This window comes from Rosa chinensis, chromosome 4 (genome assembly GCF_002994745.2).
Source record: "Rosa chinensis cultivar Old Blush chromosome 4, RchiOBHm-V2, whole genome shotgun sequence".
Classification (NCBI taxonomy): Eukaryota; Viridiplantae; Streptophyta; class Magnoliopsida; order Rosales; family Rosaceae; genus Rosa; species Rosa chinensis.
Window position 1 is genome coordinate 47,616,561 of NC_037091.1, and position 71,420 is coordinate 47,687,980.

A 71,420-nucleotide genomic window follows, 5' to 3' on the forward strand; every position below is an offset into this window, starting at 1 on the left:
CTGACACCCCAAGTATAAAGCTTGTTGGCCATAAATGGGTCTTTGTTAGAAAGCGTAATGAGAAAAATGAGGTTGTTAGATACAAAGCCCGCCTTGTGGCGCAAGGTTTCTCACAACGCCCTGGAATCTACTACGAGGAGACATACTCTCCTGTAATAGACGTTATAACGTTCCGCTATCTTGTCAGTTTGGTAGTTTCCGAAAAACTTGACATGCAGCTTATGGATGTGGTTACAGCATATCTCTATGGGGATCTAGATTCAGAGATATACATGAAGGTTCCATATGGACTTCAATTACCCAAATCAAGTGGCTCTAAACCACGGAGCGCGTTTTCAATAAGATTGAAACGCTCACTATATGGATTGAAACAATCCGGACGGATGTGGTATAACCGTCTAAGTGACTACTTGATTGGGAAGGGATATGAGAACAATGAAATATGTCCATGCATGTTTATAAAAAGGACAAGTTCCGGATTTGCAATTGTAGTAGTTTATGTCGAAGACATGAACCTAATTGGAACTCTAGATGAGTTAAAGGAAACTGCTAAATACTTGAAATCCGAATTTGAGATGAAAGATCTTGGGAAACCACGGTTTTGTCTCAGACTAGAAATCGAGCACCGTAGTGATGGGATTATGATCCATCAGTCAGCATATACCGAAAAATTATTAAGGCGCTTTAATGAAGATAAAGCAAAGCCTGTGAGTACTCCCATGATCGGTAGTAGTCTTGAGCCTGAAAAAGATCTGTTTCGTCCAAGGGATGAGGACGAAGACTTGTTAGAGGCTGAAGTGCCCTATCTAAATGCAATAGGCGTATTATTGTACTTAACTTAATGCACAAGACCGGATATCTCATTCGCTGTGAACTTGTTAGCCCGACACAGTTCTGCGCCAACACGCCGCCATTAGATTGGTGTAAAGATAATCTTTCGATACTTGAGAGGTACGATTGATATGGGTTTGTTTTATTCCTACAGAGAGAAGAGAAATAACGGAAGTGTGGGATCAGACTCCACAAGGAAAAACGCCACCTTCCGTGCTCCTCCTCCCCTCCATCAAAATGACAACGATGTCTTGATGGGTTTTGCTGATGCAGGGTATTTCTCTGACCCTCACAAAGGTCTCTCCCAAACGGGTTATGTCTTTACCATGGGAAGCACTGCGATATCTTAGAGGTCTAAAAAGCAGACCTTTGTTGCTACTTCCTTAAATCATGCAGAGATTATTGATCTACATGAAGCCGTGCGAGAATGCATATGGCTAAGGTCTGTAGTTAGACATGTTCGAGGAACTTGTAGTTTGAAGTCTACCACATATGAACCTACATGCATTTATGAAGATAATCCCGCTTGTATTGAGCAAATGAAGTTAGGTTTCATCAAGGGCGACAACACCAAGCATATATCGCCTAAGTTCTTTTACAATCAGCAACAACAAGCACTTCTAAATATTGAAGTGAATCAGATCCGATCAGAGGATAATGTAGCAGACTTATTTACTAAGTCGTTACCTAAATCCACCTTCGAGAAACATGTGAAAAGCATCGAATTAAGAAAGTTATCCGAACTCCCATGATTGTAGCAATCAGAGGGAGATACTGACATCAGGGGGAGGTATGATGTCTACATGTTCGATCTCAAAGAGTGAAGGACGTGTTGTGCTCTTTTTTTCCTTCGACCAGGTTATTTTTGTCCCATAGGGTTTTTGTTACCTGGCAAGGTTTTTAACGAGGCAACAATCAAAGCTTCATCACCAAGTTTGAGCAGCACAAAGGGGAGTGTTGAAGGATGTCGACATAATGTGTGCCTCTACAAACTAGGGTTTAGAGTTGTAATAGGAAAGTGTTCTAGGTATTCAATTGTATTCGGATTCTATTACCTATTGTGTACCTTGTAACTCCCTATATAAAGGGCTCCTATTATCAATAATAAACATAATTACAATTCTCCTACAACAAACCTAAACTAAACCCTGATATCCAGGACTTTATTAACAGAACAACAACTAACACGATATTAAATGTGATAGGTCTATTTGACTTAGTTACCAAGAAACCTACAGCTCCAACATCCTCCCTTAAACTGACCTGCAAACTACAGTCAGTTTACCACTGGTGCCACGTGAACTCTAAGCAAATCCCTCAATCTCAAGAACACCTCCAGCTTCAAGGGCTTAGTCATAATGTCAGCAATTGATCTTTCGAACCACAATGGACTAACTCAACAATTCCATCTTTTGTTAAATCATGAAGAAAGTCAAATCTGATATCAATGTGTTTACTTCTACCATACAAAACAGGATTCTTCAAAAGTTTAATAGCTGAGCTGTTGTCACAAAAAATCATAGTGCACTTACTTTGTTCATGACCAAGTTTTTTGAGAACCCTACGCATCCACACCCCTTGACATGCACAGGAGGCAGCAGCATTGAACTCTTCCTCAGTGGCGGAGAGTGTGAGCACCGGCTGTTTCTTCGAGGACCAAGCCATAGCACCTGAGCTTAATAAGAACGCAAACCTCAACGTACTCTTTCGGTCCTCAATGTCACCTGCGTAGTCGCTATCCAAATAGGCCAGCAAATTCTCTTCTCCTCCTCTCTTGTAAAGAATCCTTAATCCAACAATGCCCTTTAAATATCAAAGGATTCTTTTCACTGCTTGTTGATGCAATACAGTTGGTCTCTCCATGAACTGGCTAATCAAGCTCACCACATACGCAAAGTCTGGTCTGGTGGCAGTCAAATACATGAGACTGCCCACCATTTGCTTGTAAGCAGTAGCATCAACACTAGTACCATCTTCATCCTTCACAAGTTTGAACCCCGGCACAATGGGATTCATCACAGGATTGCAACGCTCTATGCCAAATCTCTCCCACACTTCATTAGCATATTTCTTCTGACTTATGAAAATTCCCTCAGCGCTTTGCACCACTTCCACACCAAGAAAATATTTCATTTTCCCAAGATCAGACATATCGAACTCCTGCTTCATAGAGGCCTTGAATCTCTCAAACATTGCTTCATTGTTCCCTGTGAAGATGAGATCGTCCACGTACAAAATGACCACAAGAAGTCCTCCTCCTTCTTCTGTTTTTGTAAACAAAGTGTGCTCACAGAGACATCTTTCAAACTCCTCCTTGACAAAATAGGACTCAATCTTGCTGTACCAAGCTCGAGGAGCTTGTTTGTGCCTGTATAGGAGTTGATGCAATAACTCGAGCTTGTAATGCACCATAACTTCGAGGGCATTAGTTTAGCCAAGTTTTTTTTGGTGGTGCTATAGCTGAGTTAGCTAGTGAGCATGAGATTGGAATGATGGTCATCCTATGTGACCTTAAGATTTGCATTAGTGCACATCATGTCACCTTAGGAACAAAATGGCAACGTATAGGAGGTTGGAAGCATACACCAGCAAGTAAAGGCATAACCATATATTTTATTTCTGTCTTGGATCGATTGAAATCTTTATCCTTAATACTTATGGAGTTGGAGCAACTCAAACTAATATTTGTTTTCTTATCTCCCAAAATGCAGCCTCAGAAAAGAGAGCTCGTTCTCTTCTTAAGGCAATTTGAGAATGTTTGAAATTCTAACTAATACGAAGATCGAGTTTGCTTGATATATGTGATATTTTATCGAGAGGATGGCAAACCCATCTCCTTGGAAAGGTTGTAAGAATTATTCCCTTGGAAAAGATATAAGAATTGTTGTCCAGATATATTACTCTCTCTCGCACATCCATATAAGAATTGTTGCTTGGAAAATATATAAGATTTTTTTTTCCCTTTCTAATCCTTCCACATTCTATCATGTTGACCACACTCATGTTAGAATCATTTTAAACCGCTCAATTGTTGGTCTAATCCAATATTTCTTATATATCCCCCGAGGAAATTTGACTAATTTGAAATTTGAATGGCCTAAAATGTAGGTTACACTTGTTACAAAGGACAAACTAAGTGACACTTGGTTACGCTTTAAATGATAGTAGTGATGACCTAAGTTCGGAGGGTCATATTTTAGATGAAGTTAGACAGTTACTTAAGTCTTTTGTTAGTTGTAGTTGGCGGTTTGTAAGGCGAGAGTGTAACAGGGTTGCACATCGCCTTGCAAAAGAAGCCTTGAAGTTGAGTAAACCTTTATTATGTTTGGAGTCGGGGTCTAGTTGGCTTCACCAATGTGTCAGTATGGACTTTGAGTGTGAAGTCTAATGTGGGCAAAGTTTTCTTCTGAAAGCTTTTGCTCCCACTCTCATTGTAATCTTCGTTCATTAATGAAGTTCTTCTTTTGATCAAAAAAAAAAAGGACAAACTAAACCCTATGATTCTCCTTTTTCGATCTCTTTCTCTTTCGATGGACATGTTGTGAGCAAATTGACGATTCATGAGTCGTATTCTTACCGATCAGAGCTAAGTTGATATTTCTAACTACACCAAATCTCACACCTTAAATTACATTCTCAGGACGAAAGTGATCGAATGGTTTTGGTAATTTTTTTTTTTCTTTTCTATTTTGTCATGGAAATCTACATGATAAACATTTAATTCAGTTGCAGTGAACGGGTGAACTACTTTTTCTTTGCTTGTGACTGTGTTTTTCTAAAGTGAACGGATTTAAGGAAATACCAATCCTCAAGATCAATTTAGTTGTGTTTTGGAATTTTTAGTACTGATATGCAAGAATTAGGGACTTCCACCATTTATGTAATTGATAATTTTTTTCCTTCTCTCTTAATTACTTATGTGTCAGAAAGGAGGAAAAACAGCCAATTCTGCTTCGAAAAAGAAGAGGGATGAGTTGGACAAAATAAGCAACTTACCCAGTGGTGTTACACAACAAATCTTGTCATTTTTGCCCATCAGGGAGGCAGTGAGGACAAGTATTTTATCAAGTAACTGGAGGCACAAATGGGCTATGGTTTGGCATCTTGTGTTCGATGATCAGTGTGTTTCGGATATGATGAGAGGTGGTATAAAGAGGACGAAAACATTTGAGAATATTGTTGATCATGTTCTCTTACTTCATTCTGGTTCCATAGACACTTTCAAGCTTTCCAGTTGAATTTATCTTATTGAAAGCAATAGTATAGATAGATGGGTTCTTCATCTATTAAGAAACTCTAATTCTATCAAAGAGTTCGTACTGAAACAAGAAGATGTTTGTTTCTCTATCCAGATTTGACTCACTTTTAGAGCTATACAATTGTTTGCTAAAACCCCCTGTGACGTTCAACGGCTTCCCGAGACTGAAGAGCCTCGAAACTCAAAATGTTACTGTGGCGCAAGGTGTGTTGGAAAAGGTGATCATTTGCTGTCCTCTACTTGAGAGATTGACTCTATGTGACTTAAGGAGTATCACCCATCTCAAAATTGACGCACCAAATCGTCAATTCCTTAATGTTGGAGGTGGTTTTCAGAGTTTTAAACTTAAGAATACCCCAAATCTTGTAGGTATGGAAGTAACAGGCTTCCATGGTGTGAAGGCCGAAGTAGACTTCCTCAGAGTTCAGCTATTAAGCTCCCCTCTTCAAGAACTAGAAATTTCAGTAAGTTGTATTCTATTGAAGCATGCTCTGTGTCCTTATATATATAGATAGAACTAAAATTAAATTTCACCTAACTCAATCTACTCTTCATAAAAATTGTAGTTTGGACTTTGGACAGGAGAAGAACATGATGAGGTTAGATAACAACCGGAACTGCACATCCACACAACTGCGAGTTTTGAAAATAACTGGCTTTTGTGGTAGTGCCAAAATGAAATAAATTCATCCAATTTCTGCTCTCAAGTTCACCTGTCCTTGAGAGGATGACTCTTCAACCAGTAGAAAAGAATACTTCAATTCAGGGTTAATTCGATGATTCTATTCATCCCACAATGAGGGTATATATACAAGTACAAAGGAGTAGTCTAACTCTAATAGGAAACAATCTTTCCATAATTACAGGGTATCCTAATTAAATAAAATCCTAATTACATACAGATTTACAGCGATTCTACACTCCCCCTCAAGTTGGTGCATAGATGTCTATCATGCCCAACTTGCCAACTGAGCTGTCAAATACCTTTCTGCACACTCCTTTAGTAAGAACATAAGCTAATTGCTCCTCTGAGTTTACAAATGGAAAGCGAATAACCTTTCTGTCAAGATTTTCTTTAATAAAATGACGGCCAACCTCCACATGCTTTGTTCTATCATGCTGAACTGGATTATGTACAATCTCAATGGCAGCTGTATTATAGCAATGCTAATACATAGGCTTTTTAAGCTTGTAACCCAGGTCTTTCAAGACATTACGAATCCACAACATTTCACAGACTTCGTGTGCTATACCTCGGAACTCAGCTTCTGCACTTGATCTGGCAACAACTTTGTGCTTTTTGCTACGCCAAGTGGCAAGGTTCCCTCCAACAAAAGTGAAGTACCCAGATGTAGAACGTCTGTCAGTTTTATCACCAGCCTAATCTGCATCTGTGTACCCAACAACTTCCAATTCATCTTTTTTCTAAAACAGAAAATGCAACTGCCGAACGAAGTGTTGCTGACTTCCAGAATGGTTATCGATGTTATGATCCCCTTACTGGAACTATACATGTCTCTCTTGATGTTGCTTTTCGTGAATCCGAGCCTTATTACTCAGGGGGAGTTTCTCAGTCTATTATTGATTTTGATGTCTTTGAAGACTTGGAAAATTTGGAGGATAGATTTCAGGGTAGAAATTTGGAAACAAAAAAGTTTTTTTTTTGTTTCTTTTGTCCAAAAAAAAAAGCTAGGGTATGGTGGTTTGAAATTCAGGATGGTTTGATTTCAACAGTGGTGGTACGCAGCGGTTTGTGGTGTTCTTCGGGATTCAGGATTCAGGATTCAAAGGATGCAGTGCAAGTTCAAAGGATTGAACCTGCTCTGATACCAAGTAGAAAAGAATACTTCAATTCAGGGTTAATTCGATGATTCTATTCATCCCACAATGAGGGTATATATACAAGTACAAAGGAGTAGTTTAACTCTATTAGGAAACAATCTTTCCATAATTACAGGATATCCTAATTAAATAAAATCATAATTACATACATATTTACAGTGATTCTACACAACCTACTTCCACCATTGTTTCTTTGGAACTACCAAATATATTGGAAGGTTTTAGGCATGTTAAGAAAAATTCCATGGACCCGTTAAAATGACCCTCCAGAGGTAGGTTCCTCCTCTTCTGATGAGGATTGAATGCTACTTGCTAGGAGAGGGAAAGTTTAGGGTTTTGATGGGCTTTTGCGGGTGGCATGGTTCCAAATGAAGGTAGTTTTTGAGAAAATATCCTACAAGCTCATAGTGTTCATTGTTCTGTAATGTAACAATATGCGGTGATATGTCAAATTAGTAATGTTTCATTTCACATTTATTACTTTTTTGGGTCTGAATGTTTCATGGCAAAGTTGATGAGGCTCTATACTTGTTCTAGCTACCCTCAAGTATTGTTATCAGATTCGTTTAAATAGGAGAAACAGATTTCTTCTTATTCCTCATTGTCTTACTAACCTCCCACTGCTGGTTCACGCCTCATCCTCGATATCTGTCTTTTATTTGATATACAAGTTCTTCTCAGCTCATGTATATGATAACCCGAACTCTGATAACTCAATACTTGTCTGGTGTGTACAATACAAGGATCATCCAATCAGAATCAATAACTATATAGTGCCTGAAATTAGGTTGATGCATAAATTTGAAGTACGTACTAGAGCTTTTTCTTGGGCTGCTATCAACAGCGCAGGCTGAGATGCCCGTAGCTAGCTATTTAGTAATAATAGACATTGATATGTACCAACTAGTTAGTTAGTCTAGCTGTTAGTATTGTTGGGTGTGTGGATCCGATTCCACATAGGATAAGGATTTGTTAATCCTTGATCAAAGAGGAGTTTTGATTGTTTCCTACCTGCTTACATAATCCTACTTGGTAATGGTTTCTATGTCTATTGGGAATAGGTTTCCAATGTCTTATAGGGTCTAGTTAGATATCTATAAATAAGGGCATAGGTTGTAGTAGTAGATCAAGTTTTTGAAGCATTAAACAGAAAGAGCAAGTGAGGTCTTGAGAGTTGGTGATAACTTCTTGTGATAGATTCTTGTATTCTTGTTCGTGTATTCTTCTTCTTCTATAGTGAAACCCAAGCAGCCCGGGGAGGTAGGCAAAGTTCTTTGCTGAACCTTTGCCGAACCTCGTTAACAAGTTCGTGTTTGTTTTCTCGATCGTTTATCTATATTGTTTTGCACTTGTCTGCTTCCGCAAGAGGAATTTTAGGTCAAATTCCTAACAAAGTGGTATCAGAGCTTAGGCTCTAGAGTGGAAACAATGAGCATAGAAGACGTTGAGAAGAGGGTCGATAAGTTCGACGGTAATGACTTTAGCCTATGGAGGTCACAAATTGAGGACTACTTGAATATGAAGAAACTTGCTAAGACTTTAGAGGGCAAGCTCCCAAAAGATATGAAGGAGGAAGAATTTGTCGAGATGGATAGGATGGCCTTGGAGCCGTTCGACTATCGCTTTCGAATGATGTACGGCGATTTGTTATCAAGGAGACTACGTTGAAGGGGCTGATGGATAGTTTGTCCAACATGTATGAGAAGCCAAATGTCGTTCAACAATTGTACTTGATGAGGCGGCTGTTCACTTTGAAGATGGGTAAGGGTATATCTATTCGCCAGCAAGTTGGGATAGTTGGTGATATTATCGAGCAACTAGCTTCGGTGGATGTTCGACGAACACATCAAAGCTTTGGTGTTATTGACTTCCATGCCTTCGGGTTGGGATGTGACTGTGAACTCAATTTGTAGTGGAGCTGGGACTACGAAGAAGCTGAAGTTTAATGATGTGCGTGACATTCTTCTGAATGAAGAGACGCGAAGACAAAATAACCTTGAAGATCCTTCAAGTTCTGCGCTCTCTATAGAAAATAGAGGTAGAACGTTCAACAAGAACTCAAACAACAATCGTGGAAGGTCCAAGTCTAGGGCACCTGGAAAAGGCCGAAGCGTGTCCAAGTTAGGAATGTGGTCCGATGGGTGTTGGCATTGTGGGAAATCTAGACATGTCAAGAGGGACTATAACCAGTGGAAGGAGACAATGAAGATGGCAAACACAACTGAGTGTGATTCGGATGCACTTGTACTAAGCGTTACTGAAGCACCATTGGAGTCATGGATCATAGACTCTGGAGCGTCATTTCACTCAACTTCACAACAAGAGCTCATGGTGAATTACCGACGTGGTAATTTTGGCAAAGTGTTTCTTGTTGATGGTGGAGCCTTGGAGATTGTGGGAAGGGGTGATGTGAAGATTTTGCTGACAAATGGTGGAACATGGACCTTGACCAATGTTAGACACATACCACGGTTGAAGAGGAATTTGATCTTAGTGGGTCAGTTGGATGATGAAAGATGTCGCACTACCTTTGAGAAAGGTACGTGGAAGGTGTGTAAAGGAGCTATGGTGTTAGCTCGTGGAATCAAGACAGGAACACTTTATACGACCTTGAATATTGTTGCTATTGTTGAGAACAATGAAGGCACTAAAATCGTTGAGAAAAATGAAGATGCATACTTATGGCATCGTAGACTTGGGCACATTAGTGAGAAAGGTATGGGTGTACTTCAGTCGAAGGGTAAACTACATGGTGTGGACTCAGTAAAGATTGGGCTTTGTGAAGACTGCATATTTGGGAAGCAAAAGGTTGTTAGTTTCTCAAAGGGTGGCAAGGCACCAAAAGATACAAAACTAGAGTTGGTTCATACTGACGTGTGGGGACTTGCACCGGAGCTTTCGTTAGGTGGCTCAAAGTACTATGTGACTTATATTGATGACTCCACAAGGAAAGTATGGGTTTATTTCTTGAAAAATAAATGAGAAGTATTTGATACTTTCAAGAAGTGGAAGGCGATCGTAGAGAATGAGACCGGGTCGAAGATCAAATGTCTGAGGTCAGATAATGGAGGTGAATACTGTGGTAATGATTTCAAAGAGTATTGTGCAGAGAATGGGATTAGGATGGAGAAGACAATTCCCGGAACTCCACAGCAGAATGGAGTGGCTGAACGCATGAATAGGACTCTGAATGAGCGCACAAGGAGTATGAGGATACACGCAGGATTGCCAGACATGTTTTAGGCTGATGCGGTTAATACTGCTGCTTATTTAATTAACCGTGGACCATCAGTACCATTGAATCATCTCCTACTTGAGGAAAAATGGAGTGGAAAAGAGATAGGCCTATCGCATTTAAGAGTGTTTGGTTGCGTGGCATATGTTCACATTGAGTCCGGTGCGAGAAGCAAGTTGGATCCCAAGTCTCAAAAGTGCATATTCATAGGCTATGGCGGTGACGAGCTTGGCTATAGGTTTTGGGATATGCAGAATAAGAAAGTTGTAAGGAGTAGGAATGTCATCTTTAATGAAGAGGTGATGTACAAGAATAGGCAAGCAGCAGAGCCTAAAAGTCCTGTAAGAAAAGATCGGCAGTTTGCAAGGTTGGAAAAATTGTCCAATGAAGATGTGTCTAAGGGAAATCATGGGGAGGAACGACAACAACAAGAAGCTCCTGAGGTCACACAACCTGAAGAACAAGTTCCTAGTGATGAGCCAGTGACACCTCCTTTTGTGCCAAGAGTATCGTCAAGAAGTACTAAAGCAATACCAGCTGATAGATACTCGCCTTATGCTAACTATTTGCTGTTAACTGATTGTGGTGAACCCGTGAGTTATGATGAGGCAATGCAACATAAACATTCTACTAAGTGGAAGGGTGCCATGCAAGATGAGATGGACTTTCTCATGTCCAACGATACTTGGGAGTTAGCTAAGTTACCAACAGGTAAGAAAGCATTGCATAACAAGTGGATTTACAAAATTAAGCAAGAAGTTGATCGGAGCAAACTTTACAAGGCAAGGTTGGTTGTGAAAGGTTTTCAGCAAAGGGAGGGAATTGATTTTGATGAGATATTTTCGCCGGTTGTGAAACATACCACAATCCGGGTGGTGCTTGGTTTAGTGGAAGCTGAAGGTCTGTATTTGGAGCAGCTAGACGTCAAGACTGCTTTTCTTCATGGTGATTTGAAGGAGGTCATATACATGAAGCAACCACAAGGTTTTATAGCACCTAGTAAGGAGGACTTGGTATGCAAACTGCAAAAGAGCCTTTATGGCTTGAAACAAGCCCCAAGACAGTGGTATAAGAAGTTTGATGCTTTCATTTGTGGGAGTGGCTATACAAGATGTCAATTCGATCACTGTTGTTACTTCAAGAGGTTTGACAAATCTTATATCATTTTTTTACTGTATATGGATGATATGTTGATAGCTGGGGAAGACTTCAATGAGATTGAGAAGTTGAAGAGAGAGAGATGTCAAACCAGTTCGCGATGAAGGATTTGGGTGAGGCGAAGAAAATCTTAGGTATAAAGATTATCCGTGATAAAGTGGCTGGTACTCTGAAGCTTTCACAAGCGGAGTATGTTGAGAAGGTGCTTAAGTGATTCAATATGGATGAATCGAAGGCTGTAGGAACACAGTTGGCGGCTCACTTTAAATTGTTTAAGGAACAATCACCCAAGAGCGAAAAAGAGAAAGAATATATGAAGAATGTACCTTATGCATCGGCAGTTGGATGCTTAATGTATGCTATGGTGTGTACTAGACCCAATATTGCTCATGCAGTTGGAGTTGTGAGTAGGTACACGAGTAATCCAGGAAAGCAACATTGGGAGGCTGTGAAGTGGATCATGAGGTATTTTCGGGGTACTACTGATATGTCTCTTTGTTTCAAGAGAGGTAGTGCTGAACTACAAGGATATGTTGATGCAGACTTGGCAGGAGATCATGATACTTGTCGGAGTACTACTGGTTATGTGTATACTGTGGGTGGTGCTGCCGTATCTTGGGTCTCAAATTTGCAAGGGCAAGTGGCCCTGTCTACAACGGAGTCCGAGTATGTAGCAGTCTCAGAGGCTGGTAAGGAGATGGTGTGGCTAAAGGGTCTGTTGGAGGAATTGGGTAAAAAGCAAGAGAATTGTGCATTGCACAGTGATAGTCAAAGTGCAATTCACTTGGCAAAGAACCCTGCATTTCATTCAAGGACTAAACACATTCGTATGAAGTATCTCTACATACGAGAACTCGTGGAGACTGAATTGCTGCAATTGTTGAAGATTCAAGGAAGTGAGAATCCTGCTGATATGTTGACTAAGTATGTGTCAATAAGTATACTGAAGTTGTGCTTGGCTTCAGTTGGTCTCCAAGTTTGAAGAGTTGGCTGTGATAATGGGTTTTGTGTTGGCTATGATTGAAGAGTATTGAGGAATTTTAGCTACTAGCGCAATCGGCTCCAAGTGGAAGATTGTTGGGTGTGTGGATCCGATTCCACATAGGATAAGGATTTGTTAATCCTTGATCAAAGAGGAGTTTTGATTGTTTCCTACCTGCTTACATAATCCTACTTGGTAATGGTTTCTATGTCTATTGGGAATAAGTTTCCAATGTCTTATAGGGTCTAGTTACATATCTATAAATAAGGGTATAGGTTGTAGTAGTAGATCAAGTCTTTGAAGCATTAAACAGAGAGAGCAAGTGAGGTCTTGAGAGTTGGTGATAACTTCTTGTGAGAGATTCTTGTATTCTTGTTCGTGTATTCTTCTTCTTCTATGGTGAAACCCAAGCAGCCCGGGGACATAGGCAAAGTTCTTTGCTAAACCTTTGCCGAACCTCGTTAACAAGTTCGTGTTTGTTTTCTCGATTGTTTATCTATATTGTTTTGCACTTGTCAGCTTCCGCAAGAGGAATTTAGGTCAAATTCCTAACAAGTATCTCATTCATGATTGTGTATAAAGGTCCCAAGACAACCCCGCCTTTTCCAAAAGTACAAGAGTAGAAGACATTGAGCTTAAATTAAGATAGAGTGGTAATCTTTCCATATCTGCTGTACATATTCTTGAGAAGCCTCAACAATGTTCATAATCGATTTCAAATCAAAATCTATAAAATTGTTCAATTGGTGTACTCTTAAGTCCAAATTTGAACAAGATTATAATTAGAAGAAAGTTGCAAGTGGTCTGAACATAGTAATAGGTTCCAGCTCCCAAGGAGGATAGGGAGGTTCTACTTCTAAATTTGTGATGAGATATGATATTTGCTCTCCCAAAATCTGTGAAAATTACCGACCCTCTCACCAATATTAGCAGAATATGCATTAATCATTTTGAAGGCTACAGTTGGATTGAATATTGTCTTGTATAGGCAGTCGGAATTGGTAAAAGATCTCATGGGTATTGCCAACGGAAATTGGTAGAGTACTCAGTCATTGTGCCCTGAGACACTTTGTTGTTGAGGTAGCACTCTCCCTATTCAAAAATAGAGCAGAGAGTATTAAGTAGTCTGTGCCGTAATTGACTCAAAAATATATCCATGCATTCTACTCATATAATTGGAGAAATAATTTAGAGACAATTACGGCACAAACTTTAAATTCAACACTCTCGTACTCTATTTTTGAATATGATGTTTTTCCACATTTGATTTTAAGAACAACTCCAGAAATGAGTCAAAAGACAATATATGAGGCATAAAGCTAAAAACCACCCGTTTTGCATTTCATATTGGATTGAAACCTAATGGTTCCAGCAATAGATAGTACCTCGTCATTGATTCGGCAGAAGCCAAGACAGTTTTAGGTGACTTGATGCACAAGAAACCGAATGAAATCAGCAAAGACCATCAATCTCAAGGAATTCTACAAGATCGATTTTCAGATCCCAATCATTTCATGGACTTTAGTTTCATTCTAGAACAATATGTGATCGAATAGATCTAGATGAAGTATAGAGATAATACCGGGTATTGAAAATTGATAACCATGGTCTTCAACAAAAGCTATAATTCCAAGTATCAGTCTACAAAGTGAAAGTACACTGAAGCTAATTCCAAATGTACATGAAAGGAAACATCCCTTTTCCTATCTTTCATGTAATCTGATATTAACCAAATAAGGTTTCTTTCATGGTTTGCCAATGCTCCCAACAACAGTCTCATAAGTTCATTGATGGCATGGGTCTTCTATCTTTGTTTTAGTAATAAATAAAATAAAAGGAGACATTTTTGACCAAATCCAAGCAAAAGAAGTACGTCTTTTCAAATGCATGACTAGATGGAAAATTCAATATATATACCTAAAAATGAATTACCTTAATTAATGACTTCTTCAACACGAAAAAATATAGGTCAAATTGGTCCATGAAGAAATTGGAAAGTCATGATGGTGGAAGATTGGTTAGGATTAGCCGACTAGGCCAGATTGGATTAATTTTTTTTTTTTTTTTTAATCGTATAGCAACTGAAAATAGACAACGCACACGTGTGAGTCTAACTCAGAATGAAATGCAGGGCAGGTTCTGGATCTAAGCAGACTAGGCCTATGCCTATGACCCTCAACCAATGAGCTACAAATTTGTAAATATATAACGAGACACTTTTTTTTGAAGAACTATGAGTCCACAAATAAAAAACTAAAAAATTAAAACACTATTTTTGGACACAGAACAAAGAAACCTAGTGTGTTCTATTTTTCCCAATCCTCATTAAATCATCAATATCTTTTTTTCGTGTGGTCCACTTCAAAAATCACTCTTGCCAAGAAGTAGTCCGATCGAGAGTCATGTTACCGTTATCATTTCGGGCAATCCCTTGTAAATCTGGTCTCTTTAAGCATATCTTCACCGGTTCACCCTAATTGTATTCTCTAATCTCATCCTTTTTCGGCCGGCTCAATTTTACTGTTTTGGTTCTCATAATAGGCATTTTCTTTTCCTTCATTAAATTCTTTGATTGCATGCATGCAGTAGGCCCAGTCAGCGATGGTAGCAGAGAGGAATGTGCAGAGAGAGAATTTTTTTTTTAATTATTATTATTTATTTTATTTTTTTGCAAATTTTGAAGAAAAACGCAGGAAGATGAAATTTATTTAGAAAGAAACAATCTATTTAACTCATCTAACATCTAACAATAATGTCATAATTAAAAGTGATCATGTCAACATAACCAATAACTATTAACCAAGCCACTATTGTAGAACTCTTGTCCCAATATACAAAACCCTAGCCCTTGTGCCGCGGGAGAGGAAAACACCAACAAACCGTTCCCTGTCCGGCGGCGGCCATGGACAGCGCTAGCGTCGCTGCGTCGTCTTTGGGCTGGCTGCCGGACCAGCGCTTCAAATGCCCTAGGCTGATTCGGGGGAGTAGTTGTTTAGCTTGTGGTTTAGGCAGGCTGTGTTGATACAGGTCGGATGGTTTTTGGGCGTTTGTGGTGGTTTCTGTGCAGCGACGGCTGCGAGCTATTGGCGGAGGCGATCTCGAGGCGGATCTGGCGACGGTGTGGCCTATGAGGCTCGGGTCTAGGCGACAGTGTGGCTTGCGAGTCTCCGGTCTTGGCGCTGCACGGCACTGGCTGGGGGCATCGGAGTGGTGCTGGCTTCTGGCGGAGTTCGACGGCACGGATCTTGGCCAAGCAACTCTTGGGGTGAGACTCGTGGCCTGTGCTGCATAGGCAGCTGCAGGAGTGGTGGAGGGGTGGTCTCGGCCTGGGTCAACCATGTCCTACTGGGCCTAGAGTTTGGGCCTCTTCCCTTTGGGCTGCCCTGGTGGGCTCTCTAATTTGGGCTAGGGTTTTTGCCCTAAGCCCTTTCTATGTTTTTTAGATACGTCTATTTTACAATAATTTCCTTGTTTTTAGGAAGCTAAGCACCACTATGGTGCACTCTATGTATCTCTAGCGCCTCTGGAGTAGTACCATAGAAGGGTTTCCGCTACCTCCGCGTATTTGAATGTATAATGAGTAGGACTATATGTACGTACCAATTGTGGGTACTATCACTAGCTTCTTGTTTGTCTATGCCCTTAAATGACAGTGAAATGGTATGTAATGACCTATTCTGGTTTTCAGATGAATATATGTTTCCTTAACTCAAAAAATCAATAACTATTTAATTGAAGATGGAGAACTTATGTTCAGGTTGTTTTTCCCACAAGTAACTCGCAGCTTCAATCCACTGTAGGCAGACCAAAAACTTGTTCTTCAGTGCCAGAAGATCATTCTTCGTTCGAGCATTTATTGCAACCACATGCGTGACTGATGATGCATCCGCTCGTGATGAACAAGTTGCTCCCAACTCCTCTGCCATTTTCCGCAGATTAGTGTTATGAGAGTTAAAAACAATCACACACCCCTTCAACACCCGCTTCCGAAGAATTTTTAACACCTGCCTTACATCAATGTCGATAGGATTGTTGGTCCAGATATCGTGGATTCCCTGAAGACACCGAAGAATGTGTTCAAGATAACCGCTTTCATCGGTCCTTAACTCGGCATGAGATTGACCGGTAACATTATTGAGATGACAAGTGGATTTGAAGAAATAGTACTTTTGCATTACTATCAAATTGTCCTGATTTTTCTTTGTCCATGCGTTTCTTATATCGTCGAGGATCAAGACATTAGAATTTTGACAGCCGCGCACAAGATTTAGACACTTCTTTTGTCCTGGGGAGCTATGATCATCAAGCGATGTTATTTTAGAACTGCAGGTGGAGGTGAAGAAGTACTCTTTTTCAGGGTCAAGCAGCTCAGCCATTTTCAGTGCGTAAGCTCGACTGCCCATTGTGTATATGTGCATCTCAAACATTTGACTGGCTTCCTTTAGAAATGTCCTCACGAATGGCATCAACTTGGTTATTATGATGGAATTCATGAAAACATCACCGTGCAGAGATGGATCATCTGGTTTGGTGATCAAGTATTCTTCTAGGGGCGTCAAATTTTAAAGTGAAGTGGAATGCAGTAGCGTGTGATCAAGATCAAGTACCAAGTGAAGTTTTTTGTTTTGTGTCGCATATGACTTGGAATTTGATTTCAGTGCTCTCTCAAGATACGAAGCAATGGAATTGATCAGGTGACTCATTGTGATGAAAAAGTTTGAACAAGTTTTAATCAACCAAGAACGAGAATTGTAGTAGGGACTTTATATGTACGTAGGAGAACCATGCTTAATCTTCCTTGTACTCCGTGGCACATATATGGACACGGACTTATTATGGAATTTGGGTTAGGCCGGGGTCAGTAACTCCTAGAACAAGAAAGACAAGCCTCGGCTAGGCCTGAATTAATGGCATAACTTAACTAACCTTAATTGGCTACTTTTATTCTTAATTGGCTCATGTTTTCGTAGCAATGTACATTCGATACAATTCTAGCTCAGATGTCTGAAAAGTTGTGATGCCATTAACATATTCATACTTAGATTAGCATTCATCAATCCAGACCAAAAGCAAAACAAAAACAAAGATTAGTTAGCTATTCATCAATGAACCAAATCATTTTTTACTAGAGTTCCAAAACAGAGACTACTACTATCTTCCTGCCAATCAGACCTCTTATTGCAGATTTGCAGCCAACAAGGTAACCGGGTGAAGGAATGAGGAATGAAAGAAAATACTTACATCTAAATCAGTTTGGATCCATGTGTCCAAATTCAAGTCGAAAGAGCTGGAATCTGTGAAGAAGCAGCACCGACTTTATGTATCCATGTACAACAAGGAGAGTTTGAGAACTACAATCAGATATTTGGAAAAGACGAATCTCGAGTTAAAAGAATCTATGAAGAAAGAAAAGTCCAAGACTGAGCCTCTTGAGAGGGAGATACTAGCTCTAAAACAGAAGTACCGAGTTGACATTTCCGGGAATCTTTCCCGGATTGACAATCTTAAGAAGAGAACTACGGATTTGGAAGCTGAGATTCAGACCAGGGAGGCGGGTGCAGTTTTGGCTTTCAAAACCTCTGTCGAGTTCGATAAGATGATGGAGGCGGCTTTCATCAAGGGATTTGAAGAATGCAAAGCAGAAATTAAGGTGCACCTGAAAGGTTTAGATCTTAGTTTTCTGGATTCTGGTGGTCATCAGGGCAATGTTGTTGATTAACTAGTAGTAGTCTAGTACCATATGTACCGGCGGTTTTTACTGTTCTTTGTTCCTTGTCATAAACATTGCCTAACAATACTATCTGGTAGTTTTTGCTACTATTGCTTTTAGTTGGTTGGTGTTTAAGATTTTCAATTACGTAGAAATTAGGGTTTGGATGCTGGTATGTTGATGGTGCGTGTTTGGGGTAATGATCTCATCATCTCAAACCGAATTGTAAAGAGACTAGTCTTAGACGTCTCTTGTTTGTCGGTTTTGTGGCTTTAGCTATGCATGAAGGGTTTATGAAATGAGTTTTTCTATTGAAACCTTCAAATTTACTCACTTGACCTCTATGCTTTTTACTAGGGCTGGCCGTGGTACGGCTGCCGGAGTTTTTGACGTCAGCCGAATACCGACCGAAACTCTTCGGTTTCGCCAAAAGTGTTATCGTAGCCGTGTCGGAGCTTTCGGTTACCGGAGCTTGCGGTAACCGCTTTCAACTGTCGGTTTTGGCCGGTATTTGAAAATTCTGATCGTCGCAATTTAGAGGACTGCAGAGATAAAATCCGGCAAAGGAGATGAGGATTGCAGTATGAGGAGGAAGAAGAAACAGAAAGAAGGAAGAGTACAGAGGTGGAAGAATAGAGAAAAGAAGAAAAATGATGAGAAAATGGAGGAAGAAGAACAAGAATATGAGAAGAACAAAAGTCAGAAATGAAGAGAGAGAGAGAGAGAGAGAGAGAGAGAATGTAGAAAGAAAGAAAACAGAGGAGGAAGAGACTGAGAAAGAACGAAGAAACAGAAATGTCTCGAAGTAGAAGACAAGAAAGAGTTTTTAATTTTCGTGATTTCTGATTCAAGTATATTTGTTCAGTTATGCGCAACTAATAAGAAGCAAGCTTGTGGCCTAGTGGTAAGTGGCTTGAGTTTGTAGCGAGAATGGCAAGGGTTCGATCCTTGGCAGACGCAAGAGGGGAGTATTTTTTGGAATTAAATCCAAAAACATCTATCTCGGCTGGTTCGGTATCATCGAACCTCTGCGATTGGTTTTACCACTACCGAGCCGAAAAAGTTGCTCCGGTACGGCCGACTCTTCAGTTACCGACTTTGTTGGCGCCGACACCGTCGGTTTTTGGTCGGTTTCGGCAGAGATGGTAATTAGAGCCAGCCCTACTTTTTACACCTCCTATCAAATTTTTAAATACTAAATTTACTCATTAAACCTCACTAAAGTTCCTCAAATAACCTCACACATATAATTTACAAACAAACTAAGATCTTTATAATAAAAAACTTAGTCATTTCAATGATTTAATTGCTCTATAAATCTTAATTACATCTCCATTCCTTAATCAGACAACATAAATCTCTTATCCAATAAAAAAAAAATCAAACACAAGGTATTGAGTTTTAAAAATTAATAAAAATAAAATAACATGAACTATTATGTGATTTTTTTATTTTTTTTTCTTTTTTAGCTGTGCAAAAAAAAAACAGATTAAACATTTTTACTTAATGTTTCTTTATTTTCTATACCTCATGATTAATTATTTAAATATTTATTTATTTATTTTTATTTGCTAGCTCTATTTTTTTTTTCTTCTTTTTGCAGATATAATGGATAGATTTAGATTTAGGTCATAATACAATTTATTTTGTTCTCCCTGACCAATATGCGTTCAATATGCATATCATACATTTTTATCTTAATCATAGTTTTATTTCTTATTAAATATATATGAATGCTTTAATGAGTATATAGTGAAATTGGAAAATAAAAATAGATAGGGAAAATAATAAAGAATGCAATATAATATTATTGAATTGGAATGTCTAGAGAAAATAAATATAACAATTTTTTTTGTATAATTATTGTCTTTAATAGTCATTTTATAGTAGATTATATATGTCATTTAATAATTCATAATACAGTGAGGTCAAGTAAGCAGATTTGGAGGTCCCAATAGAAACTCTCTTATGAAAATAATCCTTGGATTAGATTATGGGGCGAAAAAGGAAGAAAAAATAACTCGGAATTAAGTTAAGTTAAGAGCCCGACACCTGCTAGTATAGTTCTAATGGAACAAGTAAAATTTACGAAGGGCAGAATTGTTGAAGGCTGTTATGACGGCAGAGTGCGATGGGTTTTTTAGAGGCAACTTTTCTTTAAGGATTTGATGCATTTGAAGCTGAAGTCAAGGATTAAAATCTAGTTCTTTTAGCACTGTTGTTGAAGTAAAAGATTTTAGAGGTGAGAAAAAATAGTATATCTGGTATATCTGGATGTTGCTGACTGAAAAAGAAAATATATATACACACACACAGTCCGTCTCAGGTGCGGACGTCCGTACCATGCAGATAGTACGGATTTCCTATTTTCGACCACTTTCCGGTCACATTTTCACATCTTAACCGTTCACCTTTTAGGTCCTAATGTATAGATCACCTCTGCAAAATTTCAGCCAATTTGGTGATTGTTAAGGCATCCAAAACTGCAATTTACCATTATAAATACGAACGGTTCCGGTTCAACAGATTCTGTCCGTTCGTGTAAATTGCAGTTTTGGATGCCTTAACGATCACCAAATTCAGCCAATTTGGTGATCGTTAAGGCATCCAAAACTGCAATTTACCATTATAAATACGAACGGTTCCGGTTCGACAGATTATGTCTGTTCGTGTAAATTGCAGTTTTGGATGCCTTAACGATCACCAAATTGGCTGAAATTTTGTAGAAGTGATCTATACACTAGAACCTAAAAACTGAACGGTTAAGATGTAAAAATGTGGCCGGAAAGTGGTCGAAAACAGGAAATCCGTACCGAAATTTCGGTACGGACGTCCGCACCTGAGAAAAAAAAAAAAATATATATATATATATATATATATATAGCTATAGTTATTTTATTCTAGTCATATACAAGCTAACAAGATGTAACAAATATAGTTGATTGAATAAAACAGATTATAAGGATTAAGGCAATTGATTATGTGACAAGATTGTGATCACCTATAAAATAAAGTTGAATTGGATTAGATTGGCAGGTAACCCCATTCTCATCATTTCATACTCACATATATCTTATTACCTGACACTCTTATGTGTTCTAGGTTTTAAAGCATAGTCCTGTTGTAATGTAAATATTGGTCACAGACACTAACAATTTGGACCGCACAAATTTATGAAATGGTTTCATATGTGTTTTTAATGGCGGAGCTTGGGCTGTTTATGATCGGGTCACTTATAACGTTTACATCATGGTATTAGCTAGCTTACTTGCTTCTAATTCTTCACTTCTGTATTTAATTTTAATTGTCCGTATCTATTATGATATAAAATCAAGTACTGTTATGCAATTGTTTTGAAATTTCCTAAGGCCTCCCATTCCAATGATAAAAAAGTGCAAAATTAAAGTGGCCAAGTGAAAACCAATATAATGGGTTTGCTTAACAGAATAGAAAGAGGCAAAGCTAGAGTTTCAACAAATGAAATCAAGTGTGGAGACTTTAATCAATAATAGTGGTTTGGCTTTACCAAAAAAAAAAAGGTGTGATTTTATGATAGGGTGGGTTAAGAAAAATGGAATGGCTAGAAAAATTGTGGGAGAAGTGGAGCAATTGGTGTGTCTTGCCCTTATTTCATTGGTTTTGTCATGTAAAAATTTAGCTTGCTAGTCACACTTTGAGACTCTCCATCCAAATAGAAAATGACTAACTAATGAATAGACTTTAATTTATTATTATTCTTTCTCAAATTTTAATTTCTTTAATTTTTACGAGTCTGATTTATGTTCCTTGGTATCTTGGGCTCAGTCCCTAGCTCTCTGCTTTCTTTCTTTTGTAACAAATTGGGCTGTGGCGTTGGGCCACATTGTAAGAAGACGAAATTGGATTTTGGGACCGAATTCTTCGCTCGTTGTCCATTATTAGTATTTTTAGCTACTACATTTCTGTCTTTTCTTTTCTTCACTACTTGCATTTGTAACTTTCAAAGGTAGCTACCATATTGTTCACCAAATCACCAATAATGAATGTTTACCAAAAATTCTTCTATACACACGGCGGTAAGTTTATATTCACCAACTATGCAATCTCAGCTATTCATATGTGGGGTCCGTTATTTATCACTCAAAACCGTCCAATCTCAGCTGTGCGTGCATCTTCACGCAGTGTACCAATGACTCTCCCAATGTTTACAACGTTTATTAAAGAAAGAGTTCCACATAAGGTTTAATTTCTTTTCTCATGTTCCATTATATAGATCTGCAGTGTTTATTAATTGAATAGTAATAAGCCTTTCATTGTTGTGATTTTCTTTTTTTCACCTCTGCTGTAGTCGGTTATTGGTGCCTAATAAAAATTTTTGTCTAACATAAAGAAAAATTTATATTTCAGCCTAGCAATGAAATAGATTTCTCTAACAATGCATTACGTTGTCAATTGCATATAAGGATTTAAATTTCTTTGAAACCACCAAAATGATCGTAATTTGACTTTACTGATATTTGAGCGCCATAAAAAAAAATGTTGAAACTAGTTCTTCGGTATCAACATTAAACAAAATACAATATATCAAAAATTTTATTGACATTCATCAAAATTACTATAAATCTGATCGAAACTGACATTTCAAACCTTATTTGATTATAGACTGATTAGTTATGTGCTAATCATAAAGTACGGTAATGAGTATAAACTGTATAATACACACATAAATTATTGAGTTGTTTAACTTTGTGCACACAAATGGGGACGTAGCTAGAGTTGGCTCCACCATCACGTACTTATGAGCTGTGACGTGCGCCAATGCATTGAGTTAAGTTACAGTTAAACAGTGTCAAAAATCTATAACTTGTTTGATCAAGTGAAAAAAGAAAAATCAGTTTTCGAGTCTTTAGGGAAACATGAAAGGGGCATGTTTTCTGAGTTAATTTTGGGGGAAGATGAAAGAGTGAAAGAGGGTGTAGAGTGATTTGGAATTAAGTCTTGGACACTTTCTAATATAAAAAAAAAAAAAAACAACAGAATAAATCTTTTAAAGGCCGAAGAATATGTAGAGGTCGAATTCTATCATACACTAATTCAATACTATATATGTTATAAATAAGGAAATATTCACAAAATTAGCTTTCGTCATAAATAATGTATTGACAAGTATACATTTAGTTGACGCATTTAAATAAAAGAATAAAAATTACTAGAGAGAAACAAATAATATGAAGTTCTCGTGTGTTTTTTTTTTTGGAGAGAGAGAGGAGGTCAGTCTTTATTGAAGAAAAGGAAATTTACAAATTACAAGCTTCAGCTGCTAAAGCAGCTTGTAAGAAGGAAGGTGCAAAAAAATAAAAAACCTCATTTGGAATTGAGGAGCAAGAAGCTGACATAAGATGAGCCATCTCATTTGCACTCCTTTTGGTATGAACAACTTGTAGATTTGGGTTAGCAGCCAGAATAACCCCCAAGTCTTCATAAAGATGTACCAACACTGATGTATTGACCCCAACATTACTTACCCACTGCTGCGGCACTAAAAGTGAATCAGTTTCCATCATAGTAGGCATAAAAGTCTATTCTACCGCATACTTCACAACCTGCTTACAAGCTTCTACTTTCGCATGCTCTGGAGAGAGCAAACCGTCAGCTTGCTTACAAGTTATTGTGTGTTAATGAGTAAAGTTCTTTATTTATTAAAAAAAATAATAAGTAAAGTTCTTTTTTACCAATACTTTCTTGAATATTTTATTTATTTATTCTTTTTTAATACAATATTTTAATCTAATGCACGATACATAGATGATTTTGTAAAATAAACATTACATTGGCCATCATTAGGACTAATATGTGTTGTAAGTGCGTATCCAATGTTATACATTCGAATCACTCAACCAGATTACATCTTCAAATGCTCAAATAATCTTCTTCTTCTTTTTTAATTTATTTTCTGTTGTGTAATTTATTTTGTTTCTATTTTCAACTTAACAGTCTGTTTAGTGTATCTTATTGCGGAGATTCTTCAGCCCACCTGGGTGGGTGGTCACCTGAGCTCTGTTAACAGAGCGTGCAATGCACGCGTTAACAGATTTAGTCTAAAACCAAAAAAAATAAAAATATCTGATCTTCAGTAACAATTAGGTTTACTGGCACATGTTCTTCACGTGCGATGTTTATAATCGGAAAGGTCGACTTATTGTTCTCGATGTTTATAACAAATTCTCATCACCGACTGCAAACTAGAGCAGAGAGTTAGTGATTGTCGAGGGTCGTCCGAAACTTCATCGGAGCCCATTGGAACAGAAGATTTGCAACAAGTCCTTGCCATCCATATCTAATCAATATATGTAATTACCCATGTCAGCAGTGGAGTTCTCCTTTGGATTGATTGCTTAAATCTAAAGATATTCAATAGGTTTGAATTGGATTGTGATTTGTTTTTTCCTAAGGATTTTCTTGATTCTTCTTCAACCTCTTCCAGAACCTGGGATTTCAATATCTGAATTAAGTAGCTCTCTGATAACTAGTGGCTGCCTGTCGGAACTTCCCTGTCATGTCCCCTAAGTTCGGGGGACCCTTTGATCTTCTGAACAATATAATGAACATTTTTCGTCAACAATTGAGCAATGGAAGCATCCTTATAGTGCTTAGACTTGCCGTCCAAATTAAATTGCAAAATTAAAATAATCCAAATTAAATGCAAAGCCAACAAGGTCTTCCCCTCCAGTTCAGCAAAATTCCATATCCGGAGTCGTATGGTGGCCGGAGTATCGCTACCCGGTGGGTCTCCGACTTATGCATCAGAATTGCCTCCGATGACGTCCATTCAAACACGGAATCAAGTTGTGTAAGTCGAGAATCTTGAAGAGCTTCTCGGTTACCTCTGGCTGATGCTGATGCTGATGCTGATGTTGATGGCCTCGGCGAAGTAGAGAAGCTGAATTGCGTTTTTACTGGGTTGAGTGAAGACTTTTAGTCCAATACTGTTTGAAACTGACGATAATGGCCTAACAGATCATCCAATGGCTAAGATCTCTTAGTCACTTAGGGGTAACCAAATCTCCTGACACCACGTCAGGTGACCCCCCACCTGGGTGGGTAGAAGAATTTTCGATCTTATTGATGTAACACTCTAATTATTATTACGTTCTTTGAATTTCAAATTTGACTTTCTAATTAATAAACTTATAAAGTGTTTATGCTATGATTTATGAAGCTAAGCACAGTTTCAACCTCCAATCGCTTCATCACTTCATTTCCAAGAGGTTAAAAGCCTCGGCTTAAACTTAGTTTAAACCCTAATCTCACGTAAACTTTCCTAATTAAGAATAGAAATATTTAAGAAAAGCCTACCAAATCATTATCCCACAGAAAATAAATTAAAATCCAGAGTCAAACATTAGTCTCCCCCACGCGCTATAAAGTGCGTCGCGGTGGGGCCACCATTTCGCACCAAACCCATGGCTGCTTAAAGCTTCTTAACAAACAAATCTAACCTCTACTGCGAATGAGTATAATAATCATACGACTCGTCGTTCGAAACACGTGGCGAAAAACCACTCGCCAACACGGCAGGCCAAGTATCGTCGCGTCTATTATAGCAGGAATCTTATGTGGCACGTGTTCAGTTATTCACACGCGCCGGGTGGAAGCGCGTGGGGGGTATCCCTTTCATAGCTCTTTAAACGGTCCAGAGAGGGGCCTCTCTCTCTTATAAAGAAAACACACAGACTCGACTCTCCTTCTAAAATCGTATAAAACTCTCTCTCTCTCCCTCTCTCTCTCTCTCTCTCTCTCTCTCTCTATAAGGACACAACGACTTTGCTTTTCTCATATTTTCGTTCAGAGCTCTTTGAAATCAGCCTTCGTGGGCATGAAAGCTTAGCTTCTACAAAGAACCCAGGTACAACAACTCTATGAGTCTCTCTCTCTGTGTTTGTTTGTTTAACACAACACACACTGTTTGTCTCTGTTTGTGCTTCATGTTTTGTTTGTTCATAACTTAATAATCTGTGAGTGGTACAATTGGTGGTGAAAGTTGAAGACCCATTTTGGGAGGGTAAGTTGGTCCTTTACGTGGGGTTAAATTTTGGTGCTTTGTGTTTATGGAGGTGAAGAAAATTTTAAAGGTTGAATCTTTTTCTTTGTATTGTGGGGTGGTGTTTTGGGTTGTTGTATGATTCAATGCAGTGTTGTGGGTTGTTTTGGAGGGTCATTGTGGAGTGAAGGAGTGGAATTTGGTGGGATCGTGTTGGGGTTCTCACTGGGGACTCTGGTCGTTTTTTTGGCGGTGTGAGGTTTTTGTTTGTTTCTGGTGAAGTTTGAAGCTTTTGAATGGTGTTGGTTGTGAAGTTGTGAAGTTGTGATTGTGTTATGATGAATGTGATTGATGGGTTTTGGGATTGGCTTTGTGCAGTGGGGTTGCGTCGATTTTAGTCTGGGATTCGTAAAGGGATCTGGGTTTGATTATTTTTGTTATTATGGGTTTGATGAGTCGGGCTCTGTTTATTTGTATGTCTGTTGGCTTCTGCTTTCAAGAAATATGTTTACTTGGTAAACGACTTGTTTTAAAATGCCAAAGGCTTTTTTTTTTTTCACTTTCTTTTTTTGTATCCAAGAAATACTATTGTTAACTTGGAAAGTCTGTTTCTATTTTTTCCTACCATTTTTTTTGTTTGGTCATATTTCCTGTCTTCATAAAATTTTGAAATGGCTACTTGCTACTTTGCTAGTTTTCTTGGTAACAATCATTTACTCTTTTCTTTTCTTTTTTCGAGGAGCAGTGGACTAGGATTGATAATTGTCAGTTGCATGAGTTCTTCAATGTATTGCTAGATAGGCATTAAGACTTTACTTGGTTTGTTTAAGACGAAGCTGCAACAGTAATAGCTCAAATGATTGGACTTGCAGTAGATTGTAAACTAGGGACAACTTAGGTATCAGAAAAGTGTAGGATTGTAGTGAGATTCCTTAGTTCACCAACACTTTTTTATTGTTAATATGAGAAGCATTCTTCATTGCTTTGCATGCAATCTACTTATCGTTTCCTATCTGTTTCAAGTTAGTTATCATCTTGGCATGAATGTTATCAACCAAAATAGCAGCAAAATATAGAAATTTAGAATTTCAATTGCCAATAGGATATTATAGTTTTCCTAGATCTTGGTGGTGTTCATGACTGATATTATTTGCTGAATAGAAGGGAAGTAAAGTTTGATTGTGAACTTGTCTCCTAAGCGTCTTTAATAATATCAAAGACCACTCTCCCTTATTTGGCAGATGGATTCAGTTGAAGGAAATAACCATGTCGGTTATACTGAGGATGAATCTGCTGAGCATTCTTTTTCTCCAGAAGCCGTGGAGTTAAATGGTGTGGATGGCGAGCCTGAGATACTTCCTAGAGTTGGAGAAGAGTACCAGGTTGAACTTCCCCCTCTAATGGCTGTATCTGATTATCTCTGCCGTCTAGAGAACCAAACTGATGCAGAAAGCACAGATAGTAGTTCATACAGATTTCTGTTGGGATTGCCACTACCAGTAATGTGGATCAATGAGGAAGTTGAGTGTAAAAAACATGAATCCAATGTGGGTTTTAATGATGCAGTTGACGTGGCCCATAAAAATGAGTCTCTAGGATCTGAATATGTCAGTGGGTTGGTTGTTTCAGAAAGGGACAGCTTTAAATGCAAAGCTGAGCCCATGGATGTTGAGTCAGATCAGGGAATAATTTTGAATGAGTCTGCGAAGTTGGATGTGAAACAGGAAATGATAATGCCTGAAAATCAAAATGGATGTCCGGTTCCTGGTACCTTGAGTGTTAGTTGGAGTCACATAGAAGAAGCCAGTTTTCTTCTTGGTTTATATATCTTTGGGAAGGACCTTGTTCTGGTGACAAAATTCGTTGGTAGTAAACAGATGGGAGATATATTATCATTCTACTATGGGATCTTTTACAAGTCTAAAAGCTACAGCAGGTGGTCAGAATGCAAGAAAATGAGAAGCAGAAAATGTATATTTGGACAAAGAATATTTACAGGATTAAGGCAACATGAGTTGTTATCTCGTTTGCGTCCTCATGTGTCAGAAGCGTGCCAAAATACTTTACTTGAGGTAATTACATCTAACTGAAAATTAGATTAATTGATTTATATGAGCCTGTGTGCACATGCATATTAATATGCAGATAAAAAAAAAAAAAAGCTTTGGTAAACTAATTATATTCATTTTTGAATACTCTACTTCAAATTTTTAAGTACTATCTGCCCACATTTTTAATTTATTATTTGATCAATTGACACTTGCATTTGCATATTTATTATCTTTAGCGATTATCTCCTCTTGTCTCATGGATAAATGATTCCGGTACTTGTGTGCATTTGATTTTCTTTAGGAAGACCTTGAAGCTCCTAGTCATCTGCTTTTTCCATACAAAACTTTGGATACTGTATAAAAGACTTAGTTTTATGAACAACGAAGGATGGAAATATCAATAGAATTGTGGGCATAACTGCAAATACAATTGATAAATCGTGTTAGACATTGTTGCCTCCTGAGTTTGTAGGTATCTTTGCTTATTCTCATCAAAAGTCATGCAAATCTTGCCCAGAACTATGAAAAAAAAAAAACTACATAAATTTAAGGATTAATGTAACAGGGAACTTCTCATTCTCAGACGAGGAAACTAGATGCATATATGTAACATTTTTCATTATCTACCATTAGTGTCCTCAGACTTTAATTGAAAATTCATGTGTTAACTCTAATTAGCCAATTGTAACTTGTGGTTTGCCAACAGACACATAAAACTAATAAATCAGATTGAAGTCAGAAACATATAACATTGATATTTCATTGGCAAGAAGGCATATGTGCTGGATGTATTTCTGCTACAATCGTTTGTCTGTTCCTTTATTTGTTCATATCAGGACATATTTCCTTAGTTTTGTTGGATGAATTTACAGGACTCAAAGACATTTGGGGAAGGAAAGATATTACTAGAAGAATATGTATTCATTCTAAAATCTAGTGTTGGATTGGATGCTCTTGTGGAGGCAGTGGGAATTGGTAAAGGGAAGCAAGATCTCACAGGCATTGCCACGGAGACCCCAAAGTCCAATCAGGCTGTTACTGGTCGCCCAGAAATTCCAGTTGGCAAAGCATGCTCTGCACTCTCACCATTGGAAATAGTTGGCTTTCTGAAAGGTAACTTCCGGCTCAGTAAAGCCCGTTCAAACGATCTCTTCTGGGAAGCTGTTTGGCCACGTTTGCTTGCTAGAGGGTGGCACTCTGAGCAGCCTAATCAGGGTCGCTTTGCTAATGCTTCCAAGCATTCATTGGTCTTTCTTCTTCCTGGGATTAAGAAGTTCTCCAGAAGGAAACTGGTGAAGGGAAGTCACTATTTTGACTCGGTAAGTGACGTGCTCAGCAAAGTTGCTTCTGACCCAGAGCTCCTCGAGCTTGAGACAGGAGCAGATAAAGTTTCCACGAGCAAGGATGAAAATGGTTGGGCCCATGAAACAAAGCCTGATGGTTTCCCAAGCCAGCAACGGCACTGTTATTTGAAACCTCGTACCCCCAGTCGTGGTACAGATACCATGAAGTTCACTGTTGTGGATACTAGTCTGGCCTATGGTAAAACATGCAAGGTGAGGGAACTGAGAAGCTTACCAGTCGAGTTGAATACCTCCGTCTCCACCTCGAGTACTGATTCTGAGGATGAAGTTGCTTCAGATGAATCAACACAGATATCTAACTCTGCAGATACCTTGTGTTCCCGTAGGAATGAGGTCAATGTTTCGAAGACCGTAAAGACCAGTTTGGGTAGAAATGAATCCAAAGATGACAAGTATTTCAAGTGTGATGCTTCGGAGTGGGAGCATGGAGCTTTTAGTCCACATGTGACCAATGTGGCTGCGAAGATCCCCAAGGAGCAGAACATTGATATATGCAATTACATGATGCCTAGAAGAGCAATGAAGTTCCAAAGGAGCCAGAAAGTGGTGCCTGAAAATAAAAATGGTACGGTTCCTGTTTCAAAAAAACGTCAGCGATTAGCTACTTGTAGTAGCAAAAAGACCAGCAGGATCAGCAACCACATCTCGCAAGATCCCATGTTACAACAAGAGGCCTGCAACTTTGGCCACATCTCTGAAGTCAGCGAGAAAAACCTCTCTGCAGTGGATCCATCTCCTGAGAGGTTATCATCCACCAGTACATCTAGAGGAGGCAGCCCAGTGATTAGTAGTGAAGCTGTTCTTGGTAGCAACAATATGGGTGCGGGACAACATTATCATTGGCCTCAGTTCGATTTGAACAAGGAACCCGTTTCTCTAGATGCTGAAACTGATGAACCTATGATAGAAAGACAACATGATGGAACAGCGCAGGAACCAGATGGTCTGCATTCAATGGAAACCTCTGATGGTATGGCTGCTTCTGAGCAGCAGCCTACAGTTAACCCTCGGAGACAGAGCACAAGAAATCGTCCACTGACCGCCAAGGTACTGGAAGCTTTTGCTTGTGGATTTTTAGACACAAAGCAATCGCGGAAGAGTAGGGATGTATTTCCTCGGGAAAAATCCAAATCCAGACGTGCTCGAGCAAGGATGCAAGTTCCTGACAGTTTTGATACTAGTGTCGTGGATTATGATTTGCAGGAAACCAGTACTGCTGTCCATAGTAGTAATGCTGACGGATACAGCGAGCTTGACATGGTTTCCCAAATGGGTTAGGCGCTGATTAGTCTACTTGCAACTAGAGCATGGAGCTTCTGGATATTAACAGAGACCACTGCTTTCACCTGCTAAACCCAACATATCCAGCAAAGATAGCCTCTCTCTTCATTCTTCTGCATTGTATATGTCTTTAGATACAAACTTCACATAAGGGAGTTGGAGTAGTGTCTTTGCAAGAGGGCCATCTACATGAGACAAAGCACCTCTGGCAATGTACCGAGATGACAGTACAAAATTACCCATCATTCAAATCTCAGTTGAACAGCATTTCAAAGAAGTTTTAATCTCTCTATGTAGAATTTGTTTTTAAAGTGCTTGTTTTCTAGGTATTAATTGCAATACCAACTTATATTGTCAAAAAAAGTCTGGGACAGTTGATACAATTAGTATAACCATTGTAATTCGCTTCACATCGGAAACCATTCGTAATGAATAGAGATTTGTGCTATGCCATTTTAGTTGACTAGGTTTCGGAGGGAAGCAAAAGTTAATGGGAACGTTTCAAGTTCCCTGTTATAGTTGCAGTATGGTATCACACTATCACAGCATATTATGCTGTTTTTCTAGCAGTGTATTCATGTCTTTGTTCTTTATGCGCAGAAGAATTGTAGACAAAAGCTAGATATGATGAACTCAACTAGGGCAGTCATGTAGATGCTATAATCATTATTGCTTTAGATGCATTAGTGGAGTTTTATCACAATACTAATCAGAATCCAAAGTGATGTGTCACGTATATCATAAATTTGATTACTTATATAATTTTTTTAATGAGAATATTTATTTTAATTGAGCGCATAAGAAATGAAAGGAAAGGAAAATAAAAAGTAAAATCAGACTTTGCGTTTTGTCTTAATCCATTCACACATACGTCTTGTGTTTAGCAATACGTTACAAAATGATCAAGAGAAAACTATTTTCAACAGCAACCGACATAGCATAAGAATCAGTAACTCGATGGAGGTCAGAACACAGGACAAATAGGTCATTAGATTGTTTAACCTTTTAGCTTTTGTTTGGGAATAAAGCCAATAGGCAACAGTATGCACCAGCGACCATGCATCTAGACTTCAACCTTAAACCCTAATCCAAGTGGTTGGGTCTACCATCCATTTCTAACAAACAGGAAGAAATAACGGGGACCAAATAGCAAATAGATACACCCAAAGATTGAAAGAACTCCATATTTAATGCTCATAAATCCCATGCAAATGACCCCTTTCCAATTTCCATAAATACCTAAACAAAAATCTATTTTGTGTAGAGGAGAATACGACAAGTCATACGGGACGTGTGTCCATAAGGACACCACCACGCGCACCCTCCCCTCTGTAACTCACTCCACCACTCTCACACACCTTCTTCTTCCTCTCCCCCCCCTCTCCTATTCCAATTTCCCAAACCCTAAACGCCAAATGGGCCAGGCACTTCGCCGAGCAGCAGGGAAAGCCCGACCCGGTTCCAGCATCGAAACGACGTCGTCGTCAATACCCAAGACCATCGTCAATAAGCCGCCTCCGGTGACTCCCCCCGAACCGCCTCCTGAGATCACCAAACCCGGCGAGGAGGGTTTCGATTCCGGTACGTAAAGCTTTCGCCTTTAAGCATTTCTTAGCTCACCCACATTTTGTTGTTAGCTCAATTTCAATTTGAGTGTTTTGACGGCGTCGTTTCAATGTCGGTTTCAGATGGTGGTGCAGGAGAAGCGGCACCCAATGCTGAGAATCTGCTTGAAGAACGCGATCCGAAGTTCGATTCCATGCTTAATCAGATGGTGGGTCGGATCAAATCAAAGCCCGGAGGCAAACCTGAAATGGGTGAGGTCAGTATCTCTATGTTCTTCAAGAACTATATGACCTCATTTTCTCAGTTATTTACTACTTGATTAGTGTAATGTGTAAATGTGATAATGTGAAATGTGGTACAGGCACATGTGGTGGAGAAGTACAAGAGGCCACTACCGAAACTGAGGGATACGAAACCGGATTCCGGTAGGTTTGAGGAAAGAGCTGCTCCTCCGGGGACTCTGAACGTGGCGCAGCTGCGGCACATTATACTATTGCATCAGGGCAAGGCTGAGGATCACAATGGCCCAATGGAGGTGCAGAGAATTGCAGACAAGTTTCGGGTTGATGTCGCCGAGGTTAAGAGGATTGTGCAATTTGTGTCACTGCCTCCTGAGGATACCAGCAAACAGAAGAAAAACCCTTGAAGACTTGAGAGCTGTGGTTTGATCTTCTGCACTACTAACTGGGTTTTATGTTGAATAAGGAAATTTGAAGATGAGTATAGCAAACCATGACAATGGTAGGAATTTGCTCGCTGCTTAGACTCATAGAGCAAGTGTTAGAGAATTCTATATTTTCCACGGTATCTGAAACATGTAGGATTTTTGTAGCTAGTGCTTGGTTTCCAAGTCAGGCAAAAGGTTGCAACTGTGATGAGAGGCTTTTGATTTGAATACAAGATGATAAATCTGTTTCTCTATGTGAAATTACAAAATCTGTTCCCTGAATGTTGATCATAATACATTGCTTCATGTTCCTTGTGATGATTAGAAAGTAGCTAGATATCAGTGTACAGTTCAAATAGGATGCAAATGTAGTAACCAGTTCTTTCTGGGGAGTAAAGTTTCAATTATGAGTCCAAATGTGGCTACAAAAATTTATGGTTTACATCTCAACCACTCTGCTATCTGCTTACAATCTTAAAGCCTGTAGGTGTGACTAAACAATGTGCCCCCTTCCTTTCCTTCGACGAGAGGGTCTTGTAACGTTTCCGATGACAAAAGAATCACATGATCCAAAAAATAGTTTTTGCAAGTATGGAATGGTTAGATTCAAGTTATTCTGGACTCTAACCAGTCGGATGTATATTCATAAGCCACAAATGTCACTGCACCAGCAGGAGCAGCTTTGACCGTTGATGGGACAATTCCCTTGTAAAGACCAGCCCAGCCTTCTTTCTGCACTATTCGTCGCAAAGCATCAAACATATTGCTGTAGGCACGGTGCTCTATTCGAGCCCCATATCTTGGGTGCCTCTGTAGTCCTTCAATCTGCAAAAAAAAAAAAAAAAAGGTTTAATATATCCATCCTCATAGCATTATCATTCACATATAAAGCATATTAAATCAAATCTTCTTCCCTTATACTCTTAGCGAGAAATCTCTGTACAGCAGTAATTCCAGATGAATGATCGTAGTATAGAGTTCAGGATGTCAAAAGATCTACCTGGAATCTTTTCTTGACCACATCAAGTGGATGACAGACAAGTTTGGCACATGTCCCGGCAGCCAGACCACAAAGGAAAAGCTGGAAGCTTGTGGGACTATTATCTGTACTGTATAAGTCTGGACTAGACGATCTAAACTGGTTCAACATCTACAATGAACACAAAGAATATGATGAGGTCTGATTTGACTTCCTCTTGTCAAATTGTTTGTACAAAACACAAGAAAACAACATATTCCAGCATAATCTCCTGAATCTAAGAAAACCCTCTTCACAAAAGTACACTTCGCTAACGAAGTATTTTCATTCACAGATCAAACATAGTAGGCTGGTGTTACAACTAGCCACCAGGTATTTCCATGTACACAGCTATTTATTGAGCTCAATTATAAACCTTCCAGGTGGACGTCTTCAACAGGAAAAAGAAAGAAAAAAAAAAGATAGAGAGAGAGAAGAAAAGAAAAGAAAAGAAAAAAAACAACAGATTTTTCAATTGAAAGACTTGCCCCATCAAAGGATGGTGCAATACAAAAAGCAAAATTATGATAATCTTACCACGGTCCAGCGCTTAAATGTGTCATAGGTACCAAACTGCAAGCCTGCATAAGGAACAATCTCAACCAGTGTTGGTGACAATCCAGCATACAATCCTCGAAATCCACGAGTTTTAACTATATCGACAAATGCAGACCTCATAGTTGGATACACCTATTGAAGGAAAATATCAGTAAGGCCCCCTATTGTGCCAAAGAACTTATGAAAAAACTGGTGCTTTGTGGATGCAAATTATGAAGATGACATGAGCCTTAAAAAAGTGATATGAATTTACATATAAATACTTTATTGGCTTGACCATTTTAAATGTATACGTTACATATCCAACTGTTTAATTTGCAATTGCAAGTATACAATCTATTCCCAATCTTATTTATTTCAGAACTAATACCACCCACAAACTCCCAAAAGAAAACTAGAAAAGGACCAGCTAAAAACTGGTAACCCCTGAAAGACATCACATGCCTGCCAGAGGCTCACCTTTTATTTGTAAGAAGTGTGCCGAAGGTCTTGGTCAACCATATCTTTACGCAATCAAAATAAAGTCATGCACCAGAATCTGAACCCAGGCTGACTCCAACTGACTAAAGTTGTCCACAGCAGACTGTCAAGAGCTTGCTATACCAAAGACCTCAAGTATAATTTGCAACCTTTGATCACTTGCCAATATTACCACGCTATACAAGAGCAATAAAAATGCTCAATCTTAAACAATCCCTAAACCCTAAAGTAATGCTCATTTCAGGTGAGATGCATAACGTCGCGTTATTAAGACTTGCAGGATATAGCAATATATAGTGAGGGGCCAGTTTCAAACTTGATGAAAAAAAAAAAAATGATTAATGCATGTTACTAATATTCTATTTGTTAGGTTAACCACGTAAAGCTAATACTATTGTTAGGACAATGCATGTACTAAGTTCTATACCTTAGGTTCCCCCTGTGAAGCTAGCAAGGTTCTAAGAAGATCAAACGGGTATGATCCAACAGTAGCCGCACAACCTGCTAATGCTCCACTGACGTAGGACAAATAAGGACTTAAATGAGCATGATCCTCTGCACCACAAAATCAAAGATCAGTAATTATAGGAAAAGGGGAAACATAGGACACAACCATATTCACATTAAGTGATAATAGCTTTCAAAGCTGCATAGCACATATGCGAACTAGAACCAAACAGAGGCACCTCTAGCAGTAAATTATCAGTACAAAATGCAGATAAACATAACAAACAAACTACATCTTTTATCTACTTAAGCATTACATCCTGACATCTAGCTTACAACCCAACTTGACTTAGTACAAAAACATGACGGCGGACCAATTTAAAAGAAAATTCTGAAAATAAACAGTGTAAAAACCAAATCTTTTCAATCTAAACTACTTGTACTCATAGTAAAGCAAGAAATAATATAAAAAAAAAAACACAGAAGACCATGTTCAACTCATACCTTTTAGTCACAAGTAGCCATATCATACAAATTTTACTTCAGACCTATGTTTGATGGACTCAGCCATGGCTTTCAAATGCAGGTAGGTGGTCACATGTCAGATTTGTCTATTTTCCTAGTCTTTTAAACAAATGTTGCAGTCCAGTTTGCCATACCCATACTTGATAGAATGACTTCCTATTGAACATTGTGACGGTGAAGTGAATAGTTCACATGACAGAGCCTATACCATAAGATTATCCTGAATAAAAGATATTGCCTAATATCAAAGTACCCGTCTTGGAAGAACCAGCGGCAAATGTCTTCAACTTGTGTAGTACAGTAAACTGTATTGCGGTATACGGCATAACCATAAGTAGAGCTGGAACATTGCCTCGCCAAAAACCCTGTCATGAGCAAGAAAGTAGAGAATGATAAAAATCCACCAAAATGCTTACAAAGAATAATGCCATTGAAACAAAGAAACTGTTGATGACATCATATGTTGAGAGTCACCACTATACCGGTAAGCCTTCCTCTTTAAAAATATCCTTTGTGGCTTGAAACATCCCGGTATATTTTGATGGCCCAGTCAAATTCCGACGAACCAAAGCCCATGAAGATGTAGGCTCCAATTGGACCTGTCAACCAAGGCAAATACAAACTCCATTAGTTGTTCATGGTCACACAAACCAAAACCTTCTCTTTTTAGTTTAATTCATACTTTCATTCCATTGATACAACTAATTCATAACTTGTAAACACTAAAAGTAATGATTTTTCAGACTAAACCACAGTTCTTGCAAAAATAGCATAAAAGCCCAAATTCTCAAGCTTCAAAACGGAAACAGCATTCGAGGAAAGCAGACCTGGAATCGAATCTTGATAACGTCAAGCGGCGAAGTAACAGTCCGGGAAATCCCACCGGCGATTAAACCGGCCGTGGCATCAATGACGGCCCGCTTGAGCTGCCCGGGCTCTTCCATTACCCCCTCCGGCGAAAACAGCTAGGTATTCCAACCCTATGAAATGGACCGCATTCAGTGAATTCAAATATTGATTGACGTATTGAGTGACGAAACTGAGAGGGAATTTAGGGTTGCAGCGAAAAGGGGAAGTTCGAGAGAGGAAGGTGGTAGAGAGGGGCAAAAGGGGAAATGGGGAGAGTCGCCGCCACGGAATTGGATTCACAAAGGGAGAGGAATAGAGAGAGGGCCGGGTGGGGTGGGATCGGGGAACGAAATATTTTGCTTTTTTTTTTGTCATTTCACATTTTGTTTCCCTCCGACCATAGTGGAATAGTCCTTTCGGTCCATCACTTCCGACCTTTTCAATAAGATATTTGTTTCACATTTTTAGATATTTGTCCAATAAAAAAAATTTCTGTTTTTTTTTTTTTTTTCAATAAGAGAAAAATATTTGTTTATAATGTTATTCCATAACAAAGATCACGAGGGTGGTCAAAATTTGAGAGATGACGTCTTGGAATAAATTAGATGAATAAGCTCGTTTAATTGAAAAACAACAAAACGCTTATCTAACGGATACAAATGTACATTTGATATTCATCGTCATTACATTGTAATGGTATGATTGGTTATACTATCTAATAGAAGACTAATGAAACTTAAAGGATTGGAGATCCAACTAGTGGGATGCCAGGCATGGAAGAGAGTTAATGAGCTAACAAAAAAGTTTTCGATGCACCTGTTGTATCATGTGGCACGGTGCGCCCATCAGTTAGTTACACTTCTTTATTTATAATTTTATACTCATACAATGAACAGTGTCCAGTTAAATTCTAAAATTGATCCTCACTTAATCAGTTATTGGTCTACCGCACCACACACATGGAACAACACCCTTATCGAATAACTGCTCATGAGCTAACTTTTCCACCCCTAAAAAAGCAATGTAGTAAATGATAAGCGACGGTGATAATTTATAAAACTAATTTTTCGAGTAAACGAATGGAAGAAATTTTGATGCTTCAGTGGCTTTCCTTCATGATTTACTATTATGTTATGCAATTATGTTTAAGCAGGTCACCACGCCGAAGGTGGCTAAAGGTTGGTGGTGAGGAGATGCAAAGATGGTAGGCCGTAGGCCAAAAGAGAAAAAGAAATAAGGAATAAAGGTCAAATTAAGAGATCGATTACATCTTAATATTGGAAGTGTGAAATTACGAATCGAACTACTCTAAAACATAAGTGAGAGATATCGAGTTCGGCATTAACACGAATTTTGTGTGCATGAGATATTTGATACCCTACAACCAAAAGGAAGGTACATATTGTGTTGGCATGTGTTTACCAAGTGTGACACTCTGACTAGACCTACGAAATGCCCATTCATTTGTTTATTGTATGATTCAACCATGTGAATGATTGATACAGATGCAAACACACCGCAATTAGAAGGCGAAACCAACCCATCTGTTCCAGAGATTACTGAGTTTGCTGATCCTTCCACTGAATTGGAAGTCAATACATACCACACGGAAAAGAAATGTGAGACACGGGAAGGCCAGACCGAATTTTTGGCGTGTGAGGAACTTTCAAAAAGACTCTTCTACATTGTAGAAGTATTCTAAGCGAGCTAGACGACTTCGTTACTTGTCAGGCAGGGCAGTTAAATCTAGTTAATTCCATACTAAGGTTTCAAATTTCTGTTTTGACACATCTGTCGGTACTTCTTATGAAAATTTCGATATATTTCTATTAATATTGGTAGCTAAAAATTAGTTTTAAAGATTTTCAATTCCTCTTAAATATCGGTAGAAGTTAAATTACGAAAATTTCAAAATTTACTCACTGGACCTTTTATGCTTTTTACACCTCTATCAATTTTTCAAATACTAAATTTACTCACTAAAGTTCCTCAAAAACCCCACTCATATAATTTACAAACAAACTATTATTTTTAAAATAGAAACTTAGTCTTTTTAAAAAAAAAAATCAGTGCTGCGTCTCGACGTTGCTGCTCTTGCATTTTTAATTCTTTGTATTTCAGATGTAATTTTTGCATCTTTTCCTTTCGCATTGTTTATTTTCTTTTTTATGCCTATTGGCATGGTATCATTGTAACCTTTCAATTTCAATAAAGGGTTGACCTCATTTTACTCAAAAAAAAAAAAAAAATTAGAAACTTAGTCATTTCAATGATTTGATTACTCTATAAATTTTAATTACATATATATTCTTTAATCAAACAACATAAATCTCTTTTTTTAATAAAAAAAAGTTCAAACACAAAGTATTGAGTTTTAAAAATTAATTTCTAATCAACAAGAAAATAACATGAACTATCTGTGGTTTTTTTTTTTTTTTTTCTGTTTTAGTGCAAAAAAAAAATGAAGATTAGTAATTTTTTCTTAATGTTTATTTTAATTTCTCTATTTTCTCTACCTCATGATTAATTATTTAAATATTCTTTTAGTTTTTTTAATTGCTAGCTAAATTTTTTTTTTTTTTTTGCAAATATAATGGATAGACTTAGATTTAGGTCATAATATTGTTTATTTTGTTTTCCCTCACCAATATGCGTTCAACATGTATATCATACATTTTTATGTCACATGATTTTAATCATAGTTCTCATTCTTATTAAATATATACGAATGCTTTAATGGGTATGTATGAAATTGGAAAATGAAAAATAGATAAGGAAAATAATAAAGCATGCAATCTAATATTATTGAATTGAAAAGTGTAGAGACGATCAATATAATAATTTTTTTGGTATAATTATTATCATTAATAGTCATTTTATAGTAGGTTATATATGTCATTTAATAACTCATAATAGAGTGAAAGTTGAACGGGGAGCATGACTATGAGAGCAGCGCCGCTCTCCCTAAACCCTAGCCCACCGAGGCTAGGCCCTCTACCTCCGGCCTCCAACAGCCGATCTCTATGCCAGCCATGGTTCTTGCCATTATACAGAAACAAAGGATGGAATGTGATGGTGAGGATTCCAACTCAACACTAAGGAAACGCAGAGAAACCTTATTGCTCTCTGCCAATTGCTTTACCTGATCTGGGGAACCAAGTCTTCTCCGACAAAGGAAGGAACAAGATCGATCAACCTCATATCGAGACACTCCTAGTCAAGCTGATCTTGATTAGTTTTAGAGCATGGTGTTAGGGCATGGGCGATCACATTGGAGTTAGGGCATGGGCAACCTCATATCGAGGCACTCCTCAAAGATGGTGTTGCTAGTCGGTGCTCCATGGGATGGCGCGGTGCCTCTCGACAAGGTCTCAGCAGTGCCGATGACACAGAGGCACAGCGGCGCAGCTTCTGGTGGCGGCGTGATGCTTGGTTGCTGCTGGGTTGCAATTGCTCGGCTTCAAGTTTGCCTGAGCCTGTTGGGCTAGCTTTCTCCTTCTGGGGTTGGGATGAGGTCTTTGGGCCTTATCTTGGGTCTCACGAGGAGTGGGTCAGCCTTCTAGAGCTGGGTCCACTACAACAAAAATAGTCATTTCCAAGGGTGCGATTTGGTCGGAAAAGCCACTTTTCCCGTTGGAAAAAGCTATTTCCGACAGCTAGGTGCCGTCGGTGGTCCTCGGAAAAAATATCATCGGAAATAGTCTTTTTCCGACCAACCCTCGGAAAAAGATATATTTTCGATGACTAGACGTGGTCGTAAATAACTTTTCGGTGGTCGGAATTCTCACTCCTCAACGACGACAAATATTATTTCCGACAAAAGATGTTTGTTGGAAATAATTCATTGCTTGTAGGAAAAAATTGGTTGCTAGCCAATCCATTTTTTTCCAAGGACTTATTTCCGACAAATAGTAGTGGTCGGAAAAAACTATTTTCGATAAGAATATTTAATTCCGACGACTATTTGGCATCGAAAATGAATAAGTTAAAAGGGTCATATTTTCCTCGAAAATTGATATTTCTTGTCGAAAAAAAATTATAATCTAGTATTTATGAAAATGATATTGTGGTCGGAAATGTTTTTCCACGAGATTTATTTGTTTTTCCTCCCATTCAATTTAATTGTCAATTAACCTAATTGTAAGAGGTAGATGAATCAAGATAATTAAATGTTCATAAAAAACAATGGCATTAGAAGAAACATAGTTAATCATTCATACATGTTCAGAAAAAGATAAATATTCAAAATTTGGTCTTTATAACACAATCATTCTTAAGCAAGGAAGCTAACAATATATCTAATAGAAGTCCTCATTAGAGTTTGCATCATCTTCATCAGCAACATCTTTAGCACCATCTTCATCAATACCATCTTCATCATGGTGTGCACTTGAATCTGTTGCAATATTGTCCTATTGTAAAGTATGAACATACCTAATTTAAATTAAAGAAGACACTCCCATATCAACAATGTACCAGGAGGAAAAACAAAAAAAGATACTTCATTAGATTAAACAATAAGGTATTTCCTTAACTGCATTTCATTAGATTAAATTTGAATGGAGTTTCAAAGTAATACAACAAAATAACATCTTCCTAGAAGATACTTCTGCAGATTTTCAAGCAAAAACAGAACATGGATTTCAATTGCATCTAGATATTAAGAAGAAATTGAGTACTAACCACTATCTTCTCAGCAGCTTTACAAATCTTATTGACTTTGGCCTCAGATAAACATCTAATTCCAGTCAAGTTCTGCCAAACAACAATCAAATTAAGGAAATCCATCTAGAACATTTACAGCTTCAAAAATTCAGAGGTGAAGTTGGCTTTACCGTCTTGGTGAAGTTGCCATGTGTAGATCCCTGCGTCCCTAAGCTTCAACATCTCCTGCATTGATTCCCCGAGCAATCGATTTAGTCACAAGGATCCCTACTACTCTCACAATCCGTGACTAGGTCACTCATTCAAAAATGTGGCACACTTTAGTTCTAGTTATACTAGTTTTGGAAATCCTGAAACAGCTAGCCTTCTATCTTATCTGTTTTATCAATTTAAGAAATGTGATAATATGCAAAACTTGAGTAGATTTTCCTAAAATTGTAAATGACATTTGAAATAAGATTGTCAGATCCAAGTCAAATTACTATGTTAACAGTCTATGAATACCTCCACACGTCCTTTCTCATTCCTATTCCAAAGTGCAGGATGCACAATTTTATTGAACTGGCAGGTTTTATAAAAAAAAAAATCTCAGCAGCATGGTCAACTTACAAAATTCACCAAAAATTCATTGCAAATCCAAATGACAAGGAATCAGTTTTGAAACAAGCATTGGGATGTCTAGTTTAATATACAGAAAAACCAGAACTTAATGATTCAAATAGAAATTCAAATCTCAACAGAAAATCAGAGAACTTTTATAAATTCTGAAACTTTCTCAATTACAGACCAAACTTGGAAAATTCACAGAACGTTCACTTTATGTCGAAATGCGATGAAACTTTTCAGATCCTTTACTAACTAACAGAAGTAAAACATATCAAAAATTCAGGTCATTTGGAGGTCAATAAGTCAGGAAAAAGAAATACCAAAGAAGGCTGTACTGCAGGACAGTTGCCGCAGATATCCAGCAAATCCACTCATCTTACTTGGTTCATATTCATATAACTACGCAAGATTAGAATAATAGTAAGAATTGCAATTAAGCTAACTGCTAAACATGTTCATTGTAATTGCCAATCTGCCATTGAAATTAGCTCTAAATTAAAAAAATTTAGAGAGCATACAAAGAGAATAACCTGGTTTCCGAATGAGACATTCCTCTCAACCTCTCAAGTAGCCTCTCCCTAGCAGGCACAACAGCACCAGGCAGCCTCTCATTCCCACTCAGCAGCCTGGTCCAACCCGATTACCCGTACCCGATTCCAGCTCCACACTCCTGAAACCAACAAAATTCAACACCACGAAAAAACAGAATTTGCCACAACCCTTACCCAATTTGATTCTAATAGAAATCGACCCAGCAATCTCCGTCTTCTCCACATTTCAAACCTGCAGATTCCAGTCCTCCAAAACACAGATTCCATCTATGGTGTTCGTGCAGCTCGGATATGGCCGGTGTAGAGATGTTGCCGGTGTAGTGAGATGGCAGCCGGAATTCGAAAGGGAAGGAGGAACAGTGGCGGCGGGGAATGGCATTTCCTGGTGGTTGCAGAGGGAAGAGAGAATGAGAGAGGTCGGGGAAAAGAGAGAGAGAGAGAGAAGAAAGGGTCGTGCGGCCTAGAGAAAGAAGATAGAAAAAATGAGGGGCTGCTAGGGTTAATTTGTCTAAATACGTGATATTAGGAAAAGTCGATTTTTCCCATAACAAATTCCCGAAATCTTCAACGAGAAATAAACTTCCATACACCGTAACTTATTCATATCAAATCCGATTTAAACATGTCATGTATTCACAAACTCGGTATAATGTGCTCTACGACTTCTCTCAAAGAAATTTTCTCAAAATCGAAGCCGAACAAAAAGTAACATCCTTAATGTCTACTGTATATGAATGCATATGTGTGAAGGGATAGTTGTACTATATATGTAGTATGTATGTGATCGATAATGAATAGAACTATGTAACAGTACTTTTCGATAGTAGTATGTATGTGATCCTTCACTAACAAATCTTTTCTTTGGCCATTTTAAGAGATCTCTTATGAACCCACTTTTCGATTATATGTATGGACATCTCCACTATTCAATTTTAGGTCTTCATGAGTATATTACTTATACAAGTTTTCAGCACAATTGACGATCGTTAAGATAGTCATAATCATGATTTACTGTTAGGGTTTATGGTGGAATCTCCTAGTTAGCATGATCTCTTATCTATATAGGGCGGAATTTATAGTTAGCACCCCGGTTAGCGCGGAATCTACCAATTAGCATTATCGTGATTTACCATAGATGATCTCTTATCTACTTCCGCAACTAATAATATTGGGTTAGGGCGGAACCTCCCAATTAGCATGATCGATCGATCAAGTCTTATATAAATCCAATACACAAATATGTATCATGAATATATAACTATGAGACTCATAATATATATATATATATATATATATATATATATATATATATACAGGGCTTCTTGGGTGCGGACGTCCGTACCGTGCAGACGGTACGGATTTCCCGTTTTCCCCTACTTTCCAGCCACATTTTCACATCTTAACCGTTCAGTTTTTAGGTCATAATGTATAGATCACCTCTGCAAAATTTCAGCCATTTTGGTTATCGTTAAGGCATCCAAAACTACAATTTACCATTATAAATACGAACGGTTCCGATTAGACAGATTCGGTCCGTTCGTGTAAATTGTAATTTTGGATGCCTTAACGATCACCAAATTGGCTGAAATTTTGTAGAGTTGATCTATACATTAGGATCTAAAAAATGAACGGTTAAGATCTAAAAATGTGGCCGGAAAGTGGTCGAAAACAGGAAATCCGTACCTAAATTTCGGTACGGACATCCGCACCTGAGAAATATATTATATATATATATAATATGTACATGTATATGATATGTATATGTATATGTATATATATTATGAGATTTATCCGATCTTACCTTGTAACCAATATATAATAAAATCGTTTTGTCTTTAACATATAATCATCAAATCTAATAAACTAATAATATAATCATCAAGTAACCTGTGAAAAAATGGTAAAATTAATTTTGAAAAGTTAGAGATCTTATGCTCAATTCTCCTCTCTGACATAATATGTTTATAAAAATTAAATAATACAATTTAGAGAAATATTTCCAAGAGTCACTAGCCGTCGGAAATAATTTGTTCATTAGCGAGGGTACTTTGTTGCCCTCGAAATTAAGAAATCATTTCCGACAAAACCAACTGCCTCTCGGAAATAGGTCTACCATTACCGACAATACAAAATGTCGTCGAAAATAATACTAGCGCCAAAAGGTCCCGCCATTTTTTTTGTTTTTCCGACGAAATTGGAACTCTTTTCCTACAGCATATTATCCGTCGGAAATAAAATATATTTTGATAGAACATTTCCGACGACCATTTTTTGTGGTCGGAAAAAGAGTTCTTTTGCGAGGGCAATTATGTGCTGTCGGAAATTTTCGTCGGAAATGAGGACTTTTGTTGTAGTGGTCTTATTTAAAGTTTTTTTTCATAGCCTATTTACTTGCCCTTGGTAGCATAGTTTCTAGGCTTTCTTATATAAGTGAGCATGGGTACCGTCAAATGATCGGACTTAATCTATGTATCGATGTGGTTTACTACAAACTCTTTATCTACCCATATATGGTAGAGGGAGGATATGTAATGGTCTTTTCTGGCCTGAGTATTAATATATCGACATGATATTCTTAAAAAAAAAAAAAAACTCATAATAGAGTGAGGTCAAGAACCCAAACCCAAATCATTATTCATATGCTATAGTCGAAAAACCCTAAGAACCCTTTTTTTCTCTACCATCTAATTGCTCGTCCTCTCGGCCCTCCTTGGCGGCGCAAGCCTTGAGCCTTGTTGGCACAATGTAGACCTCCAGCCTCGTCGATAAGATGAGGACCTCGAACCTCGTTGGGACGATGGGACTCTTGTGCTTTGTTGACGGGATGCAAGCGTCACCAGAAGGAAGCCTAGTCTAGTCTATGCGTTGGAGGTGAAGGGAACCAAACAGATCTCCTTCTCATTGATGATTGGAGGCAGTACGACATGTCGTGGAGAAACCCAATTGACGCTGGTGCGAATTCTTCTTCTGGAGATGGCAGGCTCGGCTGCTGCTTCGTCTTGGCGGTGTTTTGTCTAGTTGTTAACGAAGGTAGGTGGGTCGATGGTTGGCATCTTGGGTGCGGGTAGGTCTGTGGGTGTCGTTAGCAGGCAGCGTGACAGCGACACTGGTTTTTCTGGCGAGATGAAGGGGGTTGGGCTTCCCTGCTCATCACACACGAGCTCGATTCATTGGGCCAAGGTTTTGCCTAGGCCTTATTACTATTTTTTTTAGTTTGTCTCTTTCTCAATAATTCTCTTTGTTTAGGGAACTCTATTTCCTATTGTTTTTAGAGCAACTATGAGTTTTTACCTTTAGGGTGTGTAGGCTTGCTTAAATAAGTGAGCATGTGTACCGTCAAATGATCAGACCTAATCTATGTATCGTTGTGGTTTACACAAACTCTTTATCTACTCATAGATGGTAGAGGGAGAATATGTAATTATTATTTCTGGTCTGAGTATTAATATATCAACATGATATTATTTCAAAAAAATAAAAAATAAAGTCAACTGAGCAAATTTAAAAATTCCAATAGAAATACTTTTTCAATAATTTCAGAGAGATTTAAACCTAGTTCCAATCCAGACACGTATCTTTCTCACTTTTGGTTGCTTTTCAAAGGAGTTGCACGTTTTTTTCTTGGCTTAGATCTTCTGTTTTCTAACTTTTCTTCGAGCCTTCTCGTGTACGTGCTCAAACAAAGACTTGGTCCACATATAAAGGAATCTATAAAGCATAATTGTTGGATCCGTTGGGTTGCTCATACTTTTTTATCAAGTACAAACATTGTCTATCATTCTCAGGCTCTGTTACCCTATTATATTATAATCACCAATAATTTATATGCTTAATTAGCACGATTAAATGGAAGAAATTATATACAGTTCTTTCTAATCATTGTTTTTCCAGGAAGTGCCCAATAACCATGATTACTACTTACGTCATCTCCAAGTTGATAGGTTCCTGGCTAGGTAGCAAAGAGCCATTGTTAGCATGCACATTACGCTGAGCCTTATTTGAGGCAAGATCTAGGGCTTTAGGTTAACTTAGGATCTAAGGTACGCAAGGTAGCTAGAACTTGATAGGGGATTTCCATCTGAACCATATCCATACGTTGTGCACTATAAGAGGAAGGCATTCATGGTGATCCGCCACACTTGCATCATTGGGGACCAAAGTTCTATCAACCTTGTCTGCTAAGGCCGAGGATTTTAAAGTATTGGAAGCGATCGATTTAGTCAACTCGGATCCAATTGGAAAAGAGAATGTCTAGTTGATGAAGGTCTTCTTATTGAAACAGTTAAGGGGCGCCTACTACATCTTCTAGGGTACTCGCTTTGTGATAAATATGTTTATTAGATTGTCAATCACTATTGTATGGTGATGATTAAGACACAACGAGAGCAATGACGGAGTCATAAAATCTAAACAAGTGGGTTAGTCTCTACACTGATGGGATAATTTTTTATTAATGATCGAGCCTATTTGGCTCATGCATTTGAGAATTTGTTGTCACGAGCCAATAAGAAGACATTATTCATCATAGTTATCGCTTCTGATGATGCTTTAACCTAATATTTAAACGTATTTTTTTTTAATGTCATCGATAAAAGAGATAGTGAGAATCTAATATCATAAAGAAAAATCATGTAAATTCATAATCAGTTTTCATTAGAAGTTGAGAAATTTTATTAACACATCCCTAAATACTTAATACACATTGAAATTTTTCTACGTTTAAAATAAGATTATATGGGTATATGAAATGACTAAAAAGACATCCATATTAGAAAATGAACTATAGTTGGAACATGTTTAATAGCTTTTAATATTGTTATAAATTACGCATTACAAAATTCTTATGATTGTTCATATTGTTTCACGGTAATTAATAGATAGAAAGAAAATAAAAACTAGTATGTGTTCAAGTAAATTCAGAATATGTGTCAGGCCCAAACTAGAGGTTACTTGTTCTAGTTGAAATAGGGTTTATATTAGAGATATTCTCGGAGAATCTTAGGAGATATCCAATCAATGTACGATTATGTTTCCATATACAACTCTATCTCTATGTGTGTAATCCTCTATATAAATAGGCCCCTATTATCAATGAAAGTACAACTCAATTCTCTCTCAATTCAGTTTTCCTTTAACACGTTATCAACACGAAGCCCTAACCCTGAAATCACAAAACTAAAAATCAAAAACCCGGAAAAATCTCAACCTTTCCACCAACGCTCCTAGCCCGTGCTAGTCTTGCTACCACTGTTGCACGAGCACCAACAACCTCCTGTGACTGCCCTGCTACCCAGCAACTGCCCAGCGCCTTCATTGCACCCATCAATTAGCTGGTTAGCCTCTGCCAGCAAAACGGAAAAAAAAAAAAAAAAAACCAGAAAACAGAAGGAGGAAGAAGAAAACTCGTAGAAGAAGAAAGAAAAGAGAAGGAAAAGAAGGAGAAAGAGAGAGTGGGCCCAGAAGAAGAAGAAAAGAATGAAAAAAAATAGGGGAACAGCCCCACTGTCAGAAGAAGAAAAGGAAGAAGAAGAAAAGGGGAATGACCAAGAAGAAAAGAAAGGAAGAAAGAAGAAAAATGGTGCGGGCCCAGAAGAGAAAAAAGGGGCAGAAAGCCCACTGAGAAGAAGGAAGCTTGGCCCAGTTAAGAGAAGCCCACTGACGCAGTCTTTGCCACGTCAGCAGCGGACAGCAACCTCCGGTCAACAACTTTTCCGGCCATTTCCCGGCAACTTTCCGACGACTTTTTCAGGTCAAATTTTCTGGCGACCTATTTCGCGTTATTTTTTACTAAATGTTCCCCTTTTTTTAGAGTTTTTAAATTCAATTTCTCTTCTTTTTCGGGGACTTGCAACCTCCTTTCTTCTACCCCCCCTTTCTTTATCATAGGGGAGACCAAATTAAGCCAAACTGTGGGGGTTCATGCTCACTCCAAGCTTAGAGCTTGTAGAGTTCCCCAAACTTAGAGTTTGTTGAGATAAAACGATCGACCGCAAACATCATTGTTTCGATCTAATCAACCCCTCTTGGAATCGAATTTCTTGGAAGCGACTATGCTTGAAAATTCCTAATTTCTTGGAAGCGACTACGCTCAGAAATTTTATTTGTTTTCGTGGTAGCCTTTTTCGCTCCGAAACTAACCCTAGTTTCTTGTTCTCTTTCAGGATGAGTAACCTAAACAAATTGGACTTTGCTCCCTTGGGAACAACTGGCTATGAATATCACAGGTGGGTTTGTGATATCCGCCAGCATCTCAAGGCCGATGGAATCTTGGATTTGATTCTAAAGCCTAGCCAGGACGTGCTAACTGTTGAGCAAGCTCAAGCTTTGGAAGCAAATAGAGCAGCCTTAGAGGAAAATAAGGCGAAAGCCATCATCCTAATGACTCGTCATATGGATGATTCGCTCCAGTACGAGTGTATGAATGAAGAAGACCCCAGAAGGCTGTGGGTCTCACTCGAAGATAGATTTGGTAACGTCCGTGACTATCTGCTTCTTGACCTAGAAGTGAGATGGCATAGCCTTCGCTTCTGTGATTTCAAGTCAGTTCTTGACTACAACTTGGAAGCACTTCGCATTAAATCCTTAATGGAATTATGTGGTAAAGAGATCACAAATGCGATGTTGATTGAGAAGACTCTCTCTACTTTCCCCATCTCTGCATTGATGGTTGCTAAGAACTATCGAATCGATGTTACTACAAGACGAATCACAAGGTTTCATGAGCTCATTGGAGCTATGAATGTCGCTGAAAAGCATGACAACATCTTTGTGAAGAACTATAATTCGAGATCTGTGGGAACATAGCATATTCCAGAATCCAATTATAGTCGCGCCCCCAAGAGAGGGCGCCAAGGAGAAACCCTAATCTTAGGAATACATTTGGACATTCTGGTCCATATAATCACTCTACTTGGGAAGGTAATTGTAACGTCCCGTACCTCAATTTACCAGTTTACTAGTCATTTGGATGGTAAACGACAACTATTTTAACTTTTACTTTCGTTTCCGTACTTTTAGTGGCCCTAAAAGTTGACTTTTTGTTCGGGTCAAAATTTGAGAAAATGTTCTTCATGAAAGTTGTAGAGGACGTTAAACCGAGCGCGTGCATATGTGGTACGTAAAAATCGCAGTTCGTATGCAAAAGTTATAAGTGAAATATGAAAGTTAATGTTTATGGTGGATTAGTATAAATTTGAAAAGTTACTGTGGCCGGGTAACTTTTTTTTCTTTTCTCTCTCCTTCCCCTGTGCTCTCTCTGTCTCTCTTCTGCAACTTTCTCTCTCTCTTCTGCAACTCTCTCTTCCTCTACCTCTAGGCCACCAAATGGCGAGCTGCGAGCGTCAATAGACTCGTCTCCTCCTCCTTAACACGCATGTAGGAGTTGTTTACGGCGGTTTGGCCGGAAATATGGAGATCGAAGCCAATATTTTTACTGTAGCAAATCAGTCAACGCCGATTTCCGGCCACCTCCGGTCATAAACCCAGGTCCATTAGAAGCGCCTTGAGCCACTCTTCATGCTTGCCAAGTTTCATAACCCAGATCGAAGCATGGAGGAAGAAAGCATAATTGGAAAATTTCACTATACTTCGGTGTGCTTAATTGTTCGGCCACTTCAAGATATTTTCTGACTTTGTCACAGTTGAGAAAGTTATTGGAAATGTTTAGATGATGCTGTGGATGAAATTTGGTGGCTGGAGGAGGAGTTGGCCGCCGCATGAACAGTGTTGCCGCATGAATAGTGCGACGGGTGAATAGTGCGGTGTATGAACAGTGATTAAAATTCTGTTTTAATTTAGTTAGTTAAATCACATAAATATTGTAGAGCTTATTTGTGAAGTTTGGTGATTTTTGGAGAAACTTGGAATTAATTATGAATTTCTGAAGTTTAGGGTTTCGATTATCAAATTACGAGAATCCGACCGTCGGATATCTCACGGTTCTGCCTTGGAACCTTTAAATTAACGAATTGGTATTAGTGGTATAATTTGGGCTAAATCCGAGGAGAATTGGGAGGTGAAATTATGAGGAATTGATTTTAGGAATTGTATTAAATTATTGAAGAATTATTCACGGAATATAATTGTGTACAGGACGACGTACCGAGCTATTGCTCGATGACGGAACACGAATGCGTGATCGTCGGAATAGTACTGTGAGTGGAATTTTGTTTTAAATAGCGATGCATGCATTTATTTTCTTAAATAATGCTCTAGTGATTATTCATATTACTTTTTGAGGAAATGAATTAATTTTCGGAAATTGATTTCGAATTATATCATGGATATGCTTTCAATAATGAGTTTCAAAGGTTGGTTTTGATTTATAATATTATTTGATGAATTCCTTATTTCCGAGGTAAATTTCTGGAATTAAGCATATCCCTAATCACCGAGTTAAGCTCCTGAAAGATTTTTAAGATGAGTTTCAATGGAGTTGGATATTCTCAATTGTTTATTGACTTTCGATTTTGGCATCGGGAATGCCTAATTAAGGATTTTGGATTTGGTTGGCTTCTTGGAGATTTTGAGAGATTTTTGGAAATGAGATTTACTTATACTAATTTCCGGTTTTGGTTACGGATTTGAGAATATTTGGGTGTGTGGGACACGCCGCCGATTTATTCCTATTTCTCATTTATCCATTTTGAGATTGAGAGTAATCTTGGCGTGCGGGGTCACGTCGTTAAATACATGGTTTCTATCTCGTGAGAAATGTGGGGAAGCTACATGGATTTACTGGTTTTCGATGATTTTTCCTCACCATACGCGGGTTATGTGATTAGGTCTCCTCCTCACTAACTTTGTGTTGGTGAGTGGTAGTTGAGGTAGCTTGTTCTCCTCCTCACCTACTTTGTGTTGGTGAGTGGCAGTAGAGGTGATTTATTCTCCTCCTCACGTGGGTGGCAGTCGAGGTTATTTGGTCTCCTCCTCGCACAATCTATGTGTGAGTGGAAGTTGAGGTTATTTGTTCTCCTCCTCGCACAATCTATGTGTGAGTGGCAGTTGAGGGTAGGTAGAGCCTGGGAGGCTCCATTTCCCGTATGGTGATATCTCTTCCCCATATCCTATCATTTCTCGACTAGCGAGGCTTAGTCTTATTTCCGTGTAACCAGCGGGACTGGTCTTATCCTGTTGAGTATCGGAGTTTCGATCTTTCCTCTCAGTTGTTTGTGACTAGCCGGGCTAGTCGGTTTTTCTTGAGCGGAGCTTCTCGTGATTTGTTTTCTAAATCGTTGCATGCATCGAGAGTTTTTTAAGGAAATAAATGTGGGAAAATATAAAATCCATTTAGTTTAAAAATTGTTTATTTTTGTCTACTCACGCTAACGTATTTTATGTACTTTCCCTTGGGCCCTTCGGTTTCAAATGCCCAGTTTGCAGGCGAATTGGTTGAGGTCGGGCGTACACGGGTTGAGGCATAGTCAACAGTATGGCTTCCGCATCTGCCTTTGAATTAGGTTTTTCTCTTATACCTTTCTGTTAGAATTGCTCTGATTACCTATGGGATTTATGCTATTCGAGTTGAGATGTGTGTTTTGGGAATTGGAGACTGATGTTGATTTGGGGAGCAGGATGGCTCCAGGAGCATAAGGATGAATTGATTGAGAAGTGTAAATGTTTTGTACAGGTTTGGGTAGCCCATTTTAGGGGAAGTTCCGCCAAATTTTTGGTAGAATTTCTTCTAAGGTGGGCCCCACAGGGTCTCTTCGGATTTCATGGTGAAATCCGGGGCGGGTCCTGTCAGTAATCGCCAAAATAGGCGAACACGGAACCTAAGAGGTCAACGTAGAAAGAGAGAGGGAGGCAACGCCTCTGGCCATGTTGGTGGCGCCACCATGAAGCTTTCAAAGCGCCTCAATCAATAGAGTTTGAGCAAAGAGATGTATGTTCTCAATGTGGAGTGTCTGATCATTAGACACACATTTGTAGAGCTCGTGAAGAAATTGTCACCGCCTACAAAGCATATTGTGAAGCAAGAGAAGCTCACTATATGGAACAAGAAGATCAAGAAGATGATCTAGAGTGAATGATTGAAGACTACAAATCTGGCTGGGATCAATAGATCACCAATTCTGTTTAAGTCTTTATTTTTCAAGAGATGTAATAGGCAATTGCCATATATTTTTGTAGTAAATGATAATGGTTTAGCTTTTCTTCAAAGTAGGCTCACTCAAAGTAAGTGTGATGTCTAGGAAGGTCTTGAGATTAGTGGTACTTAAGCGAGCCTTGCTCCACCGACATCTCTCTACTCACTTGGTCACATTTATTTTGGAATTACCGAAAGAAGTTAGACGACTACCATTGTTTTGCATTAGCTATCATTTTGGATTAGATTTTGTTTAGTCAAAGAGACAATGATGTAACTCCGTTGACTTATGAATAAAATTTCGAGTTCTTTATAACTCCATTTTGATTCTGAGCATATGAATTTTGTGACTACGATGGCTGGGCCATCGATATTAATTCAGGGACATGGAATAGCCCAAGTTCCACTTGCCAAATGACACCTTAATTACTATCACAGAAACTCTCTACGCTTCTAGGGCGATTTACACCTATGAATAGACAACGGATTCCATCTGAAAACGCATGTAGAGAACGAAAATGAGTTTCTTTGCAATACCTCTAATGATTGCGAACAAAGGGGCATCTTAGAGAAGTTTATGTGTCTCTCTAGTGGACTTTATGTCACTATTCAAGCTATTAAATCCAATAAAGTTACGGGAGAAGATCTCTTGGATTTAAACACATATTGGCTTTGTCACGACAGGATAGGTCATCCTGGTCATGATATGTTGATCCGTCTACTAAATACTTCACATGGACATCTTTTCATTCGAGCAAAATGAAGCATGAATCAAAAGTTAATTTCTGGACTAAGTGTGACCGACGCTGCTGCCTAGGGCACCGCCGCCATCCACCACCAGCCTGGGGCTGGCACAGTCCCTATCCATGACACCATGGATAGCATCCATCATGGTGATGCTGCAATCACCAACTTGCTTCAAATAGCGTTTCAGACGCTCAGGCCTAACCAAAATTCTCATTGGTTGATTCTAAAGCCTCTCGCTCGTTTTACAAAAGCCGTTCCTTAGGAAAATTAGAACTGAGATCGTCCTATGCAAAGGATATGAAAATACTCATTATGTTCTTACATAGAATCCCCATGGATTCTATGGACTGATTCAACCAACTTGCGGACGTTTAAATATCTCATGATATTGGTTGATACGCAAACACACTGGTCACGTGTTGTTCCATTGTCCACCTGTAAATGCTGCTTATGCTACACTTCTAACACATATCATATGACAACGGGCTCACTCCCCGGATCATCCTCTTCCGTCAATTGGACTTGACAATGCTAGAGAGTTTACATCGAAGACTTTCGATGGTTATTGCATTGGGACTAATGTTGGACATTATATTCCCATAAACACACCCAATTGGTCTCGCAGAAATGACTACGATGGTAGTCCGGACATTGATAATGCGCACTAATTTCCTTATATCCGCTTGGGGTGATGCAATATCGCATGCAACTATGCTAATTCATCTACGACCCACCGCCACTCAATCTATCTCTGCGTTACAGCTAGTGACTGGGTACAAGTATCATACTTACGCATATTTGAGTGTGCCATTTATGTGCCAATTGCGCCGCCACAACACTTTATGATGGGTACTCACAGATGAATGGGCAACTACGTTGGATTTGAGACTCCAACAATCTTCTGACACTTAATGCCCTTGCAAGGCGATCTCCTTACCGCTAGATTTGTGGATTGTCACTTTCATGAGACAGTCTTCCCGTCATTAGGGGGAGATAAGAACACGGATGTTCAGCAGAAAAGACAGGATTGTCGTGACCTGTCCCTACTATGTCTCATCTCGATCCCTACTAAAGTGACGAGATCACACATCTGCTGCAAATATGCCTGCAAAGGAAATACGTCCTTATGAGAGGACGTAGCACCACCCTACACGGAGGTAGGCATGGCGCCAACGCCAAAGAGAGTGGCACTCTGGCGTTACAGGCTATGGCCCCAGCTAGGATGCGTGGGAGGCCCGTTAGTTCGAATGATAGTTTGGCACAACCCAATCTTTTGATCATCAAAACTCAAAATTTGTCTCATGAGTATCTTCCGGGTTATGGTTATCGTTGGAGGATGCCTCAACGTCAGAACATATTCCTGAGAATATAGAGCTCTATGAAAATTACATTAGTGTATATGAGACGTGGGATAGAAACTCCATCATAATTGATGATGTAGTTGCACATTTCGTTGCACATGAGTTTGTTAAGTCAGATGATATCGAACCACGCTTCGTTGATGAATGAATTCCAACGTAGAGATTTGGCCTAAATGGAAAGATGCGATCTAGGTTAAGTTGGATTCTCTTACGAAGATGAAGGTTTTTGAGCCAGTGATGCCAACACCTCCTAACATAAAACCTATTGACTAATGGGTCTTCGTTCGAAAAGCGTGATGAGAAAAAGAGATGGCAATCTCGCCTTATGGCGCAAGGCTTCTCACAAAACTCCCTGGAATAGACTACGATGAGGAATATTATCTCGTAATGGATGTCATTACACTCCACTACCCTATCAGTTTGGTAGTTTCCTAATAACTGAAAATGCAGCTTACAAATGTGATCACTACATATCTTTATGGGGATCTAGATATGGAATGTACATGAAGGTTCATGGTGAACTTCATTTACCCAAGTCAAGTAGCTCTAGACCACGGAGCACGTTTACAAAAAGGTTGAAACACTCACTAAAGTGACTACTTGATTGGGAAGGGATATGCCCACGCGTTTCTATAACAAGTTTCGGATTCTATCACTGTTCATATTGGACATGATCTTCATTGGAAGCTCTTGAAGAGTTAAGGGAAACCGCTGAACATTTGAAATCCGAGTTTGAGATGAAGGATTTTGGGAGAACATGATTATGTCTCGGTTTAGAACTTGAGCATCGTGTCGATAGATGTTTAGGCATTTTGACAAGGTCAAGCCTTCAAGCACCCCCATGATCGTCCGTAGTCTTGATCCTGAAAAGGATCTTCTTCGTCGAAAGGATGATGACGAAGATGTGCTAGAGGCATAAGTGTCTTACTTAATATTATAGACGCATTATTGTACTTAGCTAAATGCACAAGACCAGACATCTCATTTGCAGTAAACTTGTTAGCTAAGATATAGCTCTCCGCCAACGCGACGCCATTAGGATTGGTGTAAAAGATATCTTTCAGTACTTGAGATGTACGATTGATATGAGCTTGTTCTATCCCTACAGAGAGATGATGGATTCGGACCCATCACACACCAGGAACGCCACCAACACTGGCCTGCGTCCTCTATCCCCATCCCAAAACGACATGTATTTTGGAAGGTTTTGTTGATATTGGGTATCTCTCTGACCCATACAAAGGTCATTCCCAAACTGGTTAAGTGTTCACCATGGGTAAAGACCATGATATCTTGGAGGTTTACAGAACAGACCGTAGTCGCTATATCTTCGAACAATGCAGAGATTATTGCTCTTCACAAAGTGATTCGTGAATGTATATGGATTGGATCCATAGTTACGCATGTTCGAACAATTGTGGTTTGAAATCTACCACAGATGAGCCTACGAGCATATAGGATAATGCTTCTTGTTTTGAAGCAAGGCTACATCAAAAGCGACCACACCAAGTATAATCAGCAACAACAAACTCTCCTCCAGATCAAAGTGAACTAGGTTCGATCTGAGGACAATATGACAGACTTGCTCACTAAGTCATTGCCTAAATTCCACTTTCGAGAAACATGTTGGTAGCATCATTTGAGGAAGTTATCCGAACTCTAATGACCGTAGTCGTCAGGGGGAGATGCAGACATCAGGGGGAGGTGTCTACATGTATGGTCTCGAAACGTGAAGGGTGTGTTGTGCTCTTTTTCCCTTCGACCGAGGTTATTTTTGTCCCACTGGGTTTTTGTTACTCGGCAAGGTTTTTAATGAGGCAATGAGAGAAGCACCACGTTTGGGCGACACAAGGGGGAGTGTTCAAGTAAATCCAGAATATGTGTCTGGCCCAAACTAGAGGTTACTTGCTTTAGTTGAAATAGGGTTTATATTAGAGATATTCTCGGATAATCTAAGGAGATATCCAATCAATGTACGATTGTGTTTCCATGTACAACTCTATCTCTATGTTTGTAATCCTCTATATAAAGAGGCCCCTATTATCAATGAAAGTACGACTCAATTCTCTCTGAATTCAGTTTTCTTTTAACAGTATGATATATATAAACCCTAATTGGAATCTTCTTCTACAAGCTGACTACTAGCAATTTTGCATTACAAAATCATTATGATTGTATATGTTGTTTCATGATAACTAATGGAGAGAAAATAACAACAATGTAGTTATAAACCTAGTTGCATCCTCATCATGTGTTCTTGATTATTTTCAACAATCTTGACTACCATTCAAAATTGTTAAGATTGTACAGGTGTCATGATAATAATTGAAAGAAAATTAAAATTATTATGATGATTTTGATAATTAAACGCATTTAAATTCATTATGATATATATAGAATGTTGTGATTATGATAAAGATTGGTATGATGATTTTCATATTAATTTATATATAGTGATTTCATATAGCATTTTGAGATTTGAGGATAATTCAGGTAGTTTGAGTGGTGTATTTAATAAAATGATAAAATAAGAAATCAAAAGGGTGGTGTATTAAGAGTAACTCCAACAGCTTCCCTATAATTTCTGTATAACAAGGAAGCAAAAGTTAAAGCTTTAGCATCTTTTTCTTCTCCAACTCCAACATATTCCCTATTTTACAACAATCTCTAAAATCTCCATATTATTCCTTAAAATTTTAGAGATTGCTATAAATATAGGGAATTTGGTTTTCTCTTTCCTCACTTTCCCTAAAATAGGGAAAGTTATAGGGAATCTGTTGGAGCAAAATAGGTTTTTTTTTTTTTTTCCCTAAAGTTATAGGGAAGCTGTTGGAGTTGCTCTAAGTATTTAGGAATGTGCGAAAAATTTCCCTGAGAAGTTTCCATCATTTCCTTGCAGTTTCAAATTTTACTGCCAAAATAAAAAAAATTATTTTCTTTCAATATTCCCCTTTCAAATTCTCTGTTCACATGAACCTAATCCTCGTTACAGATGAACCTCCCCGTTCTCCAACCAAGGAAAGGGACTTAATTTCTAAACTCATATAAAGTATATGCAATGCACCCGAAACTTCACATTTATTGTCTTGGGGGAGAATATTCCAAGAAAAGTTGGAAAACCATGCACCAAGACACTTTCTGTTTTCCTTAGCCGAAGCAACCTATATAGTATATACCCCAAATTTCATTGACTTTGACTTAGCACGCTCCTCTTCTATCTTCACCATACATATACAACACTTCCTTCCCAAATCCCTAATCTAAATCGATTTCTCTTCTCCCTGTCTCTCTTTTTTTCTGAAACCAAAATGGAGCAAAGGACTCTGGAGCTGGAGCTGGTCTCCGCCAAGGACCTGAAGGACGTGAACCTCATCTCCAAGATGGACGTCTACGCCGTCGTCTCCCTCGACGGCGACGCCTACTACGGCAAGCAGAAGACCAAGACCAAAGTCGTCCGCGCCTGCGGCACCAACCCCTCCTTCAACTTCCCCATGAGGTTCACCGTCGACGACACTCTCACCCAACAGAACCGCCTCTCCCTCCAAGTCAAGCTCGTCTGCGAGCGCAGCCTCGGCGACAAGGACATCGGCGTCGTTTACGTCCCCGTCAAGGAGCTCTTCGACTCCGCCGACCCCAAGAACATGAAGTTCATATCGTACCAGGTCAGACGACCCTCCGGGAAGCCCAAGGGCGAGCTCAGCTTTTCTTATAAATTTGGGGAGAAGGTCGCCGCGCCGGTGCCGGAGGTGGCCAAGAAGGGGGAGCCGGTGACGGCTTATCCGGTTGGAGGACCGTCCGCGCCGGCGTACGGGGCGTACCCTCTTCAGGCAACGAGTTCGTCCGGGTCGGGTTACCCGCCGCCTCAACCCGGGTATGGCTACCCGCCGCCGCCGCCAGCTGGGGCTGGATATCCGGAAGCGCCTCCACCGGGTTACGGGTACCCACCGCAGCAACCGGGCTACGCTTACCCGCCTCAGCAGCCCGGGTACGGATACCCACCGCCGCCGCCGGGTTACGGGTACCCGCCGGTGCAACAAGTGCAGCAACCGGAAAAGAAGAAGAGCAAGTTTGGAATGGGATTGGGCGCTGGGTTGCTAGGAGGTGCCCTTGGTGGGTTGTTGATTGGAGATATGATTTCCGATGGAGGCGGTGGATGCGGTGGCGGCGGCTGCGGCGGCGGCGGTTGCGGTGGTTTTTGATTTGGGAACCGTTATGTTGGTTTTGTTTAGATTTTAGAGTACTCTTTTCGTGTTGTTTGGATTCCGAATCCTACGAGTCTATGACATTTTCATTTACTGAATGTTCAACACAGCGTTTCGTATATTTGTATAATGTTCTTTTTTCTGTACTTTGATTTTGATTCTTATATGATGTTAATTGATTTTCTTGTTCGAGGTGTTAATAATCTCAGAAACTAGAAGCTTAAAATAATCGGATTCTGGGTTTGTCTCTAGCTCATATATTAGGGTTTGCCGGAAAATTTAACTGGAGTGGACTTTGTCCTCGTTGTAACAGACACCAACCTTATAATTTTACAATAAAAATCAATAACATTGTGTGCCGGCGGACATAAAGGAGGCATGGGCGCAGCAGCAAGTAATCTAAACTAGAATATCCTATAACCTCCGAGCAATGACTAAAATATTGAGTATAGAGAAAATATCAATAGTTCGGAAAATGGAAATTTCGATGGAAATATCGAGAAAGTTTCGATATCGATAAATTTTCAAAAAAATGATGGAAATTGGGAGAATATCATTGAAACTTTAAGTGAAACTTTGTTAACTACTTATTTGATCAATATATTATATATATATATATATATATATTTTTTTTTTTTTTTTTGAACACAAAGCAAAAGCTTTTATAGATAGAAGGCTCATAAGAGCGTTTTACAATCATGGATGAGAACATCAGTGATGCTTCCAGGTGGTTGTTGGAGCCACATAGAAGCCTGATTCTCTTCAAAACCAATGGCAGCTAAACGGTGAGCAACCGCATTACAATTTCTAGAGAGGTGCTCTAATCGAACACCTATTAGTCTAGACCATACTGGCTTTAAGTCATCAATTAGACCCCCGTTTGCTAGGAGACTGTGATCTTGACTATGTATCTCAGAAATAGCTTCGAGACAGTCACTTTTCACTGTTATGTTGTGTTCCTGGAGGGAGTATAGCAGGTCCATGCCTTCTCGTATAGCAAGCATCTCACATTGCTTTGGTGATGCAGTGTAGGGGATGGTACGAGCAAAGGCAGCACGAAACCTACCTTTATCATCACGTAACACACCTCCAATGCCCCCATGGAGGCTGCATCCACATTTAATGTCAGCCTACCCTGCTCCGCAGGTTGCCAAACCATCTTCCTCGGTGCAGTAGGTGTTCGGCTACTAGATCGCACCTTTTGGAAGTTTTCCAGCCAAGCAAAGCTACCCAGAAGAAGATCTTGAGCTGTCTGCGACTTATTTTGCCACAAAGTGGAGTTCCTGTTTTTCCAAACTGCCCATAAGATCATGAGTAGCTTAGCAAATAAATCCGATTTACTCTGCACCGCTCTTTCCAGCATCCATTCTTTAAAATTCATACTAGGGAGCAGAGTATGCTGTAGGTTGAACGGGGCAGCAGAAAGAAGACTTTTGACCATAGGGCATTTGCAGAAAACATGTGCAGTGTCCTCAATTCTGGAGTCACATAATAGACAGTTCAGTTCTCCCTGATAACTTTTGAGAAGCAGCCTCTCCCTCGTCGGTAATAAATTATTACATGCTCTCCACATGCAAACCTGAACTTTTCCCGGGACTTTAGCTCTCCACAGTTGTCTCCAAAATACCTGAAAAGGGTCACCCTGTGACGTGGAGATTAAGACATGTTGTAGGACATGAGCTCGAGCTATCCAATACGCCAACTTGACTGAGTAAAAACCTTGCTTCTCTAGTCCCCAAATGAGTCGATCTTGATCAAATTGTCGACTTAGAGGTATACAAAGCACCTTTGCAGCAGGCTCAGGGGGAAAGAGACTATTTATTGAGGCCGGAATCCATTCCCTGGTGTTCTCATTGATGAGGTCAGCAACATACTCCAAGGTGGTGTTTGGAGTCTTTTGTACCTGGTACAAAGGTGTCACGGGGAGCCATCTATCAGTCCAAATACTAACTTGCTGCCCATCTCCAATCTTCCATTGAACACCGGCTTTTAGGACCATTCTGCTAGTCAAAATACTTCGCCAAGAGAATGATGGAGAGTCTCCAGCTTCGGCCTCCCAAAATGAGCAATGTGGGAAGTACCTTGCCTTATAGAGTCGAGCAATAAGAGATTGAGGGTTAGAAAGAAGCCTCCAACCTTGTTTGGCAAGCATGGCCAGATTGTATGCATATATATATATATATATATATATATATATATATATATATTCTTGAAACTCATGCCTCCTTCTTGCTTTGTGAGACACATCTTTTCCCAACTCCGCCAATGAATTTTCTTCTTTTCATCTGTATCTCCCCAGAAAAAAGAGGCACATAATTTATGGATATCAATCACACAAACCTTTTGGCAAGAGGTAACAATTCATTGCATACATTAGCATTGTTTGGGCTACAGCTTTTATAAGAATCTCTTTTCCTGCAGTCCTGAGGATTTTTGACTTCCAACCTATTAGCTTTTTACTAACCTTTTCTTTAATATACTCAAAAATAGCTGTTTTGGATTTTCCTACCCGGAGTGGGAGTCCCAGATATCTGTCATGTTCCTCAACGCGCTTCACATCAAGAATGGAGGCTAGGAAATATTGGTGATCCACCAAGACATTCTTGCTAAAGACCACGCTGCTTTTTTGATAGTTAACTTTCTGCCCCTATGCTTTCTCATACACATTGAGGATTGCACGAAAGTGTTGACATTCTTCCACAGTAGCTGTACCAAATAGAAGACTATCGTCTGCAAACAATAAGTGGTGAAGAGTGGGGGCCTGAGGGCACATAGTTAGACCATTGATAACACCATTTTCTACTGCCTTTGTGATCAATGCTGAAAGTCCTTCAGCACATAATATGAACAAGTAAGGAGATGACAAAGGATCTCCTTGTCGAATTCCACGAGTAGGTACTATTTTTGATGTTGGCTCTCCATGAAGAAGAATAGCATAACTAACACTGGTCACACAATGCATCACGCAAGTTATCCATTGAGAACAAAAACCCAATTTAGTAAGCATGGCCTGCAAGAATCGCCATTCCAGTCGATCGTAAGTTTTGCTAATATCTAGCTTGAGGGAGAAGAAACCGGTTTCCTGATGTTTTAATTTGTGCATGAAGTGCGCCGCTTCTGTGGCAACTAATGTATTGTCTGAAATCAATCTTCCTGGCACATATGCACTTTGAAGAGGTGATATAATCTCTAGTAAGCACTGCTTCAGACGATTTGCAGTTGCCTTTGAAACTATTCTACACACAACATTCCAAAGGGCAATTGACCTGAAATGGGCCGCTTCCTATGGATCTTTCAGTTTTGGTATCAGACACAGGTAAGTATAGTTTGAGTCATCCCAGAACTCTCCCTTCTCCAGAAAGTTACGAACTGCATTACAGACATCAAAACCAACTATATTCCAATACTTCTGATAGAAAAATCAGGACATACCGTCAGGCCCTGGGCTTTTGGAGGGGTGCATTTGAAAAAGCGCTGCTTTGATTTCATCATCAGAGTACGGCTGCATCAATAGCTCATTCATCCCTGCCGTAACCTTAGTAGGAGTGGCATCTATGACATGTTGCATGGCCACAACGTCATTGTCTTCTGAGGTGAAGATGTTTTGAAAGTAAGTTAACAGTAATTGCCTGACAACTTCTGGCTCCTTTCTCCATTGCCCCGAAACATCATTCAGCCCTTTGATCGTGTTTTTACTCTTTCTGTTACTAGCTCGATGATGAAAAAAAGCCGAGTTTCTATCGCCCTCCTTTAGCCAAATAGCTCGTGATCTCTGCCTCCAGTATTTCTCTTGTTGAGAGAGGAGTTGATTGTGTTTGACATGTAAATGTTGCTGCTCCTCATACTGCTCCGGTGAGTATGGAGCTCTCATAATGTCATTGAGTTTTTCTTGGATGACACGCAACTCAACTTTCTGCTTATCAAACTCTTTGGTGTGCCATTGCAATAGTTAATTGCCTGTGAACTTGATTTTATGAGCTAACAGTTGTAAGGCATTTCCCGTCAGCGGTTGTGCCCATCCTTTTTGAATGATGGTATTACATTCTGAGTGTTCATGCCATATCTCCTCAAAACAGAACACTTTCTTGCTTCGACGTATTCTCTGTTTGTCAGCCTGAACGTCTATAAGTAACGGACTGTGGTCAGATTCCGAGGGGTCAAGGGTGATAACTCTACTATGTGGAAACCAGATTCGCCACAGAGTAGTTTGAAAGCCCCTATATAGTCTCTCTTTGGTGAACTTGTTGCTCTAGGTATATCAACTTCCGACAAATCCCATATCAATGAATCCGCAATTTGTCATAGTTCTCCTAAAAGCTGCCATTGGAGCTTAAGCCCTAAGAGGTCCGCCCGACTTGTCAGCCTGTACCATGATTTCATTAAAATCTCCTGCTATCAGCCAGGGCAAGTGGCATGGTTTTGTTGCAAGGGATTCAATGAGGGACCATGTTTGGGCTCTGTTTCGACGTGCTGCGCAGCCATAGATACCAGTAAACCTCCATTTTTTTTGTTCCTCCAGTTTACCAATAACCACGTCGATATGGTGCGCTGATTTAGTTCGAAGTTCCACATGTGTTTCTTCACTCCAGATTTGGGCCAAGCCCTGAGACTCATCTCGATGTGGAAAACATATGTGATCCTTAAAACCCAGATCTCTTGTAAGACGGTCAATGATATCTGGCTGCGCTAGGTTTTCTGACAGAAATATTAGAGCAGGCTTTCGGGCTTGTACCATGTTTATCAGGGCACGTTGGGTTTCATTGTTCATAATGCCTCTGCAATTCCACACGAGGATCTTGCCTTGTAGCATAGGGGATAGTTTGGAGACTTTAGAGTCGAAGCTTGCCGGCGGCGCACTATAAGCGGCGCTTTGGTTTTCCTAAGAAAGAAATGCTTTGTATCAACAGGTTATCCTATCAATATATATTATATTGGGAAGAAAGAAAGAAAAAACGGTGACCAAGCTTCATTTCATAGTAAATTAGAGTAATTTAGAATAAATGTTTGAAGTTGCCTGTATAATATTTGGTACTTTTGGAATATATAATTCTAATTAGAAATTTTATAAAGTTGTAAAGCTATTCAATCAATAAATACAAATGAATTAATATTTCTACAACATGGCAAAAGTATTTAGAAATGTTAGAGTCAAAAAAATAAAAATCTATAATTGCTGAAACTATATCTTAGAAGTTAGAGGTTTAAATTAATTGTCTAAAGAAATTAGTAAATTTATTCTATTAAAACGACTATTAATAAAAATAAAAAAAGCATAGAAGAACTAAAATGAACCCCAATCGAGTTGGCTGGGGTGCTTTTTGACTTGATACTGGAGGAGACATGTTCGAATCCCGACTCTGTGAACATGTCGGATATATCGCATATTCCCTAAAATTTCGGATATATCGCATATTTTCGAAAATATCGTGAAATTTCAAAAATTTCGCACGAAATATTGATGGAAGTCATCCAAAATATCAAAGCCTCAAAAAAACAAAAATTTCCCCGAAAATAGAATTCAAAAACCAAGACATCAAAATAGAATTCATACAAATGCGACTTTTATAAATTTCACACAAAATACATGAAATTAATTTGGACATTGAGGTCATTACAATACCTAAGCAGATAAAATGCTTTGATATGATTGAGTGTGTTTGGTGGTGCTCCGATATTTGATGATTAGGACATGAAGCAACCAAGCACATGAATCTCTCATAATATTCTCCAAAGGACTCTCCATGCATTTACCGGATTGCACATATATCCTTCCTTATGCTTGCAGCCTTTGTGGCTGGAAAATATTGCTCAAGGAATGCTTATTTCACTTGATTCCATGTGGTGAGTGATCCGGAAGGCAAATTGTAAAGCCACTCCTTAGCCTTGCCCTCCAATGTGAATGGGAAGGCCCTTAACATGACATGGTCTTCATGGACAGTTGCTGGCTTCATTCCTGAACATACCATATGTAGCTCCTTAAGATGCAAGTTGGCATCCTCTGTTGAGAAGCCATGGAACTTAGGCAAATAGTGAATCATGCCAAACTTAAGCTCAAATCCTCCATCCCCATTCGGATTTGGATAGGTGATGCACAATGGTTGTTGTTCTACATTAGGAGTTGCCAACTCCCTCAAAGTACGGTTGGCCATCTCTTCCTTTTCCTTTCTTCTAGTTTTTGTTTTCTTCATGACTATGTCTAGCTAAATACTTTTGTAGCTAGGGGCGATTTCAAAGCCCCAAACATGTTCAATTCATATTGATGACAATTCAGTTTTTGGTTTTCTATATTATCAATTGAGTGTTTGTTTCACCGTGTCTACAAGATGAATCTTTACTTGTTTGTTTAGGTGCGCAACTAAATGAATAGGTTAGGGTTCTAATGCTAGGAGTAACACTAGATTCGTATATGTCGTGTGTTGATTCCAATTGAGTAGCAAAATGTTTTCTTGAATTACATGCGACTCAAACCCTAGGTTTAGCAAGACTAGATTTATCCAAACCCTTTTAGTGCTTAATGATTTTGATATGTTAAACATAGCGAGCTTGTGTCTAGGTTGCATAATCAGAAATAGATTAAGTGGTGAGCTTGTATTCACTTAACGAGGAACTAAGAAAGGGTAATGGGTTAATTCGAGCTTGTGAGTTAACTTCGGGTAAATTCAATTGAGATTTAGGATTCCATAACTAAGCTTTGATATGATTGAGTGTGTTTGGTGGTGGAGAATGAGTATCTACAAAAATGCATGACTTAAGTAGTTAAGTACTACACCCGTGAGAGGTTGCTTGATACCACAAAAAGAGCATGTCCCTTGTCATACCCGAGAGGGTTGCAAGAAGAGAAATTAGTTTGTTAATTTAGCATTATTCCATATTGAAATGCATCAGTACTTGTAAGGAATGTTAGTAGTAGGCAATCTAAATCCTAACTTTCATCCATTGAATCACTAGTTTTGTTTAAAGTAATTTAGTTTACATTTAAGCCTCTAGTTGTTTTCAATTTAAAACTATATTCAAAAACTAAAATCAAACCACTACTACATCTTGCACATATTCACTATGAGCCTAGATTTTCTTGTGAATCTAGGTTTGTGATTGTACATTTGCATATTCTAGCTCTCCTTAGGTTAACACCCTAGTTACTGAAAGGAATCCAATCCCCGTGGGTTCGACAACCTTTCTTAAATCCCTAGTTCTACCTCTTATACTTGAGGATAGCTATTTGGTTAATAGTTGATATGGCCGGTTTTTGTCTGTATACAACTAAATTTGGCATAAACCTCAAAGTTCCAGATGTAAGTTTGGCTTCCCTCTTTCGTAACTAGAAAACTAAATGCATAGCTGGCAGGATAGGGCACCACATGAAGGCCAAGATCTTCTTTCTGCGACTTAATTGCAATGAATTCTGAAAAAAATTAGTTCCAACTTTAGGCGGAGACATATCATTAGTGATGTTTACATGCACAGTTGCAGTAGCATCACACATTGTTAGAAATACTGCAAGCATGACTATCATTGATACATTCCTTGCAAACAAATCCATTACTCTGTGAAGATTTCTTCTTCTTCTTCTATTTTTTCTAAAGGAGGGATAGTGCTGTGTGACAGTTTCCTTTGTTCGCATATGTTTGATAGTGCATGATGTGGGAGTACCTTGAGTATAGACACAATTAATGTGTTTGATCTTAATATATAGAAAACCAGATTGTCATCACCAAATAATATCTAAAATGATAGTTAAATACGGAATACAATTAATAAGCTTGGATTTGGAGCTGGTTTTAGGCGAAGTGATGTACTAATGTTTATGATAATTCATGAAGAAGAAAAAAATGTTTATGATAATTAGGATATACATGTTTATAAAAGAAAGTCAAAATGTCATACCTACTAGAGAATACATTGCCATATTTAAGAGGGGCATCATATTAAAAGTTTTTTGATAGGCTTTAGAATGCCAAAAGATAAATCAAATTTACTTACTACTTTTATTTTGTGGTGATATCACCATCCTATTAAAATTGCCATGTCATATAGAATTCATTTAATACTTAAAACATATATTTTTAATAAAATATCATGATTAATTATTATTATGTTTTATAACACATGACAGTTTTATACTGAATAGTGGTATCACCACCAAAGTATTGGTGGTGAGCAAATTTGAATCCGCCAAAAGAACATCCGTGAATAAATTCAAGAAGGAAAGTAATGACATATTGGATGAGATCCTCCTCTGTCAATATTGTCAAATTAAACTTTGATCGATCCATCTACTGAAAACATATGCATACTTTATTCTTACAAACCAGGAAAGTAATGACATTATGATGGGGGGCTGGTCCAATTATCTTTCAAGATGGGTTACTTTGGGCCAACCGTCTAAACATCAAGGTCAAAAATTTCCTCCACTAATTCCTTTGTTGCTGCTTATTCGAATAAGTGGATCTTCTTTCCTTTTGCTATTTCAAAAAAAAGTTTGAGAAATTTTCTTCAGTAGCGCAATCATGTCATTTTCATTCAATTTGAAAACGATTAGTAGAATTTTCTTCAAAGTTTTGCTCTTACTAGAAAAATGATGCATAACTTACTGTTTTGATGAGAACTGAAAGTTCTGTGTTTGGAAGATCTCACAAACACCGTTCGATACTTGGAAGCCAAAGAGAATATAAAATATAACACGGATCCATGTTGTTCATCAAGGTAATGAGAACAATCAAATTTTACTCCAGAAGACAAGAACATCATGCAAGATATTCTTGCATCCTTTATTTATTTGGTAAAGTAATTCTTACATGACTTAAATTCTTACATGAGTTGGTTCAGTTGGTATGGTCGTGCTTGTGGTTGAGCCTCAATTTAAGTTCGATCACCGTTGCCAGCAATCCTACATGATCATCTGTAAATCTCTTACGGAAATCTATACCTGGGGGCTGTGGTGACAGGTATGTGTCCCACCTCAGTCTTTTAGAGTTGAGATTGTAGGTCTGTCCTAACATGAATGTGTTGGTGAATTAAGTTGGAAGTTGAAACAATAAGGTGGAGAGTGATGGTTGACTGGTTGGTGGAGATGAGCATGAGGTTTACATTTTTCATCATCTGGTTGGAAGTTTTCAATGAATCAGCTTCGCCATTTTTATGCTCATCATATATAATTAGTTACTAGCGGCCCAGGATAACCAAGGTAAACAACAAAACAGCCATGAAAAGGGCAGCTTAGCTTTCCTCTCCACTTGATCCGCCAACTGCGTTGAACTCTCCTCTACCACCTGCAAGTCCTCCTCCACCCAACCATTCTTTCTAAAAGCCTCGACGAGTTCCGGGTACAAAAGCTCCATTGAATTATACTGTGAAGACCCATTTGAAAAACGCAAGCGCATGGTCACATAATATCCTTCTAACAAACCACTCGCTCTCAGTATGCCACTGGCTCTCTGACGAAAGTGTTCGGCGATGAAAGACTCAAAATTCTTTGGTGGATTCTTTAGCAAATACAGCGTCGACTGGCACGTTAATACAAACGCCTTTGCGTTGTAAGTTTTGTATCGATACTCTGTAAGATGTCTAAGGATATTCCTGTCAAAAAAACCCAGACCCGCCTCGTTATAATAGGGTCTCTCGTTGAGAACGAGTCCCTGAATCGACACCAAAACTTGGAGGATCGTCGACCTAGATAAGTGCCACCGCTCACTCCTCCAGCCAATCCACGTGTTGAGAAGGCTTAAACAGATGTATCCATTTGATCCTAGGTTTGGGTTGAGAGACAGACCATGCGATCGGTAGTAGACATGGGGTGGGTGGTCAGGGTAGTCCGGCGGAAACTTGATGTCAAAGAAGAAGAGTCCATCCTGATAAGGTGTGTCAGCTGCTCCGATAATCACAGCCCTCATAAGGTCGACACGGGTCTCGTACGCGCGCACGTAGATGGTGTCTGGGAGGTTCTTCTCCAAGATTTTCCACTCGCGCATGATATTCTTGTAGACTGTACTGCCATTGATGAAACTATGTCCATCTCCGTTGTTGTTCTTTCCTTTCCCATGCTTTTTCACGGTGCTGTAGTAGTGGTCTGAGTGGTCCGAAACGATGTCAAATTTCTTGAACGCAGGTTCGGCCATCTCTGTTGAATTTTGGTGATCCATTGATAAGCAATTAGCACCCAAATGGAATGCTTCTATATTTAAAAAATAATAATAATAATAAAAAATTCTGATGGTATCTTGCTCAGGGATTGAAAAGGCGATTTTGCCCTTGCTTTTCTCCCCCAATTTCGGGCTACCATCGACCTAGATGCTTCCATCGGTTTCTTCTTTCTTCTACGGCCGTATAACCAAGTCTGCTGAATTGTTGGGTGGTTCTGCCGACAGAGAGTGCATAGGAAAGAAGAAATTGAGTAACCCAATTTTTTTTTTTTTTTTTTTTTGCTCTCAATGTTCCAGAAATACAGTGAGTGATTGAGGCTGATGAGACTCATGAGAGAGAGAAGGAAGGGTGGTGATGTTGCTGAGTAATTGAGCTTCTTCGAAGACAGACAAAGCACAAACTTCCAGGTTTTCTTTCGTCTGTAGACTTTCAATTTGTCTGAAGACTTTTTTTCCCTGATTCTTGGTTCTTACTGTCGATTGCTAATTCTTTTTATTTATTTTTTGTTTTTGTTTTTGTTTTTATGCATGTTCTTTCTGGGAATTCTTTTTGTGCAGGAATAGATTCATTGTAGGCTTGGCAAAGAGTTGGGTAAGTGATTTTGCTATCTAGACTTTCGTTGGGCAGTTGTCCGAAACGATGTCAAATTTCTTGAACGCAGGTTGGGCCATCTCTGTTGAATTTTGGTGATCGATCGATTGATAAGCTAATGCTTTTATAGAGATTTAAAAAAATAATAATGAAAAAATTCTGATGGGGACCTATTTGATTAGGTTCCAACATGGAATTGGAATCCTGATTTGAGTTGGTTTTCATATGCAATACTAATTTCAAATAATCGGATTAACGTCTTAATCTAGAAGCTTAAAATAATCGGATTCCGGGTTGCCTCAACTGAGAGATGAGCTCATATATTATGGTTTGCCGGAATATTAACTGGAGTGGACTTTGTCCTCGTTGTAATGGACATCAACCTTACTCTTTTATACAATAAAAATCAAGAACATTGTGTGCGGGCGGACACAAGGGAGGCATGGGCGCAAGTAATCTAAACTAGAATATTCTATATTAACCTCCGAGTGGCTGATTTTATATGAGGGAGAAGTGAATGGAAGACGAGGTCACATTGAATGAGTCTCGAAGTTTCTTATTGTCCGTGTAAGCATTGACAGGTACAGGCTTTTTATTGTCCATGAAAACATTGACAATTAAAGGTTAGGACTCTCGGCCAGAGTGGAATAGTCCTGGTAAATTCTGGGCTAGACATTGATTGGTGGGACTTTGTCGCGTCTTGAGTATTACCAAATTCACCTTGGCTGCGATACCTATTTGCGGGGCCGGAGTTCAAAAACTATCATCATTGTGAGATTGCCAGTCAGTAATTTAATTTGTTTGATTCACCTGGAACTACTTGCTGACAAACTTATTGCTTACAAACGAGACTATTGCAATCACCAAGCACATGCAAAAGGGCAGCTTGTCCCAGCTACATTAATCCTTAGAGCAAGTGCACCCGTAGTCAAGAAAAGTTAAAATCGAGAAATCAAGAATTCGACCAGTCAAGTTACTATTCACTGCAACTGGACATAGGTTTGCACCCGTTTTTCCTTGCCCGGTCAACACTGTTCACTTTTTCACTGTTCATTATTACTGTTCATCGTTTTTTTTTTTCCCCACTGTTCACTTTTTAAACTTTTACCTATATAATCATACATATTAATTATATACCATCAGATCTTCACATCAATTGCAACCAATGGCCAAGATTAATTGACCGTTGGTTTTAAAATTCCAAAAGCCCAATAGATGACTGCCACGTCCCTCCCATTGGCGCTACGCGACAAAAATGGCGTCCCTCCCAGCAGCTCAGCGCCACGCGTCGTCAAGCTGTCGTCCACTTCCCTTCCTTGGCGCGTCGTCGTTTGCTGAGCTCCTCATCACGTCAGCCACGATCAGGTCTCTCTCTAACTGGCATCTGGGCTTGGTCAGGCAAGAAAATAGTCATGGAATTGACTATTTCTTTGGCTGTAGTCATGAAGGGGTAATGTTTGCCCGGGCAAGAAACAACCGCTGCAAGTGTGTTTCTCCCATGACCGGTCACCACATCAGCTTTTTCTTGACTATGACCAGTCAAGGTGAAACCGGTGCACTTGCTCTTAGGAACGAGGCTAATCCTTTTACAACAAAAATCAAGATGATAAAGGCGCATCTGTCTTCTT

At 38.9% G+C, this 71,420-nt stretch overlaps 6 protein-coding genes and 1 long non-coding RNA gene across 8 annotated transcripts; 3 read left to right on the forward strand and 4 right to left on the reverse strand.

Annotated features, from left to right (window-relative positions):
- Nucleotides 1-16,034: 16,034 nt before the first annotated feature.
- On the reverse strand, nt 16,035-16,709 carry LOC112199443 (RNA polymerase II C-terminal domain phosphatase-like 4). Its single transcript, XM_024340462.1, has one exon. The coding sequence runs from the start codon at nt 16,707-16,709 to the stop codon at nt 16,035-16,037; it is 675 nt and encodes a 224-aa protein (XP_024196230.1).
- A 9,026-nt stretch (nt 16,710-25,735) lies between these two features.
- On the forward strand, nt 25,736-31,190 carry LOC112197575. Of its 2 annotated transcripts, none has more exons than XM_040518505.1 (3): nt 25,736-25,901; nt 27,278-28,108; nt 28,960-31,190. In XM_040518505.1, the coding sequence occupies exons 2-3, from the start codon at nt 27,278-27,280 to the stop codon at nt 30,727-30,729; spliced, it is 2,601 nt and encodes an 866-aa protein (XP_040374439.1). In that variant the 5' UTR covers nt 25,736-25,901; the 3' UTR covers nt 30,730-31,190. The 2 variants fall into 2 exon arrangements, with proteins under 2 accessions (XP_040374439.1, XP_024194077.1); XM_024338309.2 differs by having other exon boundaries at nt 25,736-25,897; nt 27,275-28,108.
- A 788-nt stretch (nt 31,191-31,978) lies between these two features.
- Nucleotides 31,979-33,219, forward strand: LOC112200167. Its single transcript, XM_024341185.2, has 3 exons — nt 31,979-32,313; nt 32,421-32,554; nt 32,660-33,219. The coding sequence occupies exons 1-3, from the start codon at nt 32,148-32,150 to the stop codon at nt 32,942-32,944; spliced, it is 585 nt and encodes a 194-aa protein (XP_024196953.1). The 5' UTR covers nt 31,979-32,147; the 3' UTR covers nt 32,945-33,219.
- Nucleotides 33,220-33,332: 113 nt separating this feature from the next.
- Nucleotides 33,333-37,191, reverse strand: LOC112200166 (mitochondrial thiamine diphosphate carrier 2). Its single transcript, XM_024341184.1, has 7 exons — nt 36,821-37,191; nt 36,476-36,592; nt 36,247-36,358; nt 35,449-35,576; nt 34,521-34,673; nt 33,966-34,115; nt 33,333-33,790 (listed from the first exon to the last, which is right to left on the reverse strand). Exons 1-7 carry the CDS (start codon nt 36,935-36,937, stop codon nt 33,572-33,574), a joined length of 996 nt encoding a protein of 331 aa, XP_024196952.1. The 5' UTR covers nt 36,938-37,191; the 3' UTR covers nt 33,333-33,571.
- A 5,049-nt stretch (nt 37,192-42,240) lies between these two features.
- Nucleotides 42,241-43,086, reverse strand: LOC121052741. The gene is made up of 2 exons (XR_005810084.1): nt 42,644-43,086; nt 42,241-42,512 (listed from the first exon to the last, which is right to left on the reverse strand). It is a non-coding gene; the product is annotated as an uncharacterized LOC121052741 (long non-coding RNA).
- Nucleotides 43,087-58,073: 14,987 nt separating this feature from the next.
- Nucleotides 58,074-59,251, forward strand: LOC112200100 (protein SRC2). The gene has a single exon (XM_024341117.2). It carries the CDS (start codon nt 58,168-58,170, stop codon nt 59,056-59,058), a length of 891 nt encoding a protein of 296 aa, XP_024196885.1. The 5' UTR covers nt 58,074-58,167; the 3' UTR covers nt 59,059-59,251.
- An 8,494-nt stretch (nt 59,252-67,745) lies between these two features.
- LOC112199444 (putative ubiquitin-conjugating enzyme E2 38) lies at nt 67,746-69,240 on the reverse strand. Its single transcript, XM_024340463.2, has one exon. The coding sequence runs from the start codon at nt 69,198-69,200 to the stop codon at nt 68,217-68,219; it is 984 nt and encodes a 327-aa protein (XP_024196231.2). The 5' UTR covers nt 69,201-69,240; the 3' UTR covers nt 67,746-68,216.
- Nucleotides 69,241-71,420: the final 2,180 nt, after the last annotated feature.

What these genes read in the sequence shown, in the direction of transcription:
- LOC112199443 (XM_024340462.1), bottom strand. Translation starts at nt 16,709, where the DNA reads ATGGGCAGTCGAGCTTACGCACTGAAAATGGCTGAGCTGCTTGACCCT.
- LOC112197575 (XM_040518505.1), top strand. Translation starts at nt 27,278, where the DNA reads ATGGATTCAGTTGAAGGAAATAACCATGTCGGTTATACTGAGGATGAA. An exon ending in GCCAAAATACTTTACTTGAG is followed by an intron (nt 28,109 to 28,959) that starts GTAATTACATCT and finishes ATGAATTTACAG; the next exon opens with GACTCAAAGACATTTGGGGA.
- LOC112200167 (XM_024341185.2), top strand. Translation starts at nt 32,148, where the DNA reads ATGGGCCAGGCACTTCGCCGAGCAGCAGGGAAAGCCCGACCCGGTTCC. An exon ending in CGAGGAGGGTTTCGATTCCG is followed by an intron (nt 32,314 to 32,420) that starts GTACGTAAAGCT and finishes TGTCGGTTTCAG; the next exon opens with ATGGTGGTGCAGGAGAAGCG. An exon ending in GCAAACCTGAAATGGGTGAG is followed by an intron (nt 32,555 to 32,659) that starts GTCAGTATCTCT and finishes AATGTGGTACAG; the next exon opens with GCACATGTGGTGGAGAAGTA.
- LOC112200166 (XM_024341184.1), bottom strand. Translation starts at nt 36,937, where the DNA reads ATGGAAGAGCCCGGGCAGCTCAAGCGGGCCGTCATTGATGCCACGGCC. An exon ending in CGCTGGTTCTTCCAAGACGG is followed by an intron (nt 35,577 to 36,246) that starts GTACTTTGATAT and finishes TTTGTGGTGCAG; the next exon opens with AGGATCATGCTCATTTAAGT. An exon ending in CATTTAAGCGCTGGACCGTG is followed by an intron (nt 34,116 to 34,520) that starts GTAAGATTATCA and finishes TGTTCATTGTAG; the next exon opens with ATGTTGAACCAGTTTAGATC.
- LOC112200100 (XM_024341117.2), top strand. Translation starts at nt 58,168, where the DNA reads ATGGAGCAAAGGACTCTGGAGCTGGAGCTGGTCTCCGCCAAGGACCTG.
- LOC112199444 (XM_024340463.2), bottom strand. Translation starts at nt 69,200, where the DNA reads ATGGATCACCAAAATTCAACAGAGATGGCCGAACCTGCGTTCAAGAAA.